This window comes from Lactuca sativa, chromosome 4 (assembly GCF_002870075.4).
Source record: "Lactuca sativa cultivar Salinas chromosome 4, Lsat_Salinas_v11, whole genome shotgun sequence".
Taxonomy (NCBI): domain Eukaryota; kingdom Viridiplantae; phylum Streptophyta; class Magnoliopsida; order Asterales; family Asteraceae; genus Lactuca; species Lactuca sativa.
The window spans coordinates 312,735,757-312,807,845 of record NC_056626.2 but is presented as its reverse complement, the minus strand read 5'-3'; the positions used below and the strand labels follow the sequence as shown (position 1 = coordinate 312,807,845).

The following is a 72,089-nucleotide window of genomic DNA, read 5'->3' as shown; positions in this document are numbered from 1 at the left end:
TGGAAGAAATTCCATGAGGAATTGGGTACTAGACTGCATTTTAGTACCGCATACCACCCCCAGACTAACGGACAGAGCGAGCGGACGATTCAGACGCTCGAGGATATGCTCCGGGCATGTGTGTTGGATTTCGGCGGGAGTTGGGACACGTATTTTCCCTTGGCGGAGTTTTCCTACAACATTAGCCATCGTTCGAGCATTGGTATGCCACCTTTTAAGCTGTTGTATGGGAGGAGGTGTCGGACCCCCATTTGCTAGGGAGAAGTAGGGCAGCGTGTGATGGGTAGTACAGAGATCGTGCTTCAGATGACTGAGCATATACAGCAGGTCAGGCAGAGGTTATTGACCGCTCAGAGTCGTCAGAAGAGTTATGCGGACAGGCGCCGGTCCGAGCTCGAATTCCAGGTCGGCGACTTCATACTCCTGAAGGTCTCTCCTTGGAAATGAGTGATCCGATTCAGGAAGAGGGGCAAGTTGGGGCCCCGATATATCAGTCCTTTCAGGGTGATCGCGAGGGTAGGCAGGGTAGCCTACCGACTGGAGCTACCTGCAGAGCTAGGTCAGATTCACGACACCTTCCACGTGTCGTAGCTGAGAAAGTGTGTAGCCGATGAGTCGGTGGTGGTGCCATTAGAGGATATTCAGGTAGATGTGGGCCTGAACTACGTTGAGAGACCGGTGGCAATTCGGGATCGAAAGATCAAGGTTCTGAGGAACAAGGAAGTGCCTCTGGTGCAGGTCCAGTGGCAGCATCGGAAAGGGTCAGAGCTTACTTGGGAGCCGGAGCGTGAGATGCGTGAGTAGCATCCGGAGTTGTTTTCAAAGTGATACTTTGAGGGTGAAGTCTGATTCTAGTGGGGGAGAATTGTAACATCCGGATTCCTAGGTATATGATTTTATTTATTTATTTTTGGAGTTTGTGGAGGAACTCGGCGAGTTGGTGCCAAGACTCGCCGAGTATGGTCGCGGATGTTCATCTGGGTTCACGTCCCGACTCGGTGAGTCCATCCGTGGACTCGGCGAGTCCACGCTGTTTAATGAAACCCTAATCCCCCGGGTTTGGGGCCTATTTAAGGGCACTTATAGCCTCCCATTGCGGCTACCAGTCCCTTGAGAGAACCCTTAGTGAGCCAAATCGTTGTGAGGAAGAAGAAGTCTCATTTGATCTTTGTACCTTTTGTTTAGCAAGAAGAAGGTGATCAAGATCAAGAGGAGGTACTAGTTTGAACCTTCTCCAGTTTTGGTGTTGATCCTTAGAAATAGGGTTTTCTAACCCCTTTTGAGGGTGGTTATGTGGAGCAATTGGTCCCTCATCGAGTTTGTGCCTTGGATCTGGACTCAAAGAGATCCAGAGACCTAAACCCTTGGAGCTTTATGAGTCATTTTGGAAGTCATGAGCTTGGGATGACATTTTTGGGGCGAAATCACCATTTTGGACCATTTCTACGTTATATGTGTGTCAAGGTCCGAACTTTACGTGATTATCATGCTTAGGGAGTCCAAATCTATGATTGTATGGGACAGATCTGACCTCAGAAGTTGTTTTGAGTTTGTGCATGGCATGAACTCCCCGAGTCTCAAGAACAGACTCGGCGAGTAGTATGAAGGTTGCCCGTTAATCACTCAGTGAGTAGACTTGCCGAGTCGGGGGATGACTCAGTGAGTCAGAAGGGGATTAGAGGACTGGAGTTCAAGGCTGTACTCGCCGAGTTGTCTTGAGACTCGGCGAGTTGAGTTGGGGTGGCCCCGCGATTCATACCTGGTGTGACTTGTCGAGCATAGGGAGGGACTCGACGTACCAAGCGGGACAAAGAGTTAGTGGACATTTGTGTACTCGCCGAGTCTCTAGAGTGCACTCGGCGAGTTGGGTCAAAGTTTGACCGTTGACTTTCATTGACTTTTAGGGTTTGGTTAACAATGGGGTACTTGATTCAAGAGGGGGGTAAAATAGCCTTTTACCCTTCCGAGGGTGCCCATAGAGGGTCGAGTCTAGTCTCGAGAGTTATGTTTATGAGAGTATTTACTTTATGTGAATAGGCGGAGGCTAGGCAATATTTCTACCGAGTCAGAGAATTACCAAGACGCCTGAGGTGAGTCTTCTCACTGTACTTTACCTAGTGTGGTAACAGAGTTATGTGATAGAGTATGTTAGAGTTATATGCCAGTGTAATTGCATGTTATTTATGTGTTGTGATTTATTGTGATATGTGATATTTATGATTCAGAGTTACAGAGTTAGGATCTTTGGGTCCACAGAGTTAGGGCCAGAGGGCCCATAAAGAGTTGGGCTGGAGGGCCCCACTGAGACACATTGACCTGAGGGTCAACAGAGTTACAACCTTGAGTGGCTATTATGTGCTAGAGTGGTATTTTGGGGAACTCACTAAGCATTTATGCTTACAGTGTTATGTGTTATGTGTTTCAGGTACCAGTGATGATCGTGGGAAGGCGCCGACATGATTCGTACATGCGCACATTGGAGTTTGTATGTTTTGATCTTGGGTTTTGTACTAATACAATGTTGACACAATGTTTTTATTTATGATTAAAAATGATATGTTATAAATTTTAAAAAGAGAAAAATTGTTCAAATTTTTACGACGTTACTGTCCGTCTGCGGGTGGTAAGCAGTATTGAAATGCAAACGCGTGCCCAACTCCTCATGAAATTTATTCCAAAACCTGGAAGTAAAACACACGTCTCTATCTGACACTATCGATGTCATCATTCCATGTCGTGCTACCACCTTTCTCACATAGATCTTGGCCAGTCTCTCTGCAGAAGAAGTCTTACTAATAGCAAGGAAGTGAGCACTCTTAGTCAGCCGGTCCACAATCACCCAAATCGCGTCAAGTACAGGTGCAATACTCGGTAACCTTGTGATAAAGTCCATAGAGATATATTCCCACTTCCAATGGGGAATCTCCCGAGGCTATAATGGACCATGTGGATGCTGGTGCTTTGCCTTAACCCGACGACACCTCTCAGCTACCCGTGCCACATCCCTTTTCATAGAGGGCCACCAATAATCTCTCTTCAGGTCCAAATACATATAAGTGGCCCCAGGATGGATCGAGAATCTCGATCTATACACCTCCTCCATTAATATATGCTGAGATCCGCCCATATAAAGAACCCAAATCCACCCTCAGAAAGTCATTATCTCTCGACTATCCATCACAAACTCAGACAACTTCCCAATCACCCGCTCCCTCTTGCGGTTCTATGGTCTCATGGCCTCCACATGGGCCTCTCGAATGGTATCTAAGACTGGAGTCATCACCTTCATCCTCATGCACATATCTCAGACTGGAGCACTCGCTGATCTACGGCTCAGGGCGTCGGCTACCACATTATCCTTGCCTGAATGGTATAGGATCTCACAGTTATAGTCTTTCACCACATCCAACCACCTCATTTATCTTGTATTTAGGTTGGGCTGATCCATGAGATACTTCAGGCTCTTGTGGTCAGTGTATATGGTACACCGAACCCCGTATAAATAGTGGCGTCAGATCTTGAAGGCGAACACCACCTCCCCCATCTCTAGATCGTTGGTTGGATAACTCGTCTCATAAGGCTTCAACTACCTCGATGAGTATGATATTATGTGCCCCTCTACATCAACACCACACCCATCCTTGATATAGATGCATCGCAGTAAACCACAAAGTCCTCCACTCCCTCTAGGAGAGCTAACACCGGGGCTTCGCACAATCTCTGGCGAAGAGTCTCAAATGAGTCCTGCTACTAGGGGCCCCAAATAAAAGTAACGCCCTTCCGGGTCAACCTGGTGAGAGGGACGAAAATATAGGGGAAATCTCTAATAAATCTCCAATAGTAGCCGACCAATACCAGAAAAATCCTGATCTCGGTGGGGGATCTTGGCACCTCCCATCTCATAACAGCCTCAATCATGGCTGGGTTGACCAATATCCCATTCTGATTAACGAGGTGTCCCAGGAACTGGACCTCTCATAACCAAAAATCACACTTGGAGAATTTGGCATAAAACCTCTCCGATCTCAAAACTACAAGAATCTCTCTCAGATGCTCCTCATGCTGCTCTCTAGATATCGAATATACCAAGATATCGTCGATGAACACGATCACCGATCGATCCAACATTGGCCTACACACTCGGTTCATGAGGTCTATGAACGTTGCAGGTGCATTGGTGAGCCCAAAAGGAAACACCACAAACTCGTAGTGCCCATAAGGAGTCCTAAAGGCCGTCTTCTGGATATCCTCCTCGCAAACCCTCATTTGATGATATTCAGACCTCAAAATGATCTTAGAAAACTAAGACCCCCCCTGTAACTGATCGAATACATTGTAGATCCTCAGAAGTGGATAACGGTTCTTGAATGTCAGTTTGTTCAACTCTTGGTAATCAATTCACATCCGGTGTGAACCATCCTTTTTCTTGACAAAAAGGTTCGGCTCTCCCTACAGCTAGCTACTCGGTCTAATAAATCCCTTCCCTAACAGCTCCTGGAGCTGTGAGGATAACTCCTGCATCTCTAGTGGTGCAAGGCGGTAAGGTACCTTGGCAATAGGCGTCACTCCCGGAACCAAATCAATCAGGAACTCCACTTGCCTTTCGAGAGGCACACCCGGTAACTCCTCGGGAAAAACATCCGGAAGCTCACTCACTATCAGAATCTCAACGATAGAACTCGGTCTCTCGGTAGGAACCTACGTATCCATCACATACGCTAAAAAGCCCTACAACCCTGCTGTAGACTCTATCTCGCTCTGGCAGCCGAGAAGAAAGCTGACCCAGATCTAGTACCCTCGCCATACACTGTAATCACTCCCCACTATGGTCTTGTATGGTCACCACCTGACGCTCCTAGTCGATCACAGCTTCGAACCGACTCAACCAGTCCGTGACCACAATAACACAAACATCTCCCATCGCGATCGACACCAGATCTATCGGAAACTCAAAACCAAAAATCTCGAGCACACATCCCCAGATCACATCAGTAGCAAACACCACATGCTCATCGTCTATAGAAACTCTCAAAGGTTGACTCAATGCCTCACGTCCGATACTAATGTGGCGGCTAAATGCTAATGACACGAAGGATTGACTTGCACCCGAGTCAAATAACACCAAGGAAGGTACAGAACTGACAAGAAAATTACCTGAACACTACACAATATAACTCAAAATAGAATAAGTAAAAGATCACATACCGGCTATGACATTTGGTGTTGCATGGACCTCCTCCGTTGTCAGCTGAAAGGCTCTCCCACGAACCCTCGGTGTCTCGACCTTTGCTAGCCGACTCTCAGTAGATCGTATAGCAGCAGGTGCAGATCCTTGTGCTAATACCTAAATAAGTTGGGGGCACTCGGCCCTCCGATGGCGGAGTCGCAAACCTTTTGGCGCAATCCCTCACCATATTCCCTTCTTTGCCACATTTGTAGCAAATACTTGTTCAAAATGATCCCTCATGACTCTTGCCGCACATCCCACAAGTGCAGCCTTTCTGGCCCCCTGATCTTGAATCAGTGGGCTTAGCCCGATTGGCTGCCGGTTGTGACTGTGTCGGTCGCCGGTCTCTCCCCCGAGACTCCGCCTCCTCCCTGACCCGAGTGTCCAGCTCGATCTTCCTCCTCTGGGCATTTTCCTAAAGGTCAGTAAATGTCCAATAAGAAGAATTCGCCATGAACTATCGAATATCCCTCCTCAGAATGCTCAAACACCGTCTCATACGTGCCTGCTCAGTAGACACGTGCTCATGGCAGAACAATGCCCTCTCGTGAAACATCCTCGTAATCTCTGTCATTGACTCTGTCTTTTGCTTGAGAGACAGAAACTCCTGGGCCAACCGTTCCCTCTCTACTGGGGGAACATACTTATCTCGGAACATCAAGGTAAACCTTTCCCATGTCACTACAGTGTGCTCTACAGGAGTAAAACTGGCTGTCACAAACTTCCACTAGTCCTTCGATCCCAAGCAAAGCTGGCTCAGCATGAACCGTACCCTCAAGTGCTTTGGACATTAACAAGTGTAGAAACACCCCTCGATATCAGATATCCATCTCATCACAGCAATTGGATCCTGAGTGCCAACAAAATCTGGTGGCTTCATGTTGTTGAACTCCCGGTACAACAACAAGTCACCTCCCTGTGGCCTGGCCGCTGCGGTGGCTGCAGCAGTAGCCGCCTCAGTAACAACAACATATCTCTCATCAAACATCTCGATAAAAATGGTCTTAATAGAGCTAAACATCTCTGGGATAGCCTCTCGTATGGCTGCGGCCAACTCTTCATGAATCATCCTGCGAATCTCATCATCTCTAACTCCACTGCTCTATGGGTTGCGGCGCGTACCGACCATGATGTCTCTGAAACAGAACACAAAATCATCAAATACTCGCTCGAGTATACTCACACTAGATCACTTGACCTTACTTGATCCTTAGCATCATAAGGATTCTTACTTGGACTACCTACAGATCTGATGCTTTCACTAGTACGGGCCAAATACTACCTTCCACACCAACCTATATTCACCCCAAGTCCTACTCCTAGGATCCCAATTCACAAGTACTCTATATCTCACGAATCACAGACTACTCTCTCAGTAGACCCTTCACAAGCTCATATAGGTATCTATCCTATATTTTTTCTTAACTCAAGAACCCTCTCTAGGTGATCTCTGCTAAATACTCTTACTCTGCTCATACTCAATAGCACATCACAGATAGCAGCAACTCCTAGGCTAAGGCATCACAAATCAGACAACTCTAGGCCTAAAATATGAAATACTTATCCAACCCTCTATCATGCATAATATCTCATAAATATCTCATAACACAAAAAGGAAGGGTATTTTGGGAAATCACGGTCCAAGCTCTGGTTGATTGTACACACTGATCCAACTCATTTTCTCTTTAACTCTTTCTCATTTTAGAAAAATTGTCTTTTTTTTTTGAAATTTTTTCTAAAATCCTCAGTTTGAGTCCGAACACACCCGGGGGTGCATCCGAATCCCTTAAACCAAGGCTCTGATACCAACTTGTAACAACGTAAATTTTCAAACCAAAAATTTCAATTTAAAACACCTTTGTCTCATTTCAAAAATCACAAAAATGTCACAAATATCCAAGCATCAAAACACATATCCAAAAACTGTATATATCACAACTCCAGGATCCTCTCAAAACATAACTCAAACATTGATGTGTGTACAATCACCGGTGCCTTCCCATGATCCAGAGAAGTACCTGAAACACAAAACACGGTAAGCACGAAGCTTAGTGAGTCCCCCAAAATACCACACAACTCATTAGCCTCTCGACCCAATAACTCAATAAGACCCTCTGGTCAATGTGTCTCTGTGGGACCCTCCGGTCCCACAACTCGGGTGGACCCTTCGGTCCTAACTCAGATGGACCCTCCATTCCTAAATAAGTAAGCTCAGAATAATACATAGAATAAATCACATAGACATAATGCAAGATATCACAGTACATAATATAAACACATAAGACCTCTAGTCATACAATTCAGATTACCACTCTAGGTATGTATAATGAGAAGACTCACCTTGTAAGAATCGGATAACCTTGAACACGAATCACCGATCTAGCCTCCGCCTAACACATAAGTTAATTATACCTAATTAATAGTAGCGCTCAATGAAGTTAGACTAGCCCTTCCACAAACTCACAGAAGGGCAAAATACCATTTTACCCCTCCATGGCCTTAATAGTCCATAGATTGACCAAACCCTAAAAGTGAACAAAAAGTCAATGATAGAGAGTACGTTGCGCGTACCAGCTCTCTACGTTGGGCGTACTCTGATGCCTTGTAGACATTGGGGATGCTCGACCTCTATGCCGTACGTACTAGGATTACGCCGAGTGTACATCCAAGTTTCACTCTTTCTACTCATTTGGTCTTAATCAGTTAAGACCTTGTCTGATATCACAGATTTGGACTCCCTAATAGCTCTTACTCCATAAAGTCGGTGACTTTAAGCCTTTGCATACCTGATATGGTCACAAACACACAAAACACTCACTCTCTTATCTCAACAAGCTCATATCTCATGCATGGCTTGATTCCAACGTCCATGTCTGGATTTTTATGACACTACACCACTAAATACACTCAAGGGGTTGATCATAGTCTATGGGGCTCAATATCTCATAAGGTCTCCAACTTTTGGGGCAAAAACCCTAAAATACTCTACTATGATGCAAAAATCAAAAGAATGTGAAAGCTTGAAGCGTTATACCTCTATATGAAGCTCCCAACTCAGATATGTTCAGATCCAAGGGCTGGACTCTCACTGCTTCTTCTCCAAAGCTTCTTCTTCACTCCAAGAACACAAAAAGTCACTCAAAGGCTCTCAAATGCACTCACAAGCTCTATGAATGAAGGTTTAGTGTTAAAAGGGTTTATTGTCTAAGAATGGTGGCCAGGAATGAGGCCATCATATCCTTTATATAGGTGACTCACCCTAAATTAGGTGGCTTCAGTGTACCCTCTAGTAGGCCTAGTTCACCCAGTGTACCCTCTGGTATGCCCAACGTACTAGGTGGCTTCCGCGTCAAAAGCACGCGTATGAGTACACTAAGCGTACAATTGCGTACGCCCCGCGTACTCACTCACCACCTTTTCTAAATAAGGGTTGAAATGGACAAGTACACAAAAGATTAAGGGTTACAAGGTATACCTGAACTTGGTATGCTATATATATTCTTTTAAGGACAACCAAGAATTCACTGCAAAAGTCTAAATCCCACCACCATTTGTGGCGACTATTCGTAAAAGATATAGCTTGGAGCCTATTCAACAACTCTAGTAATTAATTCATCTCCACCTCTTATAGGTCTATGCCATTGCCAAATCCATCCATGTTCATATCTGTTTTCAAAGATACTACATTGATTATCAGTATCCCAGCGATATAGACATGGGAAAGAAATAGAAAGTAATTGATCACCAACCTAATTATCATTCCAAAAGTTAAATAAGTGGCCATTACCTAACTTTTTCTTCATTACCGTGTGAAGGGATTATACTTTTATCCTATAACAGAGAGGTGGAGTCAATAACCCTAGTCCACGGCCTGATCTCGTTTGTACATCTTTGACTCGTATTGAACCCACCATTATGACCATACTAGGCTTTAATTACCTTAACCCAAAGAACCGAGTCATTATTAAAGAACCGTCATCTCTATTTTTTTAATAAAGCAAAATTTAACACAACTAAACTACCAATATTGAAACCTCTTCTACTTTTATCCGTAAGAACAAGATCCCATTTCACCCAAGGCATCATGAAGGAATCGTCATTACCACCCTAAAAGAATCTAGAACAAGAAACTTCTAAATATTTTGCCATTTGAATAGGAAGAAGAAAAAGTGACATGTAATAAATACTTATAGATCTAAGAACCTATTTTAGGAATCTAGCCTAATCTCCAATATAGAAAGTAGTTAATTTCCAATTGGACTACCGTTTGAAGAATTTTTGCATAACCGACTTCCAATTAACTATTCTAGACATATTTTGGCCAACTGGTAAACCAAGGTAATCAAATGGTAGTTTATCAGGTTTACACCAAACAAGACCAGAAAAATAAACTATCTCTTTCCAATCCATCCCAATTCTAAATAAGTTAGATTCCTACAAGTTTATTTTCAAGCCCAACATATTTAAATCACCTCTACCAAAAAGTACACCAAAAACAAACGTACCTTTAAATAGCAACATGAAGCCCTCTATCACCAAAATAAATAAAAAGGAGATAACAGGTCTCCCTGTCTTAACACTCTTTGCAGTTGAAATTCAACCGAATGACTCCCATTAATAAGAATCAACGAACTCATAGACGATAAACAAGCCCAAATCCAGTTTCTCCATTTCACGCCAAAGTTCATAAATTGCATAATCCGATCAAGATACTCCCAACTCACCGACTCATAAGCTTTTTCAAAATAAGTTTTAAGGATCATCATCTTTTTCTCTTCTTTTTATACTAGTCCACCACCTAATTGACCATTAAAGGTCCATCAAGAATCTATCTTTAACAAAATATTTTTTCTCACTACTAACCATCAAACCAATTACAATAGCCAAGCGGAGAGCTATGATTTTAGCCAAGATCTTGTATTGAATTCCAGTTAAGTTAATAGGCCTAAAATCATTAACGACCACTTGGAATTAAAGCGATAAAAATAGAATTACATTATGGCGGGATACTAGATTTTTCAAAGAAATCTCATACAAATCCAAGATGCCAAATTTAACCAAATCCCAATAATGTATAAGGTAATTAGATTGATCCATCGAAATCCACTTAAACAGGTACTCATACTCACAAGGACGTCAAACTTTTTAAATTTATCTGTATAATGATCCAAAAACTCTTTCTTTACTCTATCAACTTTCGTAATTCACTCTCCTTCAACCTTTACACCTTTAATAGTAAGATTTGTGCATTTCCTGTTTAACATACCTTGATTGAATTTAGAGTTTTCATCCCCTTCAATACTCCATCTGAGTTTAGCTTTCTTAGTTGTATCTTTCATCTCCTTACATTCTACAACTAATAAGCTAGCTCTTATAATATCATTTTCCTCCATTATAGTAGCTAAAACCTCACTATCATCTACCAATTTATCAATAATATGCAATCTATAAAGCAACTTTGATTTCAAAGCCAATTTTTTAATTTTTTCCACTGCCCACCACTATTTGAGAGCAACTTTAAGGGCTTTAAACTTGTTTTTCAAAAGAATAGAAGGTTCCACAGCTTGATCAAAATTTTCAGAGTTCCAAGATTCATTAACCAAGAGATCGAAACCAGCAAGTTCTTGCATCCATGAAATAAAAAACTTAAACAGCTTTGGCGTATAATCCACTGAGCAACGAGAAAGAAAAATAGGTTTATGATCTGAAAATTCAAACAAAGAGCAAAAATAGATAACTATGACTAAGTACCTTTGGAGAAACCAAAAAACCTATCCAGTTTCCTTTGTTTAGCTCCATTCGTACTAACATTAATGAAAGACAAACCTCCCAACATTACTTCTTGGAGATCTTTATCAATAATAAAAGCGTTAAAATCACCAGTGATTCTTTAGGAAAAACACAACCCATTCTTTCTGATTGAATTCTGAATTGCATTAAAATCTCTTAAAATAAAATAAACTCCGTTATTTCTACTCATAAATCTGTGGCTGTAATCCCAAACATGTTTTTTGGCTCGTTCTTCCTAAGGAGAATAAACATCGACAAAGTAAGAAAGTGATCTAAAATTTGAATATTTAAATTGATTTAAATAGTGTTTGTATTTTAATTTATAAATTTGAATATTAAATAATAATACTAATTATCATTACGTTCTTGCATATTAATTAGAAATAATAAATGACCCTAAATTTAAATTGTTTAAATATACATACATACATACATACATATATACATACATACATAAATGCATATATATATATATATATATATATATATATATATATATATATATATATACAGAGAGAGAGAGAGAGAGAGAGAGAGAGAGAGAGAGAGAGAGAGAGAGAGAGAGAGAGAGAGAGAGAGAGAGAGAGAGAGAAGTTTAATAGAGAACCAATATGGATCAAAGAACCAAGAACCTATCTTAACCATCTATTTTCTTTTAATCTTGGACATTAATCCTTAATTAACAAAAAAAAAAAAAAAAACACGGAGGGGCATTTTGGTAAGTTCAACGTCTCATCTAATATTCATGTTTGTCTTCGTTAGTGTCTTCTGTCACTGTCCTTCATCTTCTAACACTAATCGATCCAAAATCTTGGTTGTTCTTCAAAATCAACCCTTTTCATCCAATTTACTAATAGTTTCTTCAGATTTCAGCTAATAATCAGGTATTTTTAATATTTATTCATCTTTTGTTTATAATTATTAGGTCAATTCCAGTGCATTGTTTATGAACTTATTTTTATTGTTATTGTAATCGTCTGATTGTCAAATTCTCTTCATTTTACTGTTTAATCTTCAAACTGTTATGTTTTTATTGTTAATTTGCTAATTTTATGTTGTATGTTGAATATCCGTTTGATGTTGCTGTTTTTTATTCGACCGTTTTTGTAATCATTTGTCTGTAATGCATATTCGACATTTAGATAATCAATTATATCTTGTGCATCTTCTGACATTGAAGTTTTTTTCAAACTTTTAGTGATCTTGAGAATCTTATATTCTTATCTTGTTCATATATTTTAAAGTTTGATGATTATCTTGTTTATTTGTTACCTTTTTTTGTGTAATTATCAATTCTAAATTTCTAATCTGTATATAAACTCTAGGTTATCGGCGATTCATTATGAGTTCTCTAATTCTTGTTAAGATTTGCATTCAACTATTAATGAACAATCACGTAAGTTTTTTTTCTTAATTTAAATTTCACATTTTCTATACAATGTAATAAAATATATGTTTTTTTTTGGTTTTGCAGTTCATGATCAATCATCTTCAAATATGAATACTGATCATTCAAATAATAGTAATTCTTGTTCAGATTTGCATTCAATTATTAATGAACAATCATGTAAGTTTTTTTCTTAATATGAATTTCACATTTTATATATAATGTAATAAAATAGATGTTTTGTTTGGTTTTGCAGTTCATGATCAATCATCTTCAAGTATGAATATTGGTCATTCAAATAGCAGTAATTCTCATTATTGTGTTGATTTTGAGCTCTACAATACTGAAACTTTTCAGCTTATTCCTTATGATAAGTTGATACATAAGAAGCCTTTCAAAGGATTGTTGTTTCATTCGTTGGATATTGGTCTTGACTTTTACAAGACTTATGGTCAAGAATCTGGTTTTGATGTGAATATGTCAAGTCAAAAAAGATACAATGATGGCACAATTCGTATTAGATATTCGACATGTAGTAGATCTGGTTTCACGGAGTCATTCAAGTATGAAAATATTAATGTGAAATTTTCAGATGTTAAGAGAAGGAGAACTTCTTCAAAGAAGAAAGGATGCCTTGCTGTTTCAAAGTTCAAGAATCTCCAATGTTCTTTAATGTTCTACATTTATGTGTTTGTTGAAGATCACAACCATGAACTTGTTGCTCAAGATCAGTTGCACTTATTAAGGTTAATAGGACAATGTATTTTCTTGATGAATCCTTTATACATAAGGTTGGTACTTGTAACATTGGTGCTTCAAAAGCTTATAACTTGGTGAGTAGTATGAAGGGTGGCTTTGATTCTAGGGGAGGGACTGCAGTTGACTTTAAAAATTTTCATAAAGATTTGAATTATAAAATTGGTGTCAAAGATTCCCAAATGGTTGTGGATATATTGACAAACAGAAAATTATGTTTCTCTAATTTTTCCTTTGATGTCCAAAAAGATGCTGATGATCATCTTACTAGACTTTTTTGGGCTGATGATACTTTGAAAGCCAACTATAAGGAATTCGGAGATGTACTATCTTTTGATGCTACTTATCAAACAAACAAGTAATTCCTAATCCTTATTTGTTCTTGTTATGGTATTTTTTTCTTTTTAGTAACACTTATCAAAAAAAATTCAGGTATTCTATGGTATTTGTTCTTTTTACTGGAGTTGACTGCCACAAGCATTGCGTTACTTTTGCTGCTGGTTTACTAGCTCGTGAGATAGCAGACGCATATGTGTGGTTGCTTGAAGTGCTTCGTAAAGCATTTTTCAAGCCTCCCATGATGATTATAATAGATCAGGATTCATCAATGAAGAAAGCTATTAATTTTGTTTTTCCTAAATTGAAGCATAGACTATACATGTGGCATATCACTCATAAACTTGAGGAAAAGGTATATTCTTTGTTTCTTGATTTCTATATATGTTTATAACCATATAGATCATAAAGCATATTGTGAATTCACAATGTAAACTTGCATATGATGAAAGGAACAAATCTAAATCATAAATCACACTGTGAATTCATAATGTGTACCAAATGTTATGTTACTATGAATTACATCAAATATTCAACATATGTAATGATTCTTATGTGTTTCTTTTTTTTAGATTCGTATCGATGTTTATAACCATCCGGACTTCCAGAATACATTTTTTGATATTATATGGAATCTTTAATGTTTCTCCACAAGATTTTGAAAGTTTATGGTCAATAATGGTAGATAAGTTTCATCTAAAAGAAAAATGATTGGTTAAGGTCTGTTTTTAAAATAAAGGATTTATGGATTCTGGCTTATATGAGAGATCTTGAACTTTTTGGTTTGATGCGAACTACTTCAAGATCAGAGAGTCTGGATAATGCTTTCTCACAATTTTTTGCATCATAAATCAAATTTGGTGAAGTTCATGATGTCGTTTGATAGTGCAATGGAGAAGCAAAGGCATCATCAATCTTTATTAGATTATCATTCCACAACTACTACCCCCAAGCTAATGACTCATTTGGCTATTGAAAAGCATGCATCGGAAATTTATACACATAATATTTTCTTGGACACTCAGAAAAAGTTATATAAATCCGTGTTTTACTATGTTCAAAAATCTGTAGTTATTGAAGATGAAAGTGAAGTTTATGTTTTGAGAGATAAGAAGAAAAAAGTTGGTTGATAAAAATGTGATTGAGGATGAAGATTCTGAAGATTTCTATTGAAATAGTCTTCGTTCTCATTGTCCTAATACTCGTTACAAGGTATGTCTCTTTGTCCTAATACAATTTATTAAATATAAAATGTAGTTTAAAAATTCACACTGTGAATGTTGGATGTTTTGCTACTTCACAGTGTGAATTTTTATAGAGTTATAAATTGGTTTGTACTTTTCATTAGATGAGTATGGAATACGTATTTTTTTTGTGAATTTGATTTGAAGTACATATTTATATTATAGTATTATGATTTCTAATGTCCTGTTGATTAATAATGTGAATCGATGTTAATTTGTATAATTTTTATCGAATGGTATGAGATAGAATTTCTTATTCACATATTAATTTGTTTATTAATGATAATTTTGTAGGTTGTATTTAGTAGAAGGGGTGATAGCATTAGCATCAGTTTTAGCTGCATGCTTTTTGTCCAGGAAGGATTGTTATGTCGTCATATGTTTTTCATATTAAATATGAAAGAGTATGATGAAATTCCATCAAATTTCATTTTGAGGAGATAGGGAAAAGATATCATAGGTGGTGGATTGTTGAGAAAAAAGTACTCATATCCTCATAAAGGCGGTAAAAGTGAATGTTTGATTCAAGATGCGCATGCTATTCTTCGTTTGTCCATTAACAAGATAGAAAATAATGAGGATGAGTTGGCTAAATATATAAAGCAACTTCAGGAGGTTGATAGTGGTATTCCTTTATGTACCTCATCAAGGGCATCTTCGAGTAGAGCAATTCACATTGAAAAAATTATTGGAGATGCAGTACCTGATGTTATCAACATTCATAATCCAGAGGGGATCAGAAACAAGGGATGGGCCAGTGGTAAAAGAATCAAGAGCACTAGAGAGAAAGTGATTGAGAAATCTAAAAAGGGTTCTAGGTTGTGCAGTTTATGTCATAAACCAAATCACAATGCTAGGAGTTGCATTTTGAGGTTAAAGAAGTGTGATTTAGAATCTGAGGTTACAGAAGGCTGATTGTTTCTAATTTTTTCTTTTTAAGACAACTAAAATAAGATTTGATTTTTGTAATGATCATTTAATGGATAGAAATGTTGAAATATTGATGTTAATTTTGATATTCATTGTTTTAGAGTTTATTTCTAATAATAGAATATATTTTTTTTCAAATTTATTGTTTTTGGTTAAAGATATTTTTTTATTGTTAGTTTTTTGAATATTTTCTAATAAAAATTTCATGCTAATGATTTAATTTATGTATATTAATTATCATTGATAATCTCATATATAAAATTTTCATGTTAAAGATTGTCTTAATGTAATTTAATTCACATTGTGAATCTCAACTATTAATTGTTCTAATGATCTATATGTACCATAATTCACATTGTGAACCTTACATATAAAATATACATGTTATAATATGTACTGTAATTCACATTGTGAATCTTACATATAAAATTTTCACAAGGTTAACATATAAACAATGTAAATTTTCTACATATATTGTATTGTTATTACATTGACATTTAATCATTTAGACCAAAAGAAATGAAGTAAATGTATGAAATGACAATGTACTTTCAATTCTTTATTCAAAGTAGAAATATAATCACTCCCCCCCACCCACACACCAATATCATATTTTTAATAAAACATGTAATTGTATAATATACATGTAGACATTCACATGAAAATATAAACATCTTTTATGTATTTAGTAAAGTTCATTATATTTGATATAGAAACTAACATCAAATTGTAACATAACAAGCATGTATATGTTCTTAAAGAAATTAAAGTGCATCTAAACTTATACTAATTATGAATAGAAAACTAAGTTTTAAGTTTTATACTTCTTTTTCCAATCCTTGAAGTACTATATCCTTTCTCCCCTTTTTTCCCATCCCTTGTTGAGCAAATCTTTTATTTCTTCATTAGTCTTTTTTGCAAACTTAGCTGTTTGTGCAATGATTTTTGACTTGTATGTGTTTGAGTCACTCAATAGTATCGTTGTCAAATACTTAATGCGTAAATCGTTTAACACACTTTGTTGTTGTTTTGATTCTTTTGGCGATCCACATGTCCAATTTACTATTTTATCTCCCATATATGTCTCTATATGACGCATGCAAAAAACTCTACAGTCAACATGATTATTCCTCGTGCACCAATTCATGTTCACCCTTTCTGGTTCAACACCCTCCAAAGTTAAAGTTGATTTGTGATTGACCCTCATCAAGTACCTACTAAAAAGTGTTTTCTACAAAAAAGAAATTGTCATTTTCTATAATTATTATTTTATTTAGGTTATCAGTCTATTAATACTTATATTTATAATGTAAATTTACTATTCTTACCAATTCATTAGGTGCATCACGATAAGCTCTAGAAAACTTTGTAACTGAATTCCTAATGTGAATGACATCAACCGCTGGTTCCTCTAAGTTTATGTAAATGATGTAAAAGTGATTTTTTTGATGAACTGGTAAAAACACTTGTTTAATAATTTAAATTGTTAAACTTAGTTAAAAATATGTAATATATTCAAGAAAAGGAACAGTTTATTACCAAGTGAACTTTTTCAAATGTCAAAAGTTCTTTGTCCCTTTTCATTGTATCTTTGATATTTGACTCAAATTTATCAAATCTTTCATTGAAAGGGATATTTTTGTCAAATATGAACTGTCTCTACAAAAACATTTAAATATACATCAAACTTTAAGGAGTAAATTGTTAAATTCACAATAAGGTAAATTTTAAATTTAAAATTATTCACACTATGAATTATAATGGTATTTACTGTGTGAATTTTATTACTTATTCAGAACTATTGAAAATTTTATTTATTATATTATCAACATTATCATGATATATATTTTTTAATTAACTTACCACCATTGATGTATCAAAGAAATACCAATTCACTATAGAATTTGATTTAAGCTTTTCTTCATAGTTCAAAATATCAGTCCAAGCATTAATGACATGTGCATGTACCCATAATCTTGCCTGCATTATTTCAATCATTCCTCTTTCAAGCACATAACCTCTCTTACTCTGAAATACCTTCTCACTTAACTTGTAATCAAATAAAACAAAAAAGAAGTTAATAAAAAATTAATTTGTGTTTGCATTTTATATACTATTGTATTTAAATAAAAGATAACATGAATTATTACCTACTATTAATTCTATCTGATACTTTTACTTCATCTGGATCTACAAATTTTGATGCATAAACCTGTTTTTTATTATAAGGAGAAGATAGCTTCAGTGATGGTTTTTTAATCTTTTTCCTACTTCTCTTTTTTGTCTTCATCATCTTCAATTCCCAAGATATTATTGTCACATTCTGTTTCTTCTGAATCATAACTTGCTCCTTCATCAAGTTTTGCAACTTTTATTTCTTTCTTCATGTGTTCATCTTCACTGCTTTCATCTCTTTCTTGAAACTATTGTGTTAGACCAAGACCAAGTCCAAGTGAAAAACTAGGCATTGACGATTTTCTAGTATTTTTTTCCTTTTTTTTTATCATATATTATTGTTTTTTTATTTTCAAAATCATCATAATCATCAAAATTTAAAATACATTGAATAGAATCAGCAATCTCATGCACTATTGGATCATTGTACAAATTTCCTGGAGTTACCATGATTGGTTGATTCTTTATTTCATGTTCATTCAAATTCTCATTGCTTTTTTCTTCATCTTCATCACTGTCACCTTTTTCATCATCTTTATTTTGAGTTTTATAAATGAATTCTTGTTCAAATACTTTCTTCATAACTTTCAACTCATCGCTTTCCGTGAATTTTGTTGTTAAAAACTCAATTAACTTTCCAAACTTCATTTTATCATTCACTAGTTTTTTGTAATTCGTTTTCGCTTTGAATACCAATTCCTGCGAAATGAGATAAAAAATGTCAAACAAAATGATTTTTTTAAACTTTTTTCTATAATAAATTACAGTTTCAGAATATGAATGCATTGATGAAGTATCACATTTTTAATGCATTTTAATAAATTACATATTCACTTTGTGAATTTGTTATAGAGAAAGTAATAAAATACACTTTTATATTCACAATGTGAATCACTTTATCAATTTCATCTTAACTACAATTTTATAACATATATCTGTAATTTAACTTCAATTTTTTTTAATTATATAGATTATTAACTTACATCGAGTTTCATATCTTCATTTTCATCGGTGTCAGATTCTTCATCATTCTCTATAACATCATCATTCCATTCTAAAGTTCCAAAGTCACCACTCTTTAACTCAACTTTTCCCCTTTTCACCATCATTTCATAATCCCAAAAATGTAGTGCATATATTTTTGTCTTTTTTCATTCTTATCATTTATCATAAACTCCAAATAAGCTAGCTGTTTATGTAAACAAAATTATGATTAATTGGTTTTCTTATAATAATGATGAGTTTATAAAACTCTTTGATCGATTAGATCTTTAAAACAGGCGAATAAAGAAAGTAATAATAGTTAAACAAAAACACAAGTATGGATCTGAATGAGTCGAATGATTTGATTAACTCAATCCTCAGTAGAGCTCGATGAAGAACTTCCGCTGTAGAGGATTCTAGGGTTACAAAAGATAAGAACGTTTACGCTATAAAATCTCTATCAAAACATTACGTTTAAGAATGCATGCAAGCATCTATATATAATAAACCCTATACGGAACTCACGGATGGACAGGCCCATACCGGAGACAAAACATGGACTAGCTAACGAGCCCAAAGACGCAACACTAAACTGGACCTAACAATCTCCCCCTTTGCGTCAATTTGGAGCGAGACTATCATTTCTTCTTGCTTGGACCAACTGCCGGAACCTTCTTGGTGGTATCAAATAGACGAGAGATAAGAGCGAGGATCATCTGTCTGAAGCAAATGTATCACTGGATCATATCATCAAAGTACTTCTTGTCATCAACAGAGTTTTGCTTGCACCGATGAATAATCCCTAAGACATGTTCCAGACATGCAGTGGTGTAGAGATGTTTGTCTGCCAAAGCGAACAAGCATTTTTGGCCTTCGTTTCTGGTAAACATAATAGAGCTTCTCTTCGGGTCTATCTTACCCATCTGCATCATGTTGAGATCACTTGCTGAGCCAACAGGAGAAATAGTAGGCTTTTTCTTGAAGACACTCGCTATCTCCTGATCCATCTTGGCGACTTCCATGATGTAACAAACAAGCATCCTCTTGAAGTGGTCAATGATCGGACCATATTCTGGTTCATTTGTAAGAAGGATGTTGTGCAAAATTATCCAGTCGTGTGGATTCAAGTTGGGAAGATCAGCAAGCGAGATGGCATGTTCGGTCTTGGTAGATCCTCTCAGCACCTTAAACCGAACGTTGGTGAAGTTTCCTTCCCGATATGGCTTGAGGACCCGAACATTGACTATCTTCTGAGCGCTCCATGTTTGATACTGTGGTTGAGCGGCCCTCAGAAAGAATTCTACCAAATCCCTGTCAACCTTTGGATGAGGATGAGGGAACTCAACAATGTTTTCAAAGGCATGAAAGACGAACGCCTTTCGGGTCAGTGGCATGTCGAACTGAAAATCGACAGAATTATCACGATCAAGTGAGATTACTGGTTCTAGCCACAAGACGCTTGGAGTTTCGATGGCTTCTTTCAGCAACTTCTCAAGAGTCCAAGGAGGAAAAAGAGTTTTTCTACTCTCGAGAAGGTCGTGAGCTTCTTTCTGCTTTCTTTCGGCTTCTTCAGCCTCTCTAGCCACACGAGCGCTGATGTCGGCATCTTTGTCTCGACCATGTTTCTTCAAAAGATCGGTAATGTTCTCTTTGTCATCATCGCTCTCTTCAACAATTTTCTTGCCCTTGTCTTTTACACCTGAACCTGAGGCTTGGCCTGTAGGAGGAGGTTCAGTTGTTTTTGTTGCTGTAGAAGTAGGAGGCGGTTGAGACACACTCTCTCCCCCTTGTTTCGGAATGGACACAAAGTCAAGGAGCCCTTCAATCTTGCTCAGGAGATAAAGGGCAGGAGCAAGCTTTTCTGCAAGATCACGCCTCACAGAGTAGTTGAGGATCGGGTCATGTGCTTCCAGGATGTTTGAAATGGCTGCGTGGACATCCGAAACACACGAAGACACAATATCTCTTTCAGATCGAAGAGACTCAATCTCCTTTTGAGAATTGGAGAGTTGAAGACTCTTGACCTTCAGAGCAGTGGTCTTTCTGGCAAGAGCATCCATAAGAGAATTTTCAGCAGCAAGATCTTCTTGGAGCTTGGTCAATCGCTCCTCAATCGTCGCCTTAAACACTGAGTTGTTGTCTGAGAGAGTTTGACGAAGAGCGGTAAATGACTTCAGTTCAGAGGCAACTGAGGTAGCCAGCATGTTGACGATGGGGTCAAGCTTCGTTTTGGTGCTTTCGACAGTTTACTGTAAAGACTTCAACAAAGAAGAAGCATCAGTAAATAGTTTTTCAACTTTTTCGGTCGCAGCCTCACAAACTTTGGTGGATGCAGCAATGGTGGCAGTAGCTGAGCTAACGGAGGCTTCATGAGCCTTAGTAAAAGGGTCAACTATCCTCTGAATAGCAGCTTCAGAGATGGAGGACTGTGATGAAGAAGAAGAGGCGATGAGCGAATCTATCTTTTCGTGAAGCTCCTTGAGATGCTTCTTAGTAACGGGAGCATCATCATCGTCGTCACTCTGTACCTGAAACGGACTGTAATAGACCGAATCAAATGTCATATCCTCCCCGCCGAGGGTGGAGGCTCGGTAGTGGTAGTTGGTTCGGGTTGGGATGTATGTTCGGTAGTTGGTGTGGGTTCGGGTGCTTTAGTAGGAGCCCCCGTATCAGATACGTTGGTTCTTACTTCGGCGGTTGTGGTGGTTGCTGCTGTAAAGATGGGAGGGGGTACTGAGATGGAGGTAGGTGGTATTTGAGTGGTGGAGGTTATGGGGGGAATGGAAATAGGAATGGTAACTGGTGGAAAAAAGATTGGTGAAGTGGAAACATGAATTTCTGGGGTAGGCGATCGTGGAGGAGTGTTACCACGAGGAGAGTCGTTAGAGTGAGAACGCTCTTCCTCAGATTCGCTTGAGGAGGAAGCGATTATTAGCTTTCGCCTTGGTTGGGTTTTTCTCTTCTTCAGCGGAGGAGACTGAACAGTCTTTGTAGTTTTATGCTTTTTGGGAGAAGGACCTTTCGCTCCCTTGCCAACCTGCTTGTCTTTCCCTTTGTCATTCTTCTTGCCCCTTGGAGAAGGCTTGTCAGCTTCATGGATGGACTTGATCATCTCAGGAGTAAGCTCTCTAGGACCAGAGCGACGAAACTCCTTGTAGGTTTTAATGATTCGGCTGTCAGCAGGAACGTCTCCATACATCGACTCAGGGATGGAGCCAATGAATTGAAACTTTGAGGCATCCGAGACAATGATCTTCGTGGTATGAAAGTACCAATCGAAGACATTGGAGAACCAGCGACAATGGGGACGTGGTACTTGTCCATCACCCATTTTGTAATGACAGTACAAAAACAAGCATAGGAAATCTCGGAATGCCGAGAAGTAGAAGCCAGACTCTGAATGAGCTGCTGCCATAGGACCGACCCGTAGTCCAGATTGATACCGTTGTAGACCCCATAAAGAATCGAGATGAACAGACGACTCGCTCCGTCTGATCCAGCACTGCGTTCAGACAACCCCTTGAACAGCACTGTAAACAACCCATTCCACTGAGGAGGCAGGCACGATTTCTTGAACTTCGTGACCGTTGTCAGCACCTCAGTATACCCCATGTTGTAGAACATAGAGAACATGTGACCCACCAGAATCGATTTAGGGTTAACCCTAGATGAATCAGGTTCAAACCCTAAAATTGAGTAGAATCGCTGCTTGGAGATTGACGCCTTGTGATCAAGCACGTCGAAGAAGATCCTGTCGACTGACTTGTCGTAATGAGCAGTAGCGAAAATATGAGATAAGAACTCCATAGGAACAACTTCAGCTTTGGTGAGTGCAGGAGAAAGCGGCGAGTACTTGAGGCATTAGATTATCGGGAACATGAAAGCATGATAGACCTGAGGAGTAAGATCGATGATCAACCTCTGTTGAGGACGAATCGGCAGGATGTGGGAAGTGGCATGAACTGATGATGAATCCGCCATTGTTGTGAAGAAGATGGGAGAGATGATGAACAGTAGAGTACGAGAAGAACTTCTTGCTCTCTGAAATTTGGGTGCAGTAAAGAGGTAAACAATGGTTGAAGTTACCTTTTATACTGTGGGTAAAGGAGAGAGAAGAATCTGTCCCAAATCTTCAAGGGAAATACCAAGGGTTTTTCGGAAGTGATTGATGTGTGACAGTTGGTGTCACCGATGATTACGCATGAAAGAGAATAACAGTCCTGATTCACGCGCCTTCCCATCAGGCGCCGTTTTTAAACGAAACGGTTCCACTTCACACGCTTGGCCTTCAAGCGCCGTTTGAAAATCAAATCGATTGGACTCCCGCCTGAGTCAGCATCTTATCCGTTTAGATTAAACGTCATCTTAAAGCAAATTTAACCACGTGGAGCAATGTGAGCCATAAATCTTTTATAACTTCAAATCCCATTAAAAGTTATGCCTTGGAATTGATGAAACCAGAATTTTAGAAAATCAAAAAGATTTTCGTGCTTAGTGTGTAAAAGAAAAGGAAATAAAGCAACACATATGAGGGAATTTGTGATGTCAGTAAAGACACGAAACAAAGTATCCCGGGCACGAATCTCTTCCTTCAAAGTCAAGAGAGACTTTAAAGTGTTTGTATGGTTTCCCGTTAAATAACGATCAGACACTTATTGAGAAGTGTTGAAAGGCTTCTTTTAATTAGGCAAATTTGGGTGGCTTTCGCTTCAGTTCAGAATTCCTGATTTTGATATAAGACAGAAATCGAACGAAGTACTTGTGAGACCAATGTAGTCTGTTGAACAAGTAGGTTTGAAATAATTTAAGTGGCTAGATAAAATAGTTTATGTAAAAACTCAAAAAAAAATTAAAACTGGATTCCAAGGGAAGAAATGTTATGAGATTTAACAATTTCATAGGAATCACACAAAAGAAAATTAGAGATTTTACTTTCCATCCTCATTGATAAGTCCGTCAATTCGTTAGTGAAAGCTAGAGCAAAATTGATTGTTCACCGTCAATGCATAGTAGGTATTGAATTGTGGGTTTCACTTAGTATGTAGTGACACGAAGCTAAGATCATAAACACATAAATTGTGTAACCATAAACCTTAGTGGTAATTTCTGAGAGTCTCAAGGGTTACGTTTATGAAGCGAATGAGATGGAGAAAAGTAGTGTAGATGGTGTAATGAAAAACCAAAGTACCTATGCTGTTTAAAAGAAGGACCAAGAAGAAAACTCTTATCTCATGTGAGAAGAGAGTTAGGTAGCTCATGATTAGAATAAATATGAAAGCCTAATTGGGAAGACAAGGTTTGTATATACCAAGTCAGTAAGGCTATTATTTAGAATCAGGTGAGGCTTTGAACACATACAGCAGCATGCTTCTAGGGACACTTAACTAATGAAATAATTTCCCCACAAAGATCCACACAAAAATATGAGACACAAAACAAAACAAAACAAAACAAAAAACAATTATCGAACAAATAAAAATAAAAAATGTTTTTGGAGTTTTTGAATTCACGAAAAGAAAATAAGAAAAAGATTTTTGGAATTTTTGATTTAAAGAAAAATTAAAAAAAATGAGACACACAAAAAAAAAAAATTTGAACCGAACCCGCGCGTTCGGTCTATTTCGGTTGCAAAAAAAAAAGTTTGAAAAAGAAAAGAACTTTGAAAATAAGTGAAATGAATTTGAGAGAATGATACAAAAAGGTTTACAACCAGAGAAACTACCTTTGAGTGATAAGCGAAGATCAGATGACGCGACCTAACTCGAGCGTTCGGTTCATTTCGGCACATATGTAACCCGAACCCGAACGTTCGGTACATTTCACTTCTAACTTTTAATTTTGAGAAGTAGTCTTTAGTACTGACTCCGATTCCATCATTCCTAGCCCTTGTAGAATTTTATTGAAAGATGCTTCAAGAAGAGCTTTGGTGAAGATGTTAGCCAGTTGATCAGTGGTTCGAACAAAGTGAATTTCGACGTCCCCATCTTCCACATGATCCTTAATGAAGTGATACCTCAGTGCTATATGCTTGGTCTTGGAATGTTGCACTGGGTTATGACAGATCCTAATTGCACTTTCAGAGTCAAAATATAGTGGGATCTTTTTCATATTGAGTCCATAGTCCCAGAGCTGGCTTTGGATCCAAATCACTTGAGATGTACAGGAGGCAGCTGCGATGTACTCTGCTTTGGCTGTAGACAGAGAGACACATGTCTGTTTCTTTGATTGCCAGCTAACCAACTTTCCGTCTAGGAATTGGTAGCCTCCAGTGGTGCTTTTCCTGTCTAAACCACAACCTCCAAGGTCTGCATCTGAGTAGGCTTGAACGAAGAAACCTGAGTTTGATGGATACCATAAACTAAGAGAGGTGGTTCGTTTCAGATACCGGAGAATGTTTTTCATGGCAAGCATATGTGGTTCACGAGGATTCGCCTGAAATCTAGCACAGTAACACACAGAAAACATTATATTAGGCCTGCTAGCAGTAAGGTACATTAAAGAACCAATCATCTGGCGATATAACGTAATATCGACTGTCGGTTTTTCCAAGGATGGTGTGAGCTTGGTGCCGAATGCCATTGGAACTTTAACTTTTGAGTCTCCCATCATGCCAAATTTAGCAAGAAGAGTCTTGGTGTATGCTTCCTGGTTGATAAAGATGCGTTCGGGTCCCTGTCTAATATTTAAACCATGGAAAAAGTTAATCGGACCCATTGAGCTCATTTCAAATTTAGTCTCCATCAGCTTTCTGAATTCAGCTATTAAGCTAGGATTCGTTGAGCCAAAGATGATATCATCGACATAGATTTGAACTATCATAAGGTGGTTACCTTCCTTCTTACGAAAGAAGGTTGGGTCAACCGAACCTTGTTTGAATTTTGACATCTTTAAAAACTTGGTGAGCGTTTCATACCATGCCCTAGGTGCTTGTTTCAGACCGTAAACAGCTTTGTCCAGAATATAACAGTGATTTGGGTACTTTTCATTGACAAAACTAGGAGGTTGCTCCACGTAAACTGTTTCTTCAAGTTCTCCATTCAGAAAGGAGCATTTCACGTCCATTTGGTAGACCTCGAAGTTCTTGTGTGCAACATAGGCCAGAAATATTCGAACAGATTCCAGCCTCGCTACCAGAGCAAAAGTTTCCTCATAATCAATTCCTTCTTCTTGGCAATATCCTTTCACCACGAGACGAGCTTTGTTTCGAATCACATTGCCTTCCTTGTCCATTTTATTTCTGAATACCCAGTTGAGAACAACAAATGAGGCATCTTTAGGAGTTGGAATGAGGTGCCACACCTTGTTTCTTTCGAACTCGTTGAGTTCATCTTGCATAGCTTGAACCCAGTCAAAATGATCAAGAGCAGTATTTACTGTCTTCGGTTCAACTTTTGATAGAAAAGAATTATACATCCAGAACTCTACTTTGGAGAATAGAGATGTTTGCTTTGCCTTCAGTTGAGATCGGGTCAGGACCTTTTTAGAGACATTACCCACTATCTGAGATACAAGATGATCTCTGGTCCATTTAACAAGAGGGGGGTAATTTGGATCATAGGATGGATCCAATTCAGCATTGACCATTTCTTCCAATTCAGATTGACTATCGTCATCGTAGAACATATCGGAGTTCTCCCCCTCGACAGATGAGCATTCAGGTGTAGCTGGACTTTCTGGTGCTACAAGACTTTCGGGTGTTGTCGAGCTTTCGGGTGGAACTGGAATAGAATTCTCCCCCTCAATTTGTGAGCTCGGTTGTTTTGAAGAAGGTGGATTCTCCCCCTCAACTGAAGCGCCTTGCTGAGGAGGTTCATTTGGAACTTGTTCTCCTTCACCCATTAGTTTGGCGGCATCTTCGACAATTTGCTTCAGATGGTCGACTTTGTTGTCTGCTGCCTTGGCTTCCGAGAGAGTAGCTTTCTCAGGTTCATCGACTAGTTTTACAAACTGATCGAACAGATTAGCAATCGAGGCCGTGACTTGACCTGTTTGAGTGAAAATCTCTCCAATTGTTTCTTCAATAGCTTTTAGCTTTTTGATGTAGTTATCATCGAAAGTCACATAATATGTTTCTTCGATCTTCCTAGAGTGCTTATTTGTGACAACCCGATATTTCGAGACAATGTAATGTAAAACCAATCAAATTTAGGTCAAAATATAACTTTCCTAAAATCTTATTTGGGTTAACTAAAGTAGTAGGAATCGTATCAAGGTTTTCGTACATATAAAGAACCCTAAAATCTGAGTTATAACGAAGAAGTTATGACCAACCGAAGATTCTCGGCAAAACCGGCAACACCGATTAAACGAAAAACGCTAAGTTTCAATACAATATTTTATATCCTTAAGTATCTAAATGAAAGTTATAGATAACCTCAAACCGTGAGCGTACATAAAAAGAACGTCCAAATCTGACTTCGTATGAGAAAGTTATGATTTTTCCAAGATTCGGGTATAGCAGTAGACAGCTAAAAACTCGAAACAGAGCTCGAGATACTTTTGACCAAAACATCCTAAATGAGAATATAAGGTCTCAACATTAGTAGCGCAACGGCGAAAAGTCTACCGAAAACGGACATCGGATGAGGAAGTTATGGAATTTTAACGGACTTTTCGTGTCCCGGCCCGTTAAAAATAAATAATTAAAAATAAAGTCAAAATTTGCCGATGAAGTCTAAACGATAGTTGTAGATCATATTTTTAGCTACGCGTGCATATAAAGAACGTCGAAAACGGAGTTCGTATGCGAAAGTTATGGATTTTACAAGTTCGGGGTCCAAAATCTGATGCTGTCAGAGACCACGACGTGGCAAGCAGTGCCACGACGTGGCAAATCTCCTGACACCTCCGGGAGGCCCCCAGATGCAACTTGGGATGACGCATGCAGTGACGACCAAGCCCACGACGTGGAAAAAGGTTGCCACGACGTGGCACACCCCAAAAATGCCCCTATAAATAGATTTCAAGGGCTCCGAGTTGCATTGCTCAGTTCCCTTCTTTCTCGCGCCGAAACTCTGCGTTTAAGCTCCCGAGACCCTCCCAAAGCCCCGGTTTTCACCTTCAAGTCCCGAAGGAAGGTTTTGTGTTCTCGAGATTCCCGAGATTCCCGAGATTTTCCCGCGTTTTCAACTCTTCCTATCGAAGTTCTGCTCGATTCTTCTCTAGACTATTTCAAATCAACCACTTCAATCAAGTGAGTTCATACCCCTTAACTAATGTTTTAAACTATTTTAAATGTTTTATGGGGGGGGGGATACAAGTAGAATCATGATACTTATTACATCAATCACATGTGATTAATATACAACATTCAAAAGATTTGGCTACTCATTAGCCGTTTTACCAAACAGTTTCCTTCAAATGATTTTTATAAACATTTTATATGTTTTAAACTCCTTATTACACTGTACCTCTTACTCTGTTTATCATATTTCAAACTTATTTACAACTGTGTTTCAAACAAATGTTCCTTATACTTATATTGTTTTATCAAACTTACGCCTTCAAATTGTTTTATAGATTGACATCAAGTCGATCTTTCCTTAAACTAATATTTATGTTTCAAATGTTTTACCAAACTTATTTATGCTTTTATATTATAAATTGCATGCCTCTATATGTATAGTTATATAATAAATGTTTAAAAGACTTAGGAAGGCTATCCACCCTATTTCCTTTTCGCGCCTTGAGATGTGGTCTGGTGGGATATTGGATACTCGTCTGAAGGTCGTTTAAATATTAGTTATATATCATGTGTACATATAAAGTCATAAAAGGTCCTTCCAGTTCATCCTATGCCCTTGGGTAACAAGGGTATACATCCACGTCCATACATACCACTTAGATTACTAGTAAGCTACCATATGGGTAGTTCAGGAAGATACCAGAACCATTACTAGAATGCGATATCATAAAATGAGTCAGTTCATTCATGAGTCAATACTTTCTAAAACATTACTATACATTACATGTACAAACTATACTAGGACGAGAACATATACATCTATACTAGAACGTTTATATTGTTATACTTGCTAGATAGAGAGAACACACATTACAGCTAGCAGCACGTAGAACCTTACCGTACTACTATAATATTTACATTACTATACTTATAGGAGTACTTGTGCATAGATACATCAGTAGGAGTCCTATTACATTTTATATGTATCGACTCCGTTATTAAATCCGTGTTCTTACCTTTTCCTTGTGATAAGATCACATAATCGACGAGATAGAATAGGTTATTATCCTAGTACTAGAGGATGCGAGTTGGGGGATTGACCATTCCTAGAATCTCTGTTAGCTACAGAGGTAAAAGTACATCTACGGATGTCAAACGGTTGGTACCTTTTCAGGTGCACGATTAAGGGATTAACTATTCCTATACCCAGCTGTTAGCAACAGAGGTAAAGAGTACGTCTACGGATGGCTTAAAGTTAACGTTTACAGTACCAAAGGGTATGATTCCGGTTAGTTATATTATTACCCATAATTGTGACTCATTCACATAACCAATGAGGTAAAATTATATTTAGGTATCCTTGTACCAAAGGATAAAATTTCTTATAATGATAATAATAGTAACACAATTAGGTCTTGGTAGAAGACTACAAAGAGCACAGTTAAGTCTTGGTAGAAGACTCGTTTTGTTACTAATAGGAATCATAGGGATTCTAGGGCTTCAAACATTTACAACTGATCTACAAACCTTTTCATACTTTTATGAGCTTTCTTTCAAAACAATGTCAAGTCTTAAAAGATTATAAGTTTTTACAAATTAAGACACATTAAAACTTATGATCTCACCAGCTTTATAGCTGATACTCGCTTTCAAAATTACTTGTATCCTCAGGTCATCTTAGATAGGTACCGATGCAAGAAGAAAGGAAGATGGAGCTTATTCAAGACTTATCTTTCATTTTGATTTATGCTTTAGTGTTTATCAAAATTTGACAGAATACAATTGTATAATAATTATTTTATTAATGCAATGGATGATGTTGTTTCTTGTTTACTACTTTACATTGTTGTTGATATTATACATGACGTCCTCCGCCCCCAAACGTTTTCGCCGTTCTCGGTTTTGGGGTGTGACATTATTTAAGACCCGGTAAGCTTTTGAAGTAAGAGAATATCCCAAAAAATTCCTTCATCAGCTTTAACGTCAAACTTGTTACGATGTTCTTTGGAGTTGAAGACGAAGCATCGTGAGCTGAACACATGGAAGAATTTTATGTTCGGCTTCCTGTTATTGATGATCTCATAAGGAGTAAGAGAGAAGCGCTTGTTGAGATACGACCTGTTCTGTGTGAAACATGCTGCAGCAATAGCATCAGCCCAGAAATATAACGGAAGAGAAGCGAAACTTAGCATCGTTCAGGCCGCCTCACACAAGGATCGGTTTCGTCTTTCGACAATTCTGTTCTGTTGAGGCGTGTAGGGGGCTGAGAAGTTGTGACTGGTTCCTTTTTCTGCCAAAAAGTCTTTAAATTCTTTATTCTTGAATTCTAGTCCATTATAGCTCCTGATGTTGCGAACGACTTTTCTCAGTTGCACTTCAACCTGCTTGATGAACATCTTTAGCTTAGGAGTAGCCTCAGATTTGTGCTTTAGAAAGAACACACATGTAAAACGTGAGAAATCATCAACAATAACAAGAATATACTTGCTACCGCCAATGCTTTCGATAGATGATGGACCACACAAGTCAATGTGAAGCAACTCAAGTGGTTCAACAACTTTTGTGTTTATAATAGATTGATGACTTTGACGAATTTGCTTCCCCATTTCACATGCAGCACACAAATGTTCTCGATCAAACTTGAGCAATGGGAGACCCCTAACACGACCTCCTGTGACAAGCTTGTTGATGTCTTTGAAGTTGAGATGTGAGAGCCTTCGATGCCACAACCAGCTTTCGTCAGAATGGGCTTTGGATAAAAGACATATAGCTGGATTTCCTTTGATTGGTTTGAGATTGAGAGGAAACATTTCGCCTTTGCGTTCTGACTTGAGAATCACCCTTTTTGTTTTCTTCTCTATGATTTCTGAACCTTCGTCGTCGAATGAAACCTTGAGACCGGTACCTCCTACCAGTTGAGACACACTGATGAGATTATGTTGTAGCCCTTCAACGTACGTTACCTTTCTTATTGTGAAGTCTCCATTGGTTATCATCCCATAACCCTTTATCATTCCGTAGGAGTTGTTGCCAAACTTAACATTCCCACCATTCTGAAGAGATCGAAACTCCATTAGCTTTTCCTTCCTTCCTGTCATGTGACGTGAGCAGCCACTGTCAATGTACCATTCTTCGTCGAACTGCTCGTCACTTATAACCTGCAAAAATTAAGCAGATTTAGGAACCCAAAGTTTCTTGGGCCCACGTGAGCCTTTCACAGGAACAGGAATAGTAAGAGAAACATCAACAAGATATGTTCTTTTTATTAATGTTGTTTCATCTTTCCTCTTAATAGTGAAAACTTTGATTTTGTTAGGGTTAGTTACTGACATTTTGGTTTCAGGTTTTGGAGTTTGGTCCTTAGACTTCTTTTGGTCATTCTTGACAGATGAAATATTCGATTCTCCTTTCAAATCCGTTGAAGATTTTGAGTTTCGTGCCGGAACAGAATGGGATTTAGAAAAGGATCGAGAATGAGAGGAATTAGAATGAGATAATTTGGACTGAGAGTCTTTCCTGACTTGAGGTTCCAAGTGACCCTTTTGTTTATGGTCATCAGAGGGACCGAACCTGGATCTTCGGTAGCTGTTGCTTTCGGGACCGAACCTGTCCTTTCGGTTGTTGTTCTCTGAACTGAACCTGTCCATTCGGTTGTTGTTGCTCTCTGAACTGAACCTTTCCTTTCGGTTGTGTTCCTCATGCGGCCTGAAAGTCTTTTTCTCTTGTTTTGAATTTTTATCATGATAGGAGAAATAAGCATTTTGAGATCGCCAAAACTGCTTTCGCTCTAAGAGATTCTTTTTGTACCTCAGATTCCTCTGCTGCTTTTGATCTTTCACTTGTTTCGGCTGTCTGTGGATGTTAGCCTTTTGCTTCAGCTTCTTGTCAGCCGGTTCACTTTTCACAGATGATGTTTCGCTTTTGGAAGTGACTTCTTTTACAGGTATATCTTTTGTACCACTAGTGCTTGGCACGTCAAAGTTGTCTGGCTTGTTCAGCGGCTCTGGTACATATCTTCCTTTGGTTTTCTAGGACGTCCGCTCTGACAGACCAACTGTTTCGTCGGCATTATCTATAGGAGCAGACCAGAAAAACTCATCACAACCATCTGCATTATCTTCATTCACTATTGCAGTGAGTTCGGCTGTTTGATGCTCGGTTACTCCTGTGACCTTATACACCTGATTTGGTGTTGTTCTCACCTTTTGGTACACAACAGCCTTTTCTTCAAGAATCGGGGACTTATTTTGGGACAAACGAGCGAACTCCACAGAATTTTCAGAAATAAGATTTTTGTGGTTTTCGGGTTCGCTCTTGACAAACTCAAAACAGTCGATTACATCGTCTACAGAAATTTCACTCATATCATCGTCCTTATTAAGTTTAGATGCGTTTTCAACATCAATTTTATTTTCTGAACTTAAATTAGCACTCAATGAGTCGAATTTTTGTACGATTTCGGTCCTTCATTTCAGCTTATCGTTTTCATCCAAGAGATTTTTCAGCATGTCCTTATGGTCTTTGGACTTTATAAAAGATTCTATTTTGTCCAGACCATACATATAAGTGGGATTCACATCATCAGTTGATACAACACTTTCACAGTTGTATGCTTCAGCATCGATTTCATCCTCCTTAAACTCAAGGAAGGGTAAAATCATGCGATGTATTTTCTGCCCTATTTCACAATACAGATGCAGTTGAGTAATGTTAGCATAAAGTCTTTTAGCAATCAAACAGAAAACATTTCTTTGTTTTAAAAGTTTCAAATTGTCTCTTTGTAAATAAATGTTTTCATCTTTAGACTTAATCAGCTCCGACTCCTTCTACTCAATCCACATCCTTCGCTCCTCACTCTTGGATGACACCCTGCTTATTTGGTTAGTTAGGTTAGCATTGGTGACCCGTGTTTGAATTAAACAACTATCCAGATTTGAGATTCTTGAATTTAGGTTATTTAATTCCTTTTCATATGATTTCTGTGGAACTTTGAACGAGATAAAAAGAGATTGTACCTTCTTGATCAATTCATCAAGCTCATTGATCTGCACACTGAGAGGTTTTGTTGTGAAACATAAGTCCTCTCGCTCCTTAGTGTCCTCATTTCCACCATCTGTATTGTATCCCCTCATGTGAGATATGTCAGTCACCATCAAACACTTTCCGCTGCTTTCACCACCTCTTGCCACATACGCCTTTCCATGTGAAGACTTTCTCACCTCATCATCTTCTGAGTCGGTTGACCACATCTGCACGCCACCAAACTCGTCATCCTCTACCGAACCCTATACAATAAGAGCATTCCACTACTAGAAAAACAGCCTTTTACGACGCTCATTGCGCGTCGTAAAAGGCTTAGACGACGCGCAAATGCGTGTCAAGGAAGGCCCTGTCACAAAGAGAGACGACACGCTTTTGCGCGTCGTCTATAGACGACGCGCATTTACGACGCTCATTTACAACGCACAATTACGACGCGCGTTTACGACACGCAATGCGTATCAAGGAAGGCCTTGGCATAAAGGAAGACGACACACATTCGCGTGTCGTAACCTTACGACGCGTGTGTTAATGACATGCAACGTGTATCAAGAAAGCCTCTGTCAAGAAAGGCCATGTCATAAATAAAGATGACACACATTTTTGCGTATCATAATTTTAAATGTTTAAAAAAAATATTATTTATAGATTTACTAATTTTCAAATTAAATAATACATTAAAATCTCATAATACAAAATAAAATACCATAAATAACAAAGATAATTCATTTCACGAATATGTCAAATACAAATAATTATTCCAAAAGTGAGTAAATGTTATAAAAAATGAAATCATTTATATACAATTGCATCATCTAGCTTACTATGTGCCAACAACTCTCTGTGTTTTTACTTTTACTTGAGTCTCGTTTCCTCCAAAGCTTCTAGCCATGCCAAAATATGATATCTTGAGTCTCGTTTCAAGAACCAAAATCACCTTCAATCACCCAATTAAACTCTAATGTTGGTAGACTGAGAGTTCCAGAATCAAGTTTACATCCATCAACTTCAATCACCCAATTAAACTCTAGATCTTCTGATGTTTGAAAGAAATTGGTGTTTGTAATCTATGAACAAAAAACGCAAAGACCAAGGTGAACATTTTCTATATAGAAAGCACAACTGGACATATGAATATATAATACGCAACATAAAAATTTTCATGAAAATGATATAGACAAATAAGTAAGACTGATGATATTGATACCTTAATTACGCCATTGGTGAATGAAATTTTAATTGGTTGATAGCAATACTTGACCTCTGAAAACAAATAAACAAAGGATCGCATCATAATTAGCTCAATGAAGTAATTCTTATACATTGTCTCTACCAAAAGATTCATCATGGAAACATTTTTGTTGGAAAATAACTAAGCAAAAACCTAAATACTAAGCAAAAAATTTATAGTAATCACCATTTAGAGCAGGACGAGGAGTCCGATCAGGCCATATGAGACCATTTAAGCAGAAATTTAAGTCATTTGGTGTATCTCCAAAATCACCTCCATATGCCCAGTATTTGCTACCATTTGCATTTTCCTTGAGTAACCCCTGAAACCAGATGCAAATATTTAGAACTACCCTTTCACCACATTTACAATTTTATAAAATTTAAGAGATGAGTTTCAAACTTAGTCAACCCAATCCCAAATAAACCCTCCTTGCAGACCAAATTTGGTGGATCGATACTGGTTGGGTGGAAGAAACAAAAAAAAATGAACTGCTAACAGTTTACAGAATCGCATGATAAAAATGAACCCCTTCTATTTCAGAATCTTCTGACTCTGATGAAGCTTCCAATATACACTAGGAGCAGAAGCCTGCATGAAAAGAGTTCAAAAAAATATGGTAGGAAAACAATACTAGTAAAAGATATTATTGTGCACCATTATCATGTATAAGGTAAACTTAATCACAGAAATAGCTATCAATCAAACTGAGCCAAAAGTGTTATACCGATAAATTAAGCCCCCCCCCCCTGCAACAGTTTGTCTTTGATTCCTCTGATTCACATGACATGATAACTCAGCAACAAACTCATGAGCTTCAGTAAGTTTTGAAGCATAGATTCCATATTGATGCATAGATTCCATATTTTGTTCGTCCCAATACGACTAAAGTGTTGTATGTCAAATTTGAAATGTTGTTGCATAGATTCCATATTTTGTTCGGTATCTAAATTATAGGTTGATATAATAACAAGTATATGTTGAATAACTCTACATTTAGTCCCTACTTTCATCCTAATGGTTGTTATATATTGTATTAAAGAGTGTACATCAGGTCAAGAGGATGTACCTGATATGGATCCATGGCAGCAAAAAGCTTTGATGCAACTGCTATATCTGTGAGAGAAAGAGCAGCATGTACTTCATCGATAAAAGAAAAAGAAGGAAACCATTTTTTACTATTCCACTGGTAGCTCATTTTTTAGTATTCCACCCGGTTAGATTTTAATAAAAGATAAACTAGTGAAAATGACTATTTTACCCTTCTCAATCCGCTTCAACCAGAAAAAAGATTAGATTTGAGCAGCATGCACTTGGGATGATTTGATTTTATTGGAGTTGCTTCTACTTACTTCTTATTGCTTACTGCTTAGAGAAAGAGAAAGAGAAAGAATGTAGAATGGAACAAACCTTCCTATCTATTTAGCAAAACAAGCCACACTAAAAAAATAATAAATAAATAAAAATTCATGGTACGACCTTTGTTAAATTCAAATCCTCATGCAGAAACCACCACAACCCATTCTTGTTAGCTTTCTCTCTCTCTCTCTCTCAAAGAAGATGAAATTACTGATATACCCTTTGTCATGTCATGAAATCACACAATTACCTGATAAGCACTGCCAACATTCATAATCCCATGAAGAGACTCAAACCCGACCAAACACCATGAAGACCAAAACCTGAGGGAGTATAGAAAAGAAAAGCAGACGATAAAATCCCAACAAGCATCTACAGTGAAAACATATTAATCCAAGGGCAAATATGTAATTTTATATTCATGTCTAAAAAAAAGCATACCATGGAATAAGCAGCATACGGGAAGTCTGAAACTCCATAATGCAAACCATCAACAATAAAAGCAAAAGCATTCAAAGGCTGACTAGCACTCACAAACTTTTTTCACAAAAACAAAACGCATCAGAAATATATATATATATATATATATATATATATATATATATATATATATATATATATATATATATATATATATATATATATATATATATATTAACAACAAGGGTATTATAGGGAGTTTACCAAAACCCCAGTTCTAGCAATCGCCAATACTCCAATGTCCTTAGTGAACAGTGTGACTATGGAACCAAATGAAACTCACAATATTGCAGCCAAAGTAACACCCATCACAAAACCAATCTAAAGAAAATAATAAAACATTAATTAACTTTTATAAAATAAAAACATCTTTATATATTATATAAACAAAATAATTATTAATTAACATTACAGTCAACACGAAGTATGTGATATCCTTCACAGATCTATAATTCCATTTTGAAACCGAACTAGCAATCAACGCCTAAAACAAAACAAAACAAAAAATGGTTAAGAAGTCAACTAACTGACAAATAGTCAAACATTTTCCTTAAACTATATGTCAAGTCAAGTCAAAGTCAACATTTGGTGAATTTATACCTGACCAGATGCAGCCAATGCATCTGTAATAAGGGAAACAGCCAACCAAACTTGCATACATATATGATGAAGCAGTAGAGTAAAGTACCTTGAGCATTTCGTTTTGTGCTGTTAGCAACTGGTCCCGCCCTTGCAACTGTACCATACTCATCTTACTAGCAAGTATGTCTGCTTCTTTCCCGCCCAGGAAATTTGTTTTCTTTATTCATTTAAGAACCAAAACCCTAAAAAACATTATATAAAATTATAAAAACTTCAAGAAAAGTCAAAGGGAATAATACCTCAAGAATATGTAGACGTGAATTCACAGGAAATTCAGCATTTAACACAGCAGATTTTATACCAAACTGTCAAGAAATATATAAAAAGTTTTATTAAAATCTATAATAGGTAAAAAAAAGATTAATTTAATGGGAAAAATAATACTTGCTCAAAGTTTTAGTCTAAAACTTGTGTCAATTTTATTTGTAAATATAAAGACTTTCTTTTGAACAAGATCCAACTTCAAAATTGCAAGAATGTAAAGAAGCTTATCTCGATAACTACATTGTATCTAAATATAAAAGTAAAAGAAATAAATAAAGATTCAAGAAACTATAAAATGTATTAAAGAAATGCCCTAAAATAAGTTTGTTAAATAAGTATACAAGATTTTAGCTCTTAAGCTCTTACCCAAAATTGCTGAACTGTTGGGTCAAAATATGGTTTATACTTTACTTTTCTGGGCAATTATACTTTCGTGTAATATTTATGAATTTATGGCCATGTTTACGGCTGAGTTTACTGCCGTAAACACCTTACGGCCGTAAACTCATTTACGACCCATTTGTTTCCGGCCCATATCCAACATGTATAAATAGAGGTGTTAGGGTGAGGAGTAGAGATAGATGATTGATGAACACGAAAAGTAGTTTACGGCCAGAGAGAAAGGAACATTTGTGTGTGTGAATCTTGTGTAAGGAATTTCATTCATATCATTAATACATTAAAGATTCATCATATTCTTCTTCTTCTTCTTATCTTCTATTTTTGATCTGACATCATCCGTTTGATTGGGATTCCGCACCATCAAACGGATCTGACTGATACACGGGCAGATTAGGGACTTACAATTGGTATCAGAGCAAAACCAGTGTCAAAGACGTTCAACAGCTGCATTTTCAACTAAGTCGATATTCACAGTAGTATAGAGGGATTCATTCCAGTCAAAATCAAAGTTTCTCGAAGTTTACGGCCGTAAACTCCTCTTCACAGCCACAAGTTCATTCTACGAAAACGATTATTTTACACATCATTCAAGCCTTCGTGATCAAATTTTGATCCTGGCATTTAATTGAGTTGTTTTTAAAAATAAAATAGAACTTTTATATCTAACTTTCATTGACCGTAAACTCGAGTATTCACGAAAAATCGATTTTCTGTTAAACGATAATTACACCATTAATTTTCGGAGTTTAAATCAAAAGGTATCTTTGGACCGTAAACTCGAGTTTACGGCCAACAAGTTTTCGGCCTAAGGGTTTACGGCTAAGTCAGTTACTATATATTAGTTGAAATTAATTCCTGAATTAAAAAATCAAAATAAAAAAAAATTAATTTTTACAGCCAAATAAATTTGACCGTAAACTCCAGTTTACGGTGTAGAGAGTGTTTACGGCCTAAAGAAGTTTACGGTCAACTAAATTTACAGCCTTAAAAATTTACTACAGATAATTTAAAAAAAAAATGGAAACACAAAATTCAACTCAATACCAAGAACTTGATGTTGTGATGGGAACAACCACGCGCATTCCAAGACTTATGTCCGCTGATGGTTTCCCCGAGTGGAAATATAGAATTGAAAAGTATATAAAGATGAAGGACTTCAAGATTTGGAAATGTGTTTTAAAGGATCCAGTCAGAATCACCACTACAGTTGGGGGGCAGGTGGTCGACAAGAAAATCGAAAACTACACTGATGAAGACTTTGAGAGTGTAGAAGAACAACAAAAGGCATTGACCATTTTGACTATGGCTTTATCTCCAGACATTGCTCAAGGATTCAGAGAGTATACTTCTGCTAAAGCACTGTGGGAAGCTCTCATTGAAGTATATGAGGGAAATGAAGACATGCGAGAAAGTCACCAAGATATGCTGAGACAACGCTTCAATATGTTTAATTATGTTCCCGGAGAGACTCTCGAAGCTCAACTGCAGCGATTTACAACTCTCAACACAGAGATGACTGTGGCAGGGATCTTCTATACAAAGTCAGAAATTAATAAGAAGCTACTAAATGCACTCCCAAAATCTTGGGACATGAATGTAGCAGTAATTAAGAAGACTAAGGTTCTCAATCGCCTTTCCCTAGCTGAAGTGATGGTTGTCATCAAAGCGTGTGATATTGATGACAAGCAGCGAGAGATCAATCATGTGAACTCCTACTCAGCTGCCAATCTTGGCATTTCAACTAATAATGCTCTCTCTTCTTTCTCTTATACTCCTGTAGGTTTATCTTCCTCTGCACCGGTCATTCCTTACCCACAAAGCCAGCCTCTCATGTCTACCTAAACTGTTTCATCCTCAAATGTGGCTTCCTCATCAAGGGAAAGGAGGGTGATGAAAACCTTGTCTTTGCAGCGGGGCTTGTAAATTGCTACAATGCTCTTGTAGCTGGGGAACTTCCACCTCAATTGTCATTTGCAGATCTTGATCAAATCCATCCGGAGGACGTTGAGGAAATGGACATCACATGGCAAATTGCCATGGCTGTATTTAGGGCACAACAGTTTGCCAAAAAGACAGGAAAGAACAATTGGGGAATGAGCGCTGACAAGAAGGTTGGATTCAACAAAGGAAAGCTTCGATGTTTCAATTGCCACGAGCCAGGGCATTTTGCTCGTGATTTCCCACACCCTGATAGAAGGGTTAATAATGACAGAACAATGGTTGCAGTTGGGAACAACCGAAGCAGTGGTCAAGCAAACAATGAAAAGGCTATGGTTGCACAATCATTTGACTGGGATGATCAAATACAACCTCTAAATTTGTCTAGACCAGAAAATGCTCATCTAGCACAAGTGAGGGATGACACTCAAGCAGGGAATGCAGTAGCTGAAGACAATATGATGAAGCTACAATTTGGCTTGATGGTATCTTCTTCCCATGAACCTAATTCGTCCAAGGTAAGTCTTCTATCGTGCTCTAAAGCTTGTGTAGATTATGTGAAAACTTTACATTATAAAATTGAGACATTAGGAAATGAAGCAGAAAATCTTAGGATTCTTCGTGAACTCAATGAAAAATTAATAAGAGATGTAGAAGACCTTAGATATGAAGGGTACCGACTTCGAAAAGGACAAAAACCACTTAAAGCTCAACTAGAATAAAAAATTAAAGACTTTAGGAGACTCCAGGAAGACTACAGCAATAAATGTGAAAACTATGATTATGTAGTCAAACAAAATGCTGAGCTAGTTGCTGAAGTTGAATCCTTGAAAGGAAAATTTGAGACCGCCAAACTTGATGTTAGAAAATATGATTTCTCAAGTGAGGTGGTTGCAAATATGATAGACCAAAGTATGCAGTTTAAAAGGAATCAATCAAAAGGTCTAGGTAATCATGTACCTCCTCCTTTCAATCATTCATACGTGTCCAAGCCCTTGTCCAAAGAAGAGATTGCCAATGGATCATTTATGATTTATGGCAAGCCCTCCGGTTTTGTTTCGGGAGGATTTATTAATGTTAAAAGTACTAACATTTCTACTTCTCCTGCAGATCAATCCTTGAATCAGTCAAAGCACAAAGTTGAAGGATGTGTTTCTAAAAATAAAATCGAGTCCAAACCTGAAGCTTTCATTTTAAATAAAGACAATTCTTTGTTAAATGTTTTAAGTGACAATATCTCTTGTGGTGTTTTTAATTATTTTGATACAGCAGCTACTACCTCTGATACAGTTTTGACTGTTTCTAATATGTCTGATAAATCTTTGAACAGTTTGGTTGACAATTTGAATGTTTGTGATAAAAATGTTGAGATACCACTAGTCTCACAACCCTCAATAAATATAGCTCCCTCACTTGCCTCACAACCTAATAACATTGCATGTTTCTGTGAGACAAGCAAGGGTGTTTGTAGGGAAAACAAATTTGATAAATGCAGCACAAGTTCTAACAATAACAATCAGATATGTTTTAATTGTGGTACTAAGGGTCATATTGCTAGAAATTGTCTTAATCGAACGTTTGTGAGTTATAATCTTACAAGAGGAGAGAACGAGTTCAGAGGAAGGTCTTTAAATAGAAATTCCTCTAGAAGTCGCTCTAGAAATGATGATTGGGTAGATAAAAGAAATAGAAAAAGGGATATTTTTCACAGACATAAAAGGTTTTTTAATCACCTTGTCCCGAACAGTCTGCCAAAAAGGAGCATAGCCACGCCAAGGTCAAGCTCATCCCAAAGCAATAGTGGATCTTCAACCAATTCTGGTAGAAGTAACACATGCTTTAAGCAGATTGTTAAACATAAAATGACAAAGTTGACTGAATTTTTCAAAAAACCTAATTATAAATGGAAGCCCAAATGTACTCCCAATACATCATCTGTATCCTCAGAGAAGTTCATGTGCAATAAATATGAAAAGGCATCGGGATCACCCAGGAAGATCATGACCTGGGTGCCCAAATCTAATTAAACCCGCACATTTTGTAGGGGCAGTTGCGGGGAAATGTCGTCAGACCATGGTTCATCGACAGTGGCTGTTCCCGGCACATGACAGGAGACATCACCCAATTGAACAACATTCAATCATTTAATGGGGGATACGTCTCTTTTGCGGGTGGAGATGGACGAAAAATTACACAAAAGGGCACGGTATCAAATGGAGTTCTGAGTTTTGAAAATGTGAATTTCGCTCCAGAGCTAAAACATAGCCTGCTAAGTGTCTTGCAGATCTATGATAAGGGCTATTCTACGCATTTCACTGACAAGGAATGCATGATCTTAAAGCCAGGCTTTGTCATCCCTGAAGAATGGATTCTCGTAAAGTCAAAAAGGGATGGAAATGCTTATATTATCGATATGAATAGCAATCTCCCAGAGCAAGTTACTTGTTTGTTCTCAAAGATCTCTGAGCAAACTGCAATGTTGTGGCACCGAAGATTAGGTCACGCTAACGCCAAAAATCTCAATCGTCTTGCAAAGAATGAGATGGTCCGTGGATTACCTGTCAAAGACTTTATCACGTTTGAGAAATGTGTGTCATGTGCTCAAGGAAAGCATCATCGAAAGCCACATTTTCCGAAGCAAGTTAACTCAATAAGTCAGGTTCTACAACTTCTTCACATGGATTTATTTGGTCCAGTAAACGTGCTAAGCATCAATAGAAGTTCTTACTGTTTAGTTGTGATTGATGATTTCTCTCGTTTTACGTGGGTTTTCTTTCTATCCAACAAAGCTAGCGTCACTGAATTGATCAAGAGGTTCATCATACTTGTTGAGAATCAGACCAATCAAAGGGTGAAGGCACTTCGCACTGATAATGGAACAGAATTCAAGAATTCTGTTCTTAATCACTTCTGCTCTGAGAAGGGGGTCCTGCGTCAATTTAGTTCAGCTCACACACCTCAACAAAATGGTGTTGCTGAGAGGCGAAACAGAACACTTAAAGATGCTACAAGGACGATGCTGTGTGACTCCAAGCTTCCTGTTTTCTTTTGGGCAGAGGCAATAAACACTGCCTGTTATGTTCAGAATCGAGTGCTCATCAACAAAGCTCAAATGAAAACTCCATATGAAATTTACTATGGTCACAAACCGCCAGTCAGTCATTTTCGAGTATTTGGCTGTCCTTGCACCCTTCTTCACCTAGATGCCAATCTGAAGTTCAATGCCAAAGTTGATGACTGCTATTTTGTTGGGTATGCTGCACGTACCGCCTATAGAGTCTATAACAAGAAAACCAAACAGATTGTGGAATCCTATGACATGCGTTGGTTGGAGGAGAATGAGACAGACGCAAGAGTGGGTCCGGACTGGTTGTTTGATTACACGTCACTCTTCAAATCCTTAAACGTGTATTCAAATGATGTATCTAGAACTGATTCGCATTGGAAGAGTATCTCTGAAGATGAAGACGAAGAAGTCGTATACAAGCCTGTATCTAAACCTTCTAATTCGTCGAAAGGAAAGTCTAAAGCTTCAACCGAATGGGAGTCCTCTGATTCACGCAAGGGAGAATCTTCTGCTTCATTTGAGGGGGAGCCTTCTGCTTCATCTGAGGGGGAGCCTTCTGCTGCAATTGAGGGGGAGTCTTCTGCAACATCTTCAGAAAAGTCCTCTGCTACTTCTCAGGGGAGGCCGTTCTTGGAACATGACAGTCCTCAATCAGACCACACTGATTCTTCTGATGCTGAATCGAGACCTCTCATATCATTAGAGAAAGAGTTCATTCCAAATGATGCTTCCGCTGTCTCTTCAACCCTGATGGAATTACTCTTTCCTGAACTTATTACAGATGAGTATGTTGCAGAACCATCTGGTTCTACTCAACAAGCAAATGAAGGAGGTCTTAACATTCACACTCTACCTGTGTCTACCAATGACATCAGCCAAGAAATACCCTCTAGGGTTCAACGGGATCATCCGATCGAGAACGTTATCGGCTAGCTAGATAGTGGTGTTAAAACTAGAAGTCAAAGTGGAGACGTGAATACATGTCTGTATTCTTGCTTTATCTCTCAAATTGAGCCCAAGAATGTAGAAATGGCTCTAAATGAAGCTAGCTGGGTGGATGCAATGCATGAAGAATTGCATCAATTTGAAAAACTCGGTGTTTGGAAGTTAGTTGAGTTACCAAAGGGCAAAAAGTCTCTTGACACACGATGGGTCTATCGTAACAAGCAGGACGATTCGGGGTCATTGTGCGAAACAAAGCTAGACTGGTAGTTCGCGGGTTTCGACAAGTCGAGGATCTTGACTACACTGAGGTTTATGCTCCCGTAGCTCGCTTGGAGGCTATTCGTATCTTCTTAGCGTATGCTTCGTATATGAACTTTACTGTTTTTCAAATGGATGTCAAGACTGCCTTCTTGTATGGCAAGGTGAAGGAAGAAATCTATGTTGATCAACCTAACTAAGCATTTGCTCGAACATGGTTATACACGTGGTACTATCGATCAAACATTGTTTATAAAGCATGTCGACAAGGACCAGATACTTGTTCAAATATACGTCGACGATATAATCTTTGGATCAACCAGCCAACAACTTTGCAAGGAGTTCGAAAGTGTAATGAAGAAAAGATTTGAAATGAGCTCTTTGGGAGAAATGACCATGTTTTTGGGGCTTCAGGTTAAACAGAATTCAACCGGCATCCTTCTTCATCAGGCCAAGTATGTGGAAGATATTCTTGAGAAGTTCACACTTCATGATGCTAAATCTGCTTCAACACCGATGGCTGAACGACCTCTCCTGACTCCAGATCCAGAAGGCGAACCCGTAGATCAAACTCTTTATCGATCGATGATCGGATCCCTGATGTATCTTACTGTAAGTCGACCAGACATTATGTTTGCAGTTTGTCAATGCGCATGTTATCAGGCTAATCCTAAACTCTCTCATCTTATTGCTGTTAAAAGAATTTTTCGATATATCAAAGGAAGCCCTAAATTGGGTCTTTGGTATCCGAAGATTTCTAAATTTAATCTTTATGGTTTTACTGACAGCAATTATGGAGGTTGTGAGCTTGACAGGAAATCAACTTCAGGAGGATGTCAATACCTAGGTGACAGACTAGTTTCATGGCAATGCAAGAAGCAGCACACTGTCTCGACTTCGATAGCAGAGGCGGAATATGTGGCAGCATCAGCGTGTTGTTCTCAAGTTATTTGGATCCAACATCACCTGTTGGACTACGGTTTGAATTACTTAGAAACCCCTATCTATTGTGATAATGAGGCTGCCATACAAATTGCTAAGAACCCAGTCCAACACTCTAAAACCAAGCACATCGATATTAAAATTCACTTTATCAGAGACTGTTATGAACGATCTTTAATTCGAATCGAACAAGTCCACACTGATAACAATGTGGCTGACTTGTCCACAAAGCCTTTTAACAAAGCTCGTTTTGATGTGCTTGTGGGATTTCTGAAAATGATACGTTTTGAGGATTAAGTTTTTTTCTTTGTTTGTTTTTTTATTCTTTATTTTTTATTTTTTTTTTATTTTTTTGGTTTTATTAGTCTATATCTTGAATTTTTATTAGGTTTGTTTTCAATTTTTGTTAGGTTTGTTTAAATTTGCGCATTTTTTCATTTATTTAAATTCTCACCCATGCACAAATTTAGGTGGAGAAATAAAAACAAAACAAAAATTGAAAATTTTCAAAAATCCAAAAAAATATGATGTAAATGAAATGTGCTTGAGGGAGTTGTTTTGGGAAGTGATATTATCAAGTGATAACAGGCAACCTGAGTCTGCGTAACGTACCCGAAGTTGAAGGGTCTATGCTCTGACTTGATGCGTCGGTAGGCACGAAAAATTTTAAATGGACTTGACTAGGGAGAGTTGAACTTAGGAAATTTATAGACTTGACAAATCTTGACCTAGTTAGATACGTTCAGCCTGACAATACGACGCTCGGATAGATTGAGCACGGAATATATATGGGAATCTACTCGTCACATTAATTGAACCTGTACTTGGAACCATGGTTTAACTTTTCCTCGATGTGCGGATTCTGTCCTTAATTCCGGTTGGATGGGGCGACTGGTAAATTCCGATAAATTAGGTCTGTAGAAAATCGTTTTCTTTCTTTCTGTCTGTTAGTCATATGTTGTCTCCTTTGCGTGACTTATAATCCGACCTGGTACACAACATATGCAACTCTATTTCTCTGCAGGATATATATGTGTGAAATACTTCTCATCTGTTAGCCATATGCTGTCTCCTTTGCGCGACTTCTAGTCCGACCTGGTACACAGCATATGCAACCTTCTTCTTCTCAACCCCTCTGAAGTAATTAGCAATAGAATTCTGAATCTCTTCTCTCTCTGAATGGTTGTCTGCTCACCCGGTGTAAGGAGTACTCTGGAAGTTCTTGATGGCTGGGGCATATCAGGAAGCGGGAAACACGTTCCAGTACACTTAAAATTGAACTCATACAGATTGTCTATAGATCTCGCTGCTCAATTTAGGTGGACAACAATATCCCTGGTCGTCGTCAAATGAATGGACCTTAAGATATAGTATCTAAGAAATTAGGATCAGATATAAATTTTAGGTTTTTAAGTTCATCATGTCTTGTAACAAATAGTATGTCCTAAATCTGTCATAAATTTTTCGTGTTTAAGTGGACCACAATACCGACGATCGACCAGACAAAGATGTGAATATGGAAGGTACCGACAAGTGGATAAAGGTTGTCTAAAAACTTTGATCCCAAATCACTCTTAAAGTTAGATATCATTTTTATTTTTGTTAAATTTGTCATAGTTTCTTCTAATTTAAATATTAGGGGAGAATTAAAAAAATTAAAAATAATGAAAATAAAAAAATTAAAAAAATTTAAAAAAAATTAAAAATTAAAAATTAAAATTCAAAAAAGTGTTATTTCTGTTTTATTTCTTGTTCAGAAAAATTAAAAAAATCCAAAAATATTTTTATTTCTGTTTTATTTTGTGTGCTAAGTTTTCTTTTAGTTTTGTTTTGTCATGAAAAGTGATTTCAGGTATAGATAAGACTCATGGACTTTGTATTGAAGATTTCTGAGCCAAAGCCTCGTCCGTGAGCATCGAAGAATTCTCATTCGAAGGAGCAAGAAATGAAGATCATTCTTTCAACATTCAATCTTTCAACCCCAGAAGCAAGGTGAAGCTGAAATTGAAGATTATGTGACAGATTGCATTGAAGCCTCCTCAATCAGTTTGCTGCTATCTTTGTACCTGCTGAAGTGATCCAGAAGATTTGTTCTCTCTGATATTCACTCTGAAGATTCTCAAGCTGAAAGCGCCATCTTTCAAGAATCAGTACGTCAAGCCTCCTCACCCAATGTGCGTTCAAAGCCAAATTCTGAAGAAAACCTCAAGTGCTCAAGATGAAGTCATTCTTTGAAGATTCATATGTTCATCCTGATGCTGTGAAGAAATCGAAGGTTAAAGCTGAAGCCATGCTCTCATTGAAGATTGACAAGAAGAGCCAACTACTTTTTAAGGGGAGCTTGTTGGGTCATTAAGAAAAGAAAGCTATGAACCAAGGGGGAGATTGTTGGGTCAAAATATGGTTTATACTTTACTTTTCTAGACAATTATATTTTTGTGTAATATTTATGAATTTATGGCCATGTTTACGGCTGAGTTTACGGCCGTAAACTCATTTACGGCCCATTTGTTTCCGGCCCATATCCAACATGTATAAATAGAGGTGTTAGGGTGAGGAGTAGAGATTGATGATTGATGAACACGAAAAGTAGTTTACGGCCAGAGAGAAAGGAACATTTGTGTGTGTGAATCTTGTGTAAGGAATTTCATTCATATCATTAATACATTAAAGATTCATCATATTCTTCTTCTTCTTCTCTTCTATTTTTGATCTGACATCATCCGTTTGATTGGGATTCCACACCATCAAACGGATCTGACTGATACACGGGCAGATTAGGGACTTACATGAACATTTTTTGGGACAATTTCGTCCTTTCCATCACCAACTTCTGCTAAAGTAAGAATATAGGGATTGTGTAGATAAAGCTTCTTCAAGCTTTCAACATCATCACTGCAAAAATTTCATCAGAATTAATTGAATGAAGAAATTGCAGGGGTAGAAATGGAAATACCATCTTATAAGAAGTGATAATGACACAAACAAACCTTGAGGTAGCAGCCATGAGAAGGCATTGACATCTTTTAGTAATGTGAGTTTTGAGATCTTTGAGATTCTTTTCATATCCATATGTAAAAAGAAGATCTGCCTGATTTACTAACATGAATCAGTACTTTAATAAAGAGTATTATAAATGTTACAGAAAGAAAAGAATTCATACCTTATCAAGAATAATAATTGAAAGATAATCATGAACGGATTTTGCTTGAAGAACACCTGATGAAAGACATCTTTGGACACAAGCTGGAGTAGAAACAAAGATATAAGGAGGCCCTGACAATGCTGTCGCCTGAAAATTCGAAAACAAAAGCTAAAATTACCAATTTACCATTGATCTTTATAATATTGAAGAACAGAATTGGATTTTGTATAAAAAATTTACAAAAACTAACCATTTCAGAGAAACTTGGTTCACCCGTTAACTGAACTACTTTCAGCTGCACTCTGCATAACTCAATTAGCGATAACACCTCTGAATAAACCTGTTCATACCCAATAAAGATTAAAAACGTCAAAAAAAAAACAGCCTATGAAACGCATTGTTGCAAAATTTTAGTTAGGGTTCGTGTTGGCGATGTTTATAATCGATTGAAAAGTTTAACCCATTTGAAATATAAAGTAAAATTTTACAGATTTATTTATGTATCCACCACCTTCTTGATACTAAAAGAAAACATTATAAAACAATGGCCATCGATCACCATCACATATGGACTCCAAGCGAACAATGGAATTACCCATACGTTTATGGGGAGTAACAAGATTAGCATCCCAAGCTGCAAACCTGAAGTTAAATTGGTACATAACATAAATTTTGAGTATCCAAAATGAGTTAGCAAAACTAACAAAAATGATACGATCTTAAACTTGAAAACCCAAAATGCCTACTCAATCTGATGTTTGGTGCTATAATAAGAAAGAAGATTAAAGGTTGTTTATAGGTACATAACATAAATTTTAAGTTATTATGATCTCATAATATAGTGAATGGATGATGATAAAAAAAACAAACCTTGGGTACTCCATGATATACATCTTCACCAACCAAAATCAGGACAAATTTTGACTTAATTTACCTGCTGCTTTGTTGCTAATCATCATCTTCAACAACAGATGGCTGTAATTCAATTATTAAAGAATCAAAATGATAGAACATCATGTACCTTAAGTATTTAAATTTTATCTTCTTGTTTATTCCTTTATTTTTCCTCTATAACTCCTATTTCCTTGTATGCAATTATATTAACCACAATAGAGAAACTAACTATACAAGGAATTAAGAGTTTTTACTATTGAAAGGATTAATTGACTATTTAGCTTCTTTTAGAAGTCAATAAGTTTAATTTATAAAATTATCATTTCCTCACCACTAATAATATTAGTAGTTTTCAAAAAACCTGACTTCTTTTCTTTGTCCCTAATTTTCTATCTTGTTCTTCACAAAAAGGACACCTGAACTGCCACTGCCAGAGTAAAAAATCCCCAAAATTAGTCACATTTTTTAAAATAAAAAAAAATGTAAAAATCCCCAAAATGAGCTTCATATAAAGCCATAAAAACTTCATGATTTTTCTACAGCCAATCCAAATTTATCCAAGATATGATTAGCTTCTTCAAAATAATTCTTGTGCAATTTTTCATCACTTTTTTTTTATCTTAATAAAGATCTGAATGCAGTTTGCTGTGTCTTTCTCATGCATATTTGATATACCTCAGTAATGGAGTATATTTTATTGGTTAATTGAAGATTCGTAATGATTTCCTTGTGTGCATAATTGTTTAAAATAGATACACAGAGCATTAGGTAATGTACCTGAATTGTGTTTGGTGAAGTCAACTGAAGCCTGAAGACAAGGTTGGGCTTCTGCTGCTGCGTCATCTTTTTCAAGAATTGGGGATTGAGCAAGTGTGAAATTGTACAAGGCATCTAATAAGTGAAACATGTCAATAAACAAGTAAATCTAAAGATAAATGAAAAAAGGCACAAACCCATTTTGTATATAGTGGATTTGAAAATATGCTATGAATCAGCTGTGAAGTGGCCGAATTTAGCATAAGCTGACTGATTAAATCGGGAGTAGCGCCACCATGAACATTACCTAAATCGCTATCTGGTGAATCATTGAGACCATGAAGGCCAAAGAGAAACCCTAAATCAAATATCTTTATAGTTGTATGCGAGTGATGGGCCTATGTACACGTGAAGGCACTGGTGATGGATGGAGGAGGTGGCGGGTCAGAAATTAGGGATTTTTTGGAGACGTTTTGAATCACATCCTAGGAGTCATCTACATATTCGGAATTATGTTTCACCCCCATTGAGTCGTCTTCTTCTTTGTAAGATCCCAAACTATTTAATGAAACTGACCCATCGTGCAATGCCTCCGACCACCACTCGTAAGCGGAGATCCCTACGAAGAAGAAGTCCTAGGGCTTTTTCTTGCTAATTGGAAGAGGCGAGGGGTTTTAATTTTTGGGATTCTATAGGCGGGTGAAATCCCGCCTTAAAACGCGTGTTTCATTAAAAATTATAAAGCGACGCACTTAGATGACACACATTTTATGAAAGCCGCCGTCCGCATTTCCTTTTTTTTTCTTTTCTTACACTAATTTTAGGGCGTGCATAAATGCGTGTCTTCTATCCTTCAAATTTTGTAGAACTGACATTATTTTTTAGGGCACGCACAAATGTGCATCCTCTATCAGTGCGTGTCATTGTTTGCGCTTCATTAAAGGGCTTCTTTCTAGTAGTGTTCATAGAAGGGTTAGTAGCAGCTTTCTTCCTCTTGATCTCTTCCAGCTTTTTCATCAAGATGACCTCTTTATCTTTCTCCTCATCTTTCTCTGCCATTTTCTTTAGAACACAATCTTTGGCATAATGATTCTTTCCTCCACAGTAGTAGCAGCTGACACCAGAATCTCCATTAACCTTCGCCTCCTTCTTTGGTTCCTCAGTCTTCAGCTCCTCCCTTACCTTTTCTGAACTGTAGCTTCCTTGCCAATTTCGGTTCTTATTGGTAGGAAACCTCTTTTTGATGAACCTTTTTGGATTGGACACCATCATAGCATAATCTTCTGAAGTAAGATCTTAGTCCTCCAGGTTCAGATCTTCATCTTCTACTACATTCTTGCTTTTGGACAGGAGTGCCAAGGACCCCAAACTTGAGACCACATTTTTCTCTTGCATGACAATATTTTCTTGGGATTTCAGAATTCCCACCAGTTTTGCCAGTGAATATGACTTGAACTGCTCATTAGCTTTAACTGTAGATACGAAAACTCTCCATTCAGATCTTAGGCCATTCAAAAAGGTGACCTTCTGTTCAATCTACTTCCTTTTGATATCATGTTTGATCATCTTGCTAAGAAGATGATTGAAGCGATCAAACATCTGAGTAACGGTCTCATCAGAATTTTGCTTAAATTCTCCAAACTCAGACAAAAGCAAAGTCTGAATAGAATGCTCCAAATCTTCATCTGTGGAATACAGCTCTCGCAACCTATCCCAGATTTCTTTAGCGGTACTGCAGGAACTCACCAACCTAAACGTGTCATATTGAAGAGCGAACCGGATCAGTCTTAATGCTTTGATGTTGCACTGAAACTTCTCCTTTTCGTCTTGAGCAACGTCTTTTACATCTTTTAACAGATCATTATATTCTTTCTGAGTTTTAATGATCTTGGATGTTCTTGAGTGAGCAAATGGTCCAGACACAATGGGTTCCCAAATAAGATACCCATTATATTCAGATCCGATGACATAGTCTTCATAATGATGCGCCCAAACTTCATAATCCTGGGTGTAAAGAATGGGAATCTTCGTCGTTGATCCAATACTATTTGAGATGTTGATAGGATTAGATTGAGAATTGTCCATGCTTGATCGTTTAACCTGTTTGAAAGATCAGACTTGTAATATGCAATATTAGGGCAACCGAATAAATAATGAGATACGTCAATTATGGAGTGACGGCTCAATAAATATCAGTTAATGCGGAATAACCCTAATCGCTTCTTTCACAGAAGAGATGTGTATGAATTACACAGCCTCCCGCTCTGATACCAATTGATGAGTTTATAAAACTCTTTGATCGATTAGATCTTTAAAACAGGCGAATAAAGAAAGTAATAACAGTTAAGCAAAAACACAAGTATGGATCTGAATGAGTCGAATGATTTGATTAACTCAATCCTCAGCAGAGCTCGATGAAGAACTTCCGCTGTAGAGGATTCTAGGGTTACAAAAGATAAGAACGTTTACGCTATAAAATCTCTATCAAAACATTACGTTTAAGAATGCATGCAAGCATCTATATATAATAAACCCTATACGGAACTCACGGATGGACAGACCCATACCGGAGACAAAACTTGGACTAGCTAACGAGCCCAAAGACGCAACACTAAACTGGACCTAACAAATAATATAAATAAAAGTGTTAATTATAAGAATTTTCCTTACCAATAATACAAGAACTGGCCCACAATAGTATTTTCCTCTATCGGTTTCATCCCACGTCGTCTTTGACATTTTACAGCAATTGGTAATAAAACCACACCAGTCAATTTCTCTCATAGGTGTTTTGCCTAACAAATGTGGAAATATTGTTGTCTTACAAGTTCCAGGCTTATTCTGTTCACAGATGGTATTAACAAACAGTAATATAAAGTTTGTTCTGAAAATAATCCTTGAATCTGATGATTCTTAAATTCTCTCTTCAACATTTGATGGTCTCATAGCCTTGAAATTGTATTGTTGCTTCCAATCCATTAATTCTTTTCATTCACATTGATCAGTGTTATATATATCTTTTCTACCTAAAGGAATTCCTTGAAAATCATGAACAAGTTCTGGTGTTATGTCTATCTTTGCATTAGGTAGATGGATTTTCATATTTGATGGATTGAATGAATTCACAACAAAATGTGCCAATTTCCCAGAAATTACATTGGTTGCAATTCTTAGTAAATATACCAATTCCATTTCTCTAACTGCTTTTCTTTGTACTTTGTTTATAGATTTAACAATATCATAAAACTTCTTTGGGCTCATTCTTGTTCTCAAAGATACTCTGTCATTTGGATTTATTGACACTTTTGCCTTTTTTTTCTTTGACTACTTCCAGAATCTTTGTTTTTCTTTTTCTTTTTCCTGTTAGTCAATAATTTTCATAAGCTTCTCATAATATAACACATATACTATAAAATAACTAACAATACAAGAAATTCACATGTGAATTTTTTTGCAAAAGATAATATAATACATAAAATAAACATGCGAATTTGTTTATAACTTTGTAAATTAAACATGTGAATAGTAATAAACAAACCTGTTATTTTTTCATTAGATTCTTTCTTTACAAGGCTATCACCAACTTTAATAGGAGTCACAGATTTTTTGTATTCAATCATTTTTAAGTCTTGGACTCTGTCTGATTTATGTTCATGTTTTTAACAAAATCAATAAGAATTAATTTTATAATATCAAATTCAATTATAATTTTATAAATACAAACCTTAAGTTGTTTTCTTTTCAAGCGTCTTGAAAACATATTTGTCTTGCTTCATCGACTTTTTCGTTTTTGTTTTTTGTAATCTTGGACTTTGTCTGATTTCTGTTCATTTAAAAAAAAATAAAGATAATTGATTTTATACATTATAGTAAATTATAATTTTATAAATACTAACCTTGTGTTGTTTTCTTTTCAAGTGTCTTCAAAACAGATTCATCTTGCTTCATCAATTTTTTTTGTTTGCTTTTTTTGAATCGCATCACCTTCTAAACTTTTTTCTTTTTCAACATTTTCATCAACAGTCTTTTCATCTTCATTTTTTCTTAATTTATTAAGTATTTCCACCACGGTTCTCCTTGTTGTGGTTTTGGTGTATTTTTTTGAACCTTCAACTAGATAATGTGAAATTTTTAATATGATTGTCAAAATATAAGTAGTATTATGAAATACATGTCAAACAATATAAAATTGAACATATGATGATCAAATTGCAAAAACTTTTTAGAAATTCACACTGTGAATCTATTAGGCTAGGAGCTATATCCAAGATTCACATTGTGAATTTATGCATTTAACAACAAAAGAGTTTGAGGTTCACCAAGTGATGTACACATACACATGGTGAATTTTTACAATTATTTTGTGCATAGTGAATACAAACAAAAGTGTTGATCAACTTGCAAAAAACACATGTTTTAACACATTCAAATTATGAATCTGTGTGAATGTGTTATATACATCCAAGATTCACATTGTGAATTTATGCATTTAACAGCAAAACATTTTGAGGTTCACCAAGTGATATACACATACACATGGTGAATATTTACAATTACTTTGTGTATAGTGAATACAAACAAAAGTGTTGATCAACTTGCAAAAAAAAATTGATAGATTAACATAACATATTCACATTGTGAATCTATGTGAATGTGAGATATGCATCCGAGATTCACATTGTGAATTTATGCATTTAACAGTAAAACAGTTTGAGGTTCACCAAGTGATGTACACATACACATGGTGAATTTTTACAATTATTTTGTTCATAGTGAATAAAAACAAAACTTTTGATTAACTTGCAAAAAAAAAAAAATTAACAGATTCACATTGTGAATCTGTGTGAATGTGAGATACACATCCAAGATTCACATTGTGAATTTATGCATTTAACAGCAAAAGAGTTTGAGGTTCACCAAGTGATGTACACATACACATGGTGAATTTTTACAATTACTTTGTGCATAGTGAATACAAAAAAAAGTGTTGATCAACTTGTAAAAAAAATGTTTTTAAGAGATTCACATTGTGAATATGTGTGAATGTGAGATACACAATCAAGATTCACATTGTGAGTTTATGCATTTAACAGCAAAAGAGTTTGAGGTTCACCAAGTGATGTACACATACACATGGTGAATTTTTACAATTATTTTTTGCATAGTGAATACAGACAAAAGTGTTGATCAACTTGCAAAAAAAACATCTTTTTAACATATTCAAATTGTGAATCTGTATGAATGTGTTATGTACATCCAAGATTCACATTGTGAATTTATGCATTTAACAACAAAACATTTTGAGGTTCACCAACTGATATACACATACACATGGTGAATTTTTACAATTACTTTGTGCATAGTGAATACAAACAAAAGTGTTGATTAACTTGCAAAAAAAATTGACAGATTTACATAACAGATTCACATTGTGAATCTGTGTGAATATGAGATACACATCCAAGATTCACATTTAGAATTTATGCATTTAACAGCAAAAGGGTTTGAGGTTCACCAAGTGATGTACACATACAGATGATGAATTTTTACAATTACTTTGTGCATAGTGAATACAAACAAAAGTGTTGATCAACTTGCAAAAAAATGTTTTTAAGATATTCACATTGTGAATATGGGTGAATGTGAGATACACAATCAAAATGCACATTGTGAAGTTGTGCATTTAACAGCAAAAAATTTTAGGTTCACCAAGTGACATACACATACACATGGTGAATTTTTACAATTACTTTGTGAATAGTGAATACAAACAAAAGTGTTGATCAACTTGCAAAAAAAATATTTTTAAGAGATTCACATTGTGAATATGTGTCAATGTGAGATACATAATCAAGATTCACATTTAGAATTTATGCATTTAACAGCAAAAGGGTTTGAGGTTAACCAAGTGATGTACACATACACATGGTGAATTTTTACAATTACTTTGTGCATAGTGAATACAAACAAAAGTGTTGATCAACTTGCAAAAAAAAATGTTTTTAAGATATTCACATTGTGAATCTATGTGAATGTGAGATACACATCAAAGATTCACATTGTGAATTAGTTTTTTTAATAAGTGTGTAGTATATGTTTAGATAATTAGTTATTTTACTCTGAATCGAATGTTCTAACCTTTTTTTATCTTGAATATCTTCGATTTTTTCACTTGTAGTTGAAGGTAGAACATCTTTTAGAATTCTTGTCAATTTGATTTTTCTCTTATTATCCTTTTTTTCACTAATCTTTTCTTCATTTCCTGTTTTTGATTAGCAAATTAATTCGAACATCAATATCATGGTATGAAAGTTATGATTTATTAATATATTTCACAATGTGAATAAGGATACAAATGAATTTAACATAATATTTATTCACCTTGTGAATTCAGTTTGAATCAAAACATTACCAATGCAACTCTTTATAAATTTACAATAAGAAGCACAATAAGAGATACAATATCAATTAAATATATATACACAATGTGAATTTCACAAGATGAAAAATTCAAATGTAAATGATAAATCACCGTGTGAATTCACAATTTGAATAAATGATATGTTAAATTGATATATAATCATGATTCACTTTGTGAATTGTCAAACAATGTAATACTCAGAAACGTTGAATCCTTTCAAAATAATCAAATGTAAATCACAAAGCACACGGTGAATTCAAAATGTGAAATTAGTTTTTAGTTTAACGAATAAATTCAGAAACCAGTTAGATTCACAAAGTTTTTAGGAAGTTACGCTTTGTAATTTAGATATTCATGATTTATGTATCGATTTGAAGAAATTTATATCATTAGGTTTTTGGTAATTATACGAATTCTCAAAAGTTCATGAAATTAGGGTTTCGATTTACTTAATAAACTCATATTCGAGTTAGATTCACAAAGTTTTAGGAAATTTCAGTTTGTAATATAGATATTCATGATTTCTATATCGATTTCAAGAAATTTAAATCATTAGGTTTTCGTTATGTATACAAATTATTAAAAGTTCATCATCCGAGGGTTTCAAATCAGTCTAAAACGATTTTGTTAATACAATAGTGTATTAACAAATTCATCGAATACATAATGTAACAGATAGTTTAGATTTGTCTTTTTGAAATTTATCAATCGAAGAAAATATAATGTTGAAAATGGATTAAATGAGTTAATCGAAAGTGAATAGCAGTCAAATATACCTTCTAGATTCATTTTGACAAACTTTTTGGGAAGATTCATTGTGGATATTGAATGAATCGTTACCGTAGATTCGTTTGAAATCAATGTCGTCAGTGGAGTAAAAGATCGCTTTCAATGAGAGGGTAAAATCGATTTCAGTAATACGAAACTGATGAACCAACGTCGTTAATTAACAATGAGAGTTAATAAGTTTTAGTTGGACGAAAAGGCCCCCTTAATTTATGTGTTTGGTTATAATCAGTTGCACGCTATTGTTTTTCATACTTTTACACCTCAAATCCAATGGTTGTTAATTTTTTGATCCAACCATCTTAATAGGTTCCTTGGTTCCTCCACCCATATTGGTTCTCTATTAAACCCATCCTTTTATATATATATATATATATATATATATATATATATATATATATATATATATATATATATATATACACTCTCGTGAAACCCTTCAAATCATTTAAAACTAATAGAATACATATTAGATATACTTTGAGTTATATATATATATATATATATATATATATATATATATATATATATATATATAGGGAAAGGATCAAATGAGAATACCAAAAAGGTTGAGAATGCGAGAACAGGTATATTCAGTTGTGATTTCATGTATTCATTTGTGGAGAAATGATAATTTTTTACGCGCAATCAACATGAATATACTTTTTCTCTTCAATTGAAATTAAAGGCGTAAAAATTTATCATTTCTCCACAAATGAATAAATGGAATTACAAATGAATATACTTTGTTCTCGCGTTCTCAACCTTTTTGGTATTCTCATTTGATCCGACTCCTATATATATATATATATATATATATATATATATATATATATATATATATATATGCAGTTTTAATGTTTATAAAGTAAAAAGAAATAGATATCTCAAAGTATTTTTATGAATTTATGTCGGTTCTAAATATTTTTTAGGGTTACTAGGGTTTATGTTTATGTGTGTGTGTGTGTATATATATATATATATATATATATATATATATATATATATAAGAGATGTTAAATGTATTAAAACAACGAAATCAGTTTTTAAACTCATTTCTTACCACCCATGCCACCTCTTTGTATTTTGAGAGTGGAGTTACCGAAAGGGTTTGATAGGGTTTAGTTCAAGTTAAAAGTATTATCTTAACCTTTTAAAACAACATCACACTTTAGATAATTAAAAACGTGAATCATATTGTCACACCCCAAAACCAAGAACGGCGGAAACGTTCTGGGGGTGGAGGACGTCATGTAAAGTATCACAACAGTGCAAAGTAGTAAAAAAGCAAAAACATCATCCATTGCATTAATAGTAATATTTTAATACATGTGTGTTTTTTCATAGAATAAGACACCATAATAAATAATCAAAATAAAAGACGAGTCTTGACTGCTCTGTCTTCTCAAAACCTGGTCATCGTACCTGTCTACTGGTGACCTCAGAATACAAGTTATTTTGAAAGAGTTTATTAGCATAAAGCTGGTGAGTTCATAAGTATGTTAGTGTCATTGATTTGTAAGACTGTAAGGAAAACACTTGTAATTGTTTAGTGTCATTGATTTGTAAAACTGTAAGGAAAAGACTTGTAATTGTTTGATGAAAAAGTTTGTATAAGTATGAAAACCCTAGAAAATCCTGTATTTTCTATTAGTATAAAAAGTAGTCTTCTACCAAGACCCAACTGTTTTGAAGGTTTGCTTCTTTATACGAATGACGGTTTTCCCTTGTATAACTATTATTATTAAAACATAGTCTACCTCATCGTTCATGTGAATGTATCACAAAAAGGAAAATAATATATTCATTTGAAATTGTATCAAAATATATTCTACCTCATCGTTTATGTGAACGTGTCACAAAATAAAGGTAGTAAGGAAAATTGTATAATCCTTGAAATTGTATCCATTTGTCTAGGATAAACATTGTGCGGTAAATCACCGAACAGTACACCCGAGAACATCCGTAGATGAACACACCTGCTGTAGCTAGCAGCCAGGGGTAGGATGGTCAGTCCGTAGTGAGTAGTGGTATCTCTTCATACCGTATGTAGTAGTGTCTCTTCATATAGTGTGTAATAGTGTCTCTTTATATAGTACGTAGTAGCGTCTCTTCATATAGTGTGTACTAGTGTCTCTTCATATAGTACGTTCAATTGTATAGTGTAGTGTATGTATTAGAATAGTGTATGTATTAGAGTAGTGTATGTATTAGTGTAGTGTATTGTTTAGTGTAGTGTATGTATTAGTGTAGTGTATATATTGTTTATAGTATGTATTGACTCATGTATGAACTGACTCTTAGTGTGATTCCTTGTACTAAGAATAGTAAATAGTATCTCCTAACTATACCTATTATAGTTACTAGTAATGTACGTATATGAATGAAAGTGTGCCTTTGCTACCCAAAGGTACTGAACTGACTGATAGAACTTTTATGTTTATTTATGTATACATAATATATAACTAATATTTAGACGACATTCGGAAAAATAACCGATACCCTAAGGCCACATCCAAACAAGGAAAAGGAATTAAAGCGAGTTAGCAGTCCTAAGACCTTTAAACATTACTTATATAACTATACATATATAGGCATGCATTTGACAATATAAAAGTTTAAAAGATGTTTTGTAAAACATTTTAAAAGTTTAATAATAAGAATATATGACTTGATGTCAATTTATAAAACGGTTTAAAAGCAGTATGTTTGACATAAACAATTTAGATTATAAGAAATCCTTTGTTTGAAACACAGTTGTAACAGAGTTTGAAATGAAGGATATAGTATATAAGACAGTTTGATAAAGAGTTTAACATGTAAAAACGTTTGAGAAAATCATTTTGTAGTAGTATGCTTTGTAAAATAGCTAAAAGTGTAGTAAATCCATTTGTGTACTAGTTATTAATCACATGTGATTGATATAATAACTAGTATGATTCAACTTGTATCCCCCTCCCCATAAAAGCATTTAAAAACATTTAAAAGGTTAAATAAGGGGTATGAACTCACCTGTAGTGAGTAGATTGGATGGAAGTGTTAGACAAGGTGCTAGGTGTCAAGTGAAGACTTGAACACACACAATGATCCTATTAACATATAAAGACATATATATATATATATATATATATATATATATATATATATATATATATATGTATATAATTAGTGACTATAACACTAATTAGACAAGTATAAACACCCTAGATCATGGAAAACACTTTGATTCAAGTATTATAAGTACTAAAGGGTTGCATCTAAGGGTTATAGGGGTGTACCGTTAAGTTCACGACCCAAGGACCAACTTCGTTGGAGTTTACGGCCCAAGGACCAAACCCTAAGGAGTTTACGGCCTAGGGTTTACGAACCTTGTGGGTTTATGGTCATAAACCCATGGCAACTCCCACTATTTTGTAATTTGAAGTCCTAGGTTCAAAGGGAAGGTGTTCTTGGTCAAGTATCTGGCCTTAGGAATGAGGTTAGGGCATCTATGTACCCTCTAATAGAGTTTACGGCCAAGGGAGATTGCCTTGGCCGTAAACTCCCTTGATTGCTTTATTTATGATGTTTTCAAGCCCCTAACTCATTATACTAACACATAAGCATGAAAGGGAGGTAAGGACTTACAGTTTGAGGGCTAAGAAGTGGAGTTTTCGGCCAAAACACACAAGTGTTCTTGGTGTTCTTGAGGATCTTGAAGATCTAAGCATAAATGATGAAATTTTGGGTGGATTCAAAGGTGAATCATGTAGGAGGAATGAAATCAACACTAGGAGGGAAGAGATTGCTTACTTATGTGAAGATTTGAAGAGAAACTTGAAGATCCTTGGGAGAGAAATCGGATTTCTCTAGCAAGAAGTGGTAGAAATGAAGAAAAATGACTAAGGCGTATATATACCCTGGTAAACTCCATTTTATGGCCGTAAACTCCAAACTCTTGGAGTTTTGAGACTTTAAGTGTTGCACATTTAACTGTAGAGTATAATTCCTATAATTACCTCTGATGTATTTAAGATTAAAACACCCAAACTGACTCCAAATCTGCTAAAAATTAGCAGAAGTGAGTTTGACTTTAAATGAAGTGCTTGACTGTACATGATAGAAAATTTCGGGTTGTCACATCATCCCCCCGTTAGAGGGAATTTGGTCCCAAAATTAGAGTTTAAGCAAGGAAGTAGTAACGAATAATCAAGTAAAGAGATGAGGATACTTCAGTTTCGATTGATCCTCGCACTCCCAAGTGAATTCAGGTTCTCGTTTGGCGTTCCAGCGAACCTTCACTAATGGGATGCGGCTTTGCTTCGTCTGCTTGACCCCTTAGTCCATGGTCACTACGTTTGTTCCACGAAGGTGAGGCTCTCATTGATCTCGATCTCGTCGAGTGGGATTACAAGAGTCGTGACGGAAAGGCACCTTTTCAAGTTCGAGGGGTGGCAAGTAGAATGTACGTTGCTAAGTTTGCCAGTAGCTTGAATTTGTAAGTTACAGGGCCGATTCTAGGAAGAGTCTTGAAAGGCCCTATGTATCTCGGATTTAGCCTTCTACACTTTCCGAAGCGTATCAATCCCTTCCAAGGTGAGACTTTCAAAGGAAACATGGTCCCCTCTTGGAGTTCCAAAGGTTTCCTTCTATGGTCAGCATAGCTTAGAAATTTGCGAATTTCTGTAGGCGTCTTCGGTGCTGACCAGTTCTCAACGGTTTTGATCTTGGAAGGGTCCTCATGAATTCCCACTTCACTAACAGTGTGCCTTAGGAACTCGACTCTTTGAATCCAAAACTCGCATTTAGAGAACTTCACGTAGAGCTTCTCTGGTCGTAACATTTCCCAGATCTGTCGTAGATGCTTTCTATGCTCTTTCTTACTACGAGGGTAGATAAGTATGTCATCTATGAAGACAATGACGAACTGATCCAAGTAAGGACGACATACCCTATTCATTATGTCCATGAATATTGCGGTCGCATTGGTCTTATCCGAGAGGTATCACTACGAAATCGTAGCGTCTGTATCGTGTTCGGAAGGCTGTCCTCGGGACATCCACCTCTAACACTCGTGACCGGTGATACTCGGATCTCAGATCCATCTATGCAAGGCAGAGGGTAATGATTCCTAATGGAAATCTTGTCGAGGTCTTTGTAGTCGATGCGTATACTAAACAATATGTCTTTCTTCTTGACGAACCAGACTGGAGTACTCCAGGGTGAGAAGCTTGGTCTTACAAAGCCTTTGCTGAGCAGTTCGTTAAGTTGACCGAACAGTTCTTGCATATATGTAGGTGCTAGACTATAGGGCGATTCGGTTATAGGGGTAGCCCCTGCAACTAATTTGATTTCCGAAGTTGACCTTGACCTTATGGAGGTAATCTTGGGAATTCTTCTGGAAAGATATTGGGAAGATCCAAAAGAAAGTACGATTACTCATGAAGTAGGGAATAGGGTAGGTGCTTCTATTCTATCTGTATCATTGTCCCCGCTCAACGAGAAGGCATTTGATTGGATTCTAAGTTTATTCGCATGGCAGTACGATCACTCGTAGTCTTAAGCAGTCTCCGTCCTGAAGTTCATATCGGAAGTCATATCTGGTTCATCAATCACAGTCTCGCGTATACGAGTCGTGTATAATTAAGATTGAAAAGGTAGTCGAATAAATGATTCTTCTTTAAGTTCACATCCAAACAAGGAAAAGAAGTTAAAGCGGGATCATCAATTCTAAACATGTAGAACCTTGATTATATACTACCCTTGCATATACATTTCTCAGTGATAGATCAACCGTACGCGTCTTCGGATAGAACTTGACGTACTGTACGAGTGGTATTCGGGGGAGGTTTCCCGAGGTTTCTTCGGGAAGGACATGAAACATAGGGTACTCTATGCATGAGTACCTCGGAGTTCAGGAATGACGGCTTCGCTAGAAAGGCAATTACGAAGAAAGAGTTTTACGCACGAAACCGGTACTGTGGGGATCGAATTGACTCAAGTCATATGATAATATCGGACTCACTTTGGAAATAAGGGCATTAGACTTGATCATAAAGGCATTAAAGACAAAACACAACAGTGCAACTTTTAACAGAGTTTCAGTACTTTAGATTAACTACAAGACTACTGCGGCGAATAGGGTATACTACAAAAATCAAGTATACGCAGCACGAGAGCCCCTTGACTGACGGAATCTTGCAAAAGATAAGACTCGGGTTGCACTAGTTTTTAACAGTTTATGAGTCTATTACAACGACATGCCCTAGTTATTTCAACGTGGGTCCGAAGTAGTCTCTCCACCGGTAGTGATCCTTAGTATATTCCCGTCTGCACCAGAGTTCTTTGTTATTGGACAATCCTTCTTGAGGTTTCCTATCTCACCACATAGGTGACATATCTGGCTAGTACCTGCATCAGTGGTGAAGGTGATGTGTCGGGTCGGAGTTAATTGCACATGAGTGCTTTCGTTGTTCTTCCCTTTTGGACAATTCCTTTTATAGTGTTCGGTTTCACCACAACCATAACATGCTAGGCTAACCCCGATGTTAGTGGTCTAGAATATGGTTGGTGTAGGCGCTCTATAGACACGAGTAGTGTGCCCTATTCGGTTGCAGTTTCTGCATTGCAATTTACGGCAAACTCCATTTTGATGAAAGCTACACTTGTTACACTTCTGGAGTTTTCCATCGTATGGTTTGATCAAGGCTGAAGTGGCAGGGGTTGCCACTTGTTGTTGTTGCATGGCAAGTCTTTGGGATCACTTGCGCTCCTTTGGGCTTGACGCTTTCGTTTCCTATTCTCATTTTTACGGCTTTGCAAGTCTGTGATTGTTATCATTGTTGGCTTCCCGGATTGATACAACGATCGGAATTGTCAACCCCCTTTCCAGCCTTGTTTGCGTTGCCAGAGCTGAGGTTTGCAAGAACAGCAGCCACGTCAGCTGTTACCACGGATTTGAATGTAGCGGTGTCGATATGAAGGATAGGTGTTTCGTTGCTCGAATGACTATCTCTGGTTGCCGACATGATTCTGTTATACGAAAGAAAGGAGTTCGTGAGTGATTACCATTGAACCTAGATGTATTCCGATCATTTATGTAAAGAGTAGGAGTAAGCTCTCAAGGGTTTGACCTACATCCCTATGATGCAGTCCTAGTAAAGAGTAGAAGTAAGTTCATAGAGTGGTCACAGGACGTTTGTTGTTCAAACTAGGGTATCATTGGTTGGTGGATAACATGATCCAACTTTTGAAAGAGATTTGGAAATGATCCCGGAGCTAAATCACCATAGTCCGATTACTTGACTAGAGTGAGTTTCAGATAGAATTCTAACGATAGTATGAGGAAAGTATTTGTACAAAGATTGACACAGAAATTAGCCGACTGTCAATGTCATTGATATTTATGATGTAATAAGTTTGGGAAAAATTTAACTTGTAGAAGGTCTTACATCATATCCAGAGTAGAAAAGTTTTGACAGCATAAAGGCCTAATTAAAAGTACTTATGGTACTGAGGTAGTTACATAGAAAAGTACTACATAGGAGATAGACAGGAAAACGATTCCTTATGACAAGGAAGGAAAATAAAGCATCTCCTACGGTTGACGGTCATCCCTCTGGTGATCCCTCAGTTCAGCCAGTTGATGTTCCATTTCAAGCAGGTATCTTTCATACACCCTTTGGCATACTCGGAGCTCTATGACTTCGGCTCGAGTTTCAGCTAGTGCTTCCAGCAAAGTCTCGTGGTCTCTCTCAGATCTTTCACGAGCATTTTCAAGGTGAATGGTGCAAATCGTATGCATTCCCGCATTGGCATCAACCTTTGCGATACGATGGAGAGTTGTCATGCCCTGAATTTCGTTTCGGGAAACTCTACGGATCAGGATTGGCAGAACTCTATCTGCTGTGCCTCCTTCGATTAAGTTATAGAAGCTTCGGTCTCCAATAAACGACATAGGTTGATCTTGCTCATCGCTCCATGTCTCCAAGCATTCTACCCAAGGAGGCGTCGGGCCTTGAAAAGTCGGACGTGGGTTAGGATTTGGAATGGGAGTAACTGGGGGTAGGTTATAACCTCAGCCTCAGATTTAGCACTATCTGAAAGGCCTTCAGCATGGTGATCATCCAAAGGGATTGAATGATCATCTTCTGGCTCTTCTCCAAACCATCCAACATTGCCTTCGTTCGGGAAGTACGGGTCACCGTGGGGATGGGGTCCAGCCATGTTATCTACGCGAGAATTGGGATAAAGAAATAATTATTAGACGTACTAACTAGGTAATTATAAGATAATCTTCATTAGTTACCTCAATATTTGTTAAGTGCATACCAGTTATATGTAATCAAAACAGGATAGGCCTTCGAATAAGTGACCCTAACTCCAAATTCACAAGGAACAGGGGGTAAAGCAAAAATTCACAGATTCTAAGTCTATGACATCCTAGTTACATATTACCTTAGTGTATCCACTTAGCAACTATTGACCTACTAATGAAGATCTTTAGTTCTCAAATAAGCAATTACGGTATTACATAATACTCCTAATGTTTTCAGTGCGGTAGTGTTGGTAAGTTTTTAGACTTGCTGCCATATCACAACTATTCTTGGGCATATGATAATCATTCCTTGGACCAGCATAGTTGATCAGGCTATGCCAAGCCAGGACAGACCATACATCCCTGAGCTTACTTGTGATATTCAACAATCGTAATACTTTTGTTTTTGTCATTGTGACATTGATTTTAGTATGAATATAGGTATGTATACTTACTTAAATATTTTATTATTTAAAAGTATAAAATCTTGGTCAGAGTATTTTAATCCCATTGTATTTATAGTCTGTATATCTTTTATGGGTTGATATACTCAATTCACTATAAACAATGCTCTGATACCAATCTGTCACACCCCAAAACCAAGATCGACGGAAACGTTCTGGGGTGGAGGACGTCATGTAAGGTATCACAACAGTGCAAAGTAGTAAACAAGCAACAACATCATCCATTGCATTAATTGTAATATTTTAATACATGTGTGTTCTTTCATAGAATAAGACATCATAATAAATAATTAAAATAAAAGACGAGTCTTGACTACTCTGTCTTCTCAAAACCTGGTCATCGTACCTGTCTACTGGTGACCTGAGAATACAAGTTATATTGAAAGAGTTTATCAGCATAAAGTTGGTGAGTTCATAAGTATGTTAGTGTCATTAATTTTTAAAACTGTAAGGAAAATACTTGTAATTGTTTGATGAAAAAGTTTCTATAACTATGCAAACCCTAGAAAATCCTATATTTCCTATTAGTATAAGAAGTAGTCTTCTACCATGACCTGACTGTTTTGAAGGTTTGCTTCTTTCTAAGAATGACGGTTTTCCCTTGTATAACTATTATTATTAAAACGTAGTCTACCTCATCATTTATGTGAATGTATCCTAAAATAAAGGTAATAAGGAAAATAACATATTCATTTGAAATATTATCAAAATATATTCTACCTCATCGTTTATGTGAGCGTGTCACAAAATAAAGGTAGTAAGGAAAATTGTATAATCCTTGAAACCATATCCATTTGTCTAGGATAAACACAACACGGTAAATCGTCGAACAGTACAACCGAGAACATCCGTAGACGATCATACCTGCTGTAGCTAGCATCCAGGGGTAGGATGGTCAGTCCGTAGTGAGTCGTGGTATCTCTTCATACCGTATGTAGTAGTGTCTCTTCATATAGTGTGTAAAAGTGTCTCTTCATATAGTACGTAGTAGTTTCTCTTCATTTAGTGTGTAATAGTGTCTCTTCATATAGTACGTTCAATTGTATAGTGTAGTGTATGTATTAGAGTAGTGTATGTATTAGAGTAGTGTATGTATTAGTGTAGTGTATTGTTTTAGTGTAGTGTATTGTTTTAGTGTAGTGTATATATTGTTTACATTGTGTATTGACTCATGTATGAACTGACTCTTAGTGTGATTCCTTATACTAGGAATAGTAAATAGTATCTCCTAACTATACCTATTATAGTTACTAGTAATGTACGTATATAAATGAAAGTATGCCTTTGCTACCCAAAGGTACTGAACTGACCGATAGAAGTTTTATGTCTATATATGTATACATAATATATAACTAATATTTAGACAACATTCGGAAAAATAACCAATACCCTAAGGCCACATCCAAACAAGGAAAAGGAATTAAAGCGAGTTAGCAGTCCTAAGTCCTTTAAACATTACTTATATAACTATACATATATAGGCATGCATTTGACAATATAAAAGTTTAAAAGAAGTTTTGTAAAACATTTTAAAAGTTTAATAATAAGAATTTATGACTTGATGTCTATTTATAAAACAGTTTAAAAGCAGTTTGTTTGACATAAACAATTTAGAGTATAAGAAATCCTTCGTTTGAAACACAGTTGTAACAAAGTTTGAAAGGAATGAAATAGTATGTAAGACAGTTTAATAAAGAGTTTAACATGTAAAAACGTTTGAGAAAGTCATTTTGAAGTAGTATGCTTAGTAAAATAGCTAAAAGTGTAGTAAATCCATTTGTGTACTAGTTATTAATCACATGTGATTGATATAATAACTAGTATGATTCAACTTGTATTTCCCCCATAAAAGCATTTAAAAACATTTAAAAGGTTAATTAAGGGGTATGAAATCACCTAAACTGAGTGGATTGGATGGAAGTGTTGGACAAGGTGCTAGGTATCAAGTGAAGACTTGAACACACACAATGATCCTATTAACATATAAAGACATATGTATGTATATAATTAGTGACTATAACACTAATTAGACAAGTATAAACACCCTAGATCATGGAAAACACTTTGATTCAAGTGTTATAAGTACTAAAGGGTTGCTTCTAAGGGTTGTAGGGGTCTACCATTGAGTCACGACCCAAGGACCAACTCCTTTAGAGTTTACGGACCAAGGACCAAACCCTAAGGAGTTTACGGCCTAGGGTTTATGGCCCTTGTGGGTTTACGGCTGTAAACCCATGGAAACTCCCACTATTTTTTAGTTTGAAGTCCTAGGTTCAAAGGGAAGGTGTTCTTGGTCAAGTCTCAAGCCTTAAGAAGGAGGTTAGGGCATCTATGTACCCTCTAATAAAGTTTACGGCCAAGGGAGATTGGCCATAAACTCCGTTCATTGCTAGATTTATGATGTTTTCAAGCCCCTAACTCATTATACTAACACATAAGCATGAAAGGGAGGTAAGGACTTACAGTTTGAGGGCTAAGAAGGGGAGTTTTCGGCCAAAACACACAAGTGTTCTTGGTGTTCTTGAGGATCTTGAAGATCTAAGCATAAATGATGAAATTTTGCGTGGATTCAAAGGTGAATCATGTAGTAAGGATGAAATCAACACTAGGAGGGAAGTGATTGCTTACTTATGTGAAGATTTGAAGAGAAACTTGAAGATCCTTGGGAGAGAAATCGGATTTCTCTAGCTAGAAGGTAGAAATGAAGAAAAATGACTAAGGCATATATATATATATATATATATATATATATATATATATATATATATATATATATATATATATATATACCCTGGAGTTTACGGCCGTAAACTCCATTTTATGGCCGTAAACTCCAAACTCTTGGAGTTTTGAGACTTTAAGTGTTGCACATTTAACTCTAGAGTGTACTTCCTATAATTACCTCTGATGTATTTAAGATTAAACACCCAAAAGTGACTCCTAATCTGCTAAAAATTAGTAGAAGTGAGTTTGACTTTAAATTAAGTGCTTGACTGTACAGGATAGAAAGTTTCGGGTTGTCACACATGTGCTACCCATGGAAAACACACATTTTCTTTATATTTTGTAGATGGAGCATGGGTGGTTTACTTGCATGTCAATGTGAGAGTATAGTTCAAATTGATGTGACACTCATAAGAATTAATTTTCTTAACATAGTGTGTGTGGTTTACCGACATGTCAATGTGGGAGTAATTTGAATCAAGGATCATGTGGCTTGCGCATGGTTGATTCACCATCTGTTATATGATCTAGGATTTCCCTCTTAGTGAATTGAGATAAGCATTATCTAAGATTAAAATTCCATTAATATTCAATGATTATCAAAAGATATAGGAGTTTCATAGTGATTGATGTCGGCAAATAGTATTGCCTACCTAACTTGCTTCTTGGTATGATTACGACATCCCCTTTCACCTCATGGAGTGAAATATGGATCCTAGGCATATTTAAATAAATTGGGTAATTGTTAATAAGGGAAAATAAAGAAAACTAGAGTGGAAATAATATTGAATGATGTCTATAATTTTATCTACTAAAATCCAGTATAAAAGCTCTAAATGGATAAGATGAAAGGACTAATCAATATTGTCCAAATTTGTAGTTTTAGAATAGTTCTAATATACGAAAAGGAAGATTATGCATTAGATAAAATCTCTTCCTAATGTTCTTTCAACCATTTCATTCTAAATTTTAAGAAGGAGCAGTTCTCAAGTATACATTGTATACAGACATATTCAAGTAAAATGGAATTTCACCGAGTTACGAATCGATAACGGCTAATCAACTAGCTGACATGTACATATAATAAGTTCATTGTGATTTTGATATTAACAACTTTGAAATATCCATGAAGGACTTGCATAGAATGTTGAGGGCCATTTGGAACTAACATGGCCACTCATACCCCCATATTCGATATCATGAATGAAAGTGTTAAGAAGAAGAAAGCTAGTTTCCCATGGGTGGTAGGCAGTTAATGTTGGTATACCTAATCTAGTCACAAAGACCAATAAAAAATGGAAGGCTTATTATGAGACATGTTCTGATAGGCTCTTTGTTTCCCTAATAAGAAAAGGACCAACAAAAGCATACATGTCCAATATATCTGAAGTGAAAGACTAAAACATGAAGAAGATAAATTTATTCATGAATTACGATCCCCTTCTGCTATCCATATGATCAAAGGACTACTCGCTCTCCCGTAAATGTTTAGTCTACAATATAATATATGAATTCATAACTCGGTTGGAATATTACTTCCAATCCATTGAGTATTTTACTAACGATTACATACTTATATTTGCAAGAATGTGTACTGACTAAGATGAAGTAAGGATATTGAAACATTGAGGAGATAATTTATAGACAAAACTTCAAAAATGGTCCATGTGGTTTTCAAAAATATCAAGTTTAGTCCCTAAGTTCAAAAAACCTCACAGATGGTCCCTGTGGTTTCAAAACTTTTAATGTTTAGTCCTTCCGTTAGCTTTCTACCGTTAAGTAAGGGGCATTTTCGTCATTTCAATATCCAAGGACCATTTATGAAGGTTTTCTATTATTTTAAATAAAAAGAAAACTAAAAAATAATTATTTTAATATATAATTCTCTCTCCCTCTCTCTCTCTCTCTCTCTCTCGTTTATGCCAGATAACGATTAGCATCAACTTCATCTGGTAACCAAAATCAAAACTTGGAAACCAAAAACTCAAGATCTGGAGGTGCTTAGATGGCTTATATCTTGATTGGTATTCCCATGGAAAACCACTGCCACTCCATCACCCAGCTATATGTAATTTCTAACCATGGACCGTTGTATGACCTTCCTCCACATTTAAAGCAATCTGCTCGAATCTAATTAGAAAAAAGCGAACCCAGGATCAATATTTCATATGGGTTTAAAATCCCCCCACTCCATACTTGCATCTGGATCTAAATTTGTTATCAGAGATTGCTTTTGTGTCTAAATCGTCGTACACGGATTTTCCGAAGGGGAAGAGAAGAGGGAGGATGGTGTTCGGTGGTGGGTTCGATGATGATGATGATGATGATGCTCATGGAGGTTCAACAAGAAAAAAAAAAAAGAAAACAAGAGGGGTTTTTACCTTGTGATTTCGCAGGAAAATCTCTACCTGAAGCTCGATGGAGGAAGAAGGATATAGAGAGGGATTTGCTTGGGATTCGAAAACAGAAGGAAACAGGAGGGAAGTCGGAGGTTCTCGACTACCTTTCTTCTTTGTTGAACAAAACTTACTAGGACCTGTTGCGATGGTGGGTTTCTTCAACTAGGAACAGTGGTAATCAGGGGGTGGTTGGGTCGGCTTATCATTGAAATAGAAGAAAGAAGAAGGTGAAGTCGAGGGAGGCAGCAACTCGGTTGTTGCTGTGTTTTTTCGGTGATTAAGTCATTCTACTTCGTTTGAAGCTGAAGAATTGATCCATTAGGGACTGAACCAGGTAGAGTGAATCGAGAAGTGTTGAAGGACACCAAATTAGTTAAATTTGCAAGTGAATCAACTGCAAATTGATGGTTTTTTCTTCCAGCTCGTGTTCGCCTAAACCCTGAAATGTTGATTCCAGTAACATTGTCGTTCTGACATGAGATTCCGACCCAATTGAAACACGGAATTGATTTTATCGGCCATTGTTGTGATCTTAACCCTAGTGATGATCTCAGAGAGAGAGAGAGAGAGAGAGTTAATATTAAACAATTATTATTGTTTTTTTTTAAATAAGAAAAAACTTCATAAATGGTCCCTGTGGTAGTGAAAAGATATAAATGCCCTTCACTTAATGGCCAAAAGCTAACGGCGTTAGCAAAAAGGACCATTTGTTAAAAGTTTGAAACCATAGGGACCATCTGTGAGGTTTTTTGAACTTAGGGACTAAACTTGATATTTTTGAAAACCCCAGGGACCATTTTTGAAGTTTTGTCTAATTTATAAATGAATACCGAGCCCTTACTACACTTTATAGGATCAAAAGACGACTTTATCTCCCCAAATTTTTGGTCTATGGTCTTATGATTCAAATTTTAATACTATGTTTCATGAGATTGTTTTGACTTATTTAAATATAGAAAGTTTTAACATGGTTAAAAGAATGTCATGAAATCTATGAAACTAGTATTGTAGCAATAGTTCAAGTTGATTCAAATATTTGAATGCAATGCATTATTGTGGGATCATCTTCTTAGACATATAGATGAGAATTGCATTACCAAATACCCAATTGTATGGAATTTTGGAATTCATTTGACCACAAGCAAGTCATATTTGTCAAGATATATTACAAAGGCACTATGTTATAGTGCGAATATACGTTAGAATTAGTATAGCTAATGGACCATTCGGACTGACCATAATATGTACTGATTTGACTACGTCAACAAGGTTTGGGTGAAATGTATTGGTGAAATCATAGTGTTAGACATATAAATGAGAAATTCATTACTACGTATTTAGTTGATATGATTATGGAAATCATTTGACTACGAGTCTTGTGAAAAGTACAAATCTTTTTTATCAAAATACATGATGAATACATCACTTTATGATGTGAATATATGTTGGAATTAGTTCGCACTAATGGACCATTCAGATTAACCACAAGACACAACAAGAACAAATTTGTTACCTTCAAAAGGTATGAACATGTTATTTAATAAATATAAGTTTGAAACCTTTTAGGTGTTCAAATTTCTCATGAAATGAAGCTAAGAATCAACATGGAAAAGGATGAGACAC

The 72,089-nt window shown here is 36.5% G+C and overlaps 1 protein-coding gene and 1 long non-coding RNA gene across 2 annotated transcripts; one reads left to right on the top strand and one right to left on the bottom strand.

The window, feature by feature from the left end:
- The first annotated feature begins 12,401 nt into the window (after positions 1-12,401).
- LOC111881310 (uncharacterized) lies at positions 12,402-15,655 on the top strand. The gene is made up of 8 exons (XM_023877725.1): positions 12,402-12,417; positions 12,492-12,584; positions 12,661-13,164; positions 13,335-13,518; positions 13,593-13,851; positions 14,363-14,617; positions 15,035-15,091; positions 15,185-15,655. Exons 1-8 carry the CDS (start codon positions 12,402-12,404, stop codon positions 15,653-15,655), a joined length of 1,839 nt encoding a protein of 612 aa, XP_023733493.1.
- Positions 15,656-34,032: 18,377 nt separating this feature from the next.
- On the bottom strand, positions 34,033-34,752 carry LOC128133928 (uncharacterized). Its single transcript, XR_008232248.1, has 3 exons — positions 34,471-34,752; positions 34,261-34,316; positions 34,033-34,120 (listed from the first exon to the last, which is right to left on the bottom strand). It is a non-coding gene; the product is annotated as an uncharacterized LOC128133928 (long non-coding RNA).
- Between the last annotated feature and the right edge of the window lie 37,337 nt (positions 34,753-72,089).

What these genes read in the sequence shown, in the direction of transcription:
- LOC111881310 (XM_023877725.1), top strand. An exon ending in GCTACTTATCAAACAAACAA is followed by an intron (nt 13,519 to 13,592) that starts GTAATTCCTAAT and finishes AAAAAAATTCAG; the next exon opens with GTATTCTATGGTATTTGTTC. An exon ending in CTCATAAACTTGAGGAAAAG is followed by an intron (nt 13,852 to 14,362) that starts GTATATTCTTTG and finishes AATTTGGTGAAG; the next exon opens with TTCATGATGTCGTTTGATAG.